Source organism: Ostrea edulis, chromosome 7 (assembly GCF_947568905.1).
Source record: "Ostrea edulis chromosome 7, xbOstEdul1.1, whole genome shotgun sequence".
NCBI classification, from domain to species: Eukaryota; Metazoa; Mollusca; class Bivalvia; order Ostreida; family Ostreidae; genus Ostrea; species Ostrea edulis.
The window spans coordinates 75495628-75567716 of record NC_079170.1 but is presented as its reverse complement, the minus strand read 5'-3'; the positions used below and the strand labels follow the sequence as shown (position 1 = coordinate 75567716).

General features: G+C 35.0%; 2 protein-coding genes, 1 long non-coding RNA gene and 1 pseudogene across 3 annotated transcripts; 3 read left to right on the top strand and 1 right to left on the bottom strand.

Annotated features, from left to right (window-relative positions):
* Window positions 1–2842: 2842 nt before the first annotated feature.
* On the top strand, window positions 2843–8406 carry LOC125679431 (uncharacterized). The gene is made up of 2 exons (XM_048918657.2): window positions 2843–3907; window positions 7266–8406. Exons 1-2 carry the CDS (start codon window positions 3691–3693, stop codon window positions 7862–7864), a joined length of 816 nt encoding a protein of 271 aa, XP_048774614.2. The 5' UTR covers window positions 2843–3690; the 3' UTR covers window positions 7865–8406.
* A 12886-nt stretch (window positions 8407–21292) lies between these two features.
* On the top strand, window positions 21293–29216 carry LOC130048780 (transient receptor potential cation channel subfamily M member-like 2; annotated as a pseudogene).
* Window positions 29217–34741: 5525 nt separating this feature from the next.
* Window positions 34742–41769, bottom strand: LOC130048510 (uncharacterized). Its single transcript, XR_008797304.1, has 5 exons — window positions 41463–41769; window positions 40644–40787; window positions 37491–37600; window positions 36893–36984; window positions 34742–36500 (listed from the first exon to the last, which is right to left on the bottom strand). It is a non-coding gene; the product is annotated as an uncharacterized LOC130048510 (long non-coding RNA).
* Window positions 41770–46676: 4907 nt separating this feature from the next.
* LOC130048509 (uncharacterized) lies at window positions 46677–51871 on the top strand. The gene is made up of 5 exons (XM_056145357.1): window positions 46677–46734; window positions 48772–48840; window positions 49399–49483; window positions 51005–51102; window positions 51551–51871. Exons 2-5 carry the CDS (start codon window positions 48786–48788, stop codon window positions 51622–51624), a joined length of 312 nt encoding a protein of 103 aa, XP_056001332.1. The 5' UTR covers window positions 46677–46734; window positions 48772–48785; the 3' UTR covers window positions 51625–51871.
* The last annotated feature ends 20218 nt before the right edge of the window (window positions 51872–72089 follow it).

Genomic DNA, 72089 nt, shown 5'->3' with positions numbered 1-72089 from the left:
GTTCACTGTCAATACTTATAGGTTATAGACTTTGTATGGGAAAATATGACGACCGAGTTTTTTGGCGCGTAGATGGACCGAGCTTGCGAGGTCCGTTCGCGACAAAAAACGAGGTCGTCATATTTCCCATACAAAGTCTATAACCTTTTTATTATATACTTTCAATTTCATTTAGAAACTAACAATAATTTTATTTTTAACAATAACTTTATCGGTTTAACTGAGTAAAAGATGAAAAATACGAAAAATTTGAAAATTAACGAAGTAGAAATTTGATTGTGACGTAATGTTTGCGGGCCGGAATGTTTCCGGGCATATATCGTGTGATATATGCCCGCAAACTTTTAAAAAAAAAAGAAGTGATGAAATTGAAAGTATATAATAAGTAGGATTACTGTCTTGCTCTTCTCGCCAATGTAGGAACCAGTTTTGCGGGAAATGCAACGAGCGTGTTGTGACGTAGCCTGGTAGTTGTGACGTGACTGTTTACATTTCTTTAGACAATATTTTAAAAAGAAAAAGAAAGGGGGAAGAATATGATTTTTATCCTTTCCTTTCAAATAAGAAAGGTTTGTAATACTTCAAAGATTTTTTTAAATTATTATTTTACGAATCGAACCATCCGCCATTTTATACGGGGGACTTCTGGGATTGGCGTCAAAAAAAAATTCTTGTTAGAGGTTGAGATTTAGCTCGGATTATTTCCCGCGCTCTAGTCATTAGAGCTCGCAGTACGAGCCAGCGCTCCGCGCTGGCTCGCTGCGCTCGCTATAATAAAGAAAAATTAGAACGCCGAAAACAACTCAACTGGTTTCATTTTCAATTTTCAAGAGTTATGACATTATTGCTTTGTTACACATTATAGATACACAAAATCTATAATGTGTAGCAAAGCAATAATGTCATAACTCTTGAAAATTGAAAATGAAACCGGTTGAGTTATTTTCGCCGTTCTAATTTTTCTTTATTATACTATTACTTGTGTGGATATTTACTTATATTTTGGATTATATATATATATATATATATATATATATATATATATATATATATATAGGTAAAAAATAAAAGATACACGAAAACGTTTAGTAAAGCTTTAGCGCTTTCATTTCAAATTTTCAGAAGCTTTACATTTAGTAACATAGCGACGTTACGTCATAAATAGCGCTGTTTATATATCCAAATTACTTGTTAAAAATCACAATGTGTGGTATAACACATCAAAAGGAATAAAATAAACAACACACAAAGTTAAAATTTTTAACGTATCCGCTTTCATTCGTTACATTTTGAATTAGAAAACTAATAAACAAAAACTACTTGCGCTAACTTTATATTTAAATATAGCGAGTTACTTTCTTCGGAGAAAAAATATGTAGTGCATATACGAACATGTGTTTACATCAGATCTTGCTATACATAATTGTACACTGTACAAAATCTTGATCGGACTGTATGTTACTTGGTATAAGTATAAGAATGTGTTGTTGTTTTCTCGCTAGGTAACTAATTTTCTATGCACCCTCTTCGCCGGAGAGAAACTTGCTGAGCATCAAACAATATTACGATGCCTTGAGCGAAGACGAGTATTGACAATTTATAAAACTGCTTTGATGTAGAGGGGGAACATTTTTAAGTACACATTTTAAATACTTAGTGTAAGATTAGCTGAGTCACCAAAAAAAAAAAAATAATAATAATAATAAAAATAAAAAAACCCAACAAACAAACAATAGAAAATGTTTTTTTTTCTTGATTTGTATAACGGGGACAAATTCTAAATGCCCAGATCACGCGTGGAAACAGCTAAAGACTTTTTCCCAGTTGACAATGATTTTATTAAGCACATAATTCTGGTTTCGGGGTAAAATATCCGAAGATATCCCTTAAGGGTTCACCTGGGGTGCCACCACCCCACCCTCCGGCCTGGATTAGAAAGGCATTTTGTTCATATAATTCATGTACATCCATATTTAGAAATAAAAGGATACTAATAATAATATTGTACAATATTATGCAAGGTGAAGATAACGAACAGTGATCAATCTCATAACTCCTACAAGCAATACAAAATAGATAGTTGGGCAAACACGGACCCCAGGACACACCAGAGGTGGGATCAGGTGCCTAGGAGGAGTAAGCATCCCCTGTTGACCGGTCACACCCGCCGTGAGCCCCATATCCTGATCAGGTAAACGGAGTTATCCGCAGTCAAAATCAGTGTGCCAAGAACGGCTTTACAATCAGTATGAAACACGTCAGACAGCATTTGACCCAATGCGAGGTTGTATTGACGAACTAGATCGTTATAACGACCATAGAATTTGCGAAATGCTGACTTCAATCGAGACTGTTGAAATCCCTGTACCATCAACTTGTTTGTCAGTAGCTTACCTCGATTTAAAAACTGACTATACCCAGAACAAGCTCTTGCATATATCATACTTATAGTTAGGGGTCACATAATTCAGTGTCTAGGTTTGTGCCCCTGACCTGTTTATCTTGAAGGACTGTCCCCTTCAAGTATATCATCTTATTACAATGTATAAATATAAAAAAAAAATGATCTGCCAATACACAATAGAAATATTCCCTCACTTGCATCATTCAAAAATGCCTTAAAGAAATTCTACTGCTTACAACCCAATAAAGTTTTTGATATTGGTAAACGCAAAGGTAACATTGTGTACTGTCAACTAAGAAACAATGCAAGTAATTTAAACGCAGGTCTTAAATCTCACTTCTTACGAGATAGTACTACTTGTCATAGGTATGGCCGCCATACTGAGGGTTCTTTCATTTCTTCTTCAAATGCATGTCGTAAGTTTGCTGACCATAGAACTGCGGTAATCTCGTCCATCAATGAAATGCAACTTTCTTTTCCTTTAAAACTGAATTTACTTTTATGTGGTGAAAAAAATGTTTAAGTAATAAAGACAATGGAAATATTTTTGAAATTGTTCAAAAGTATATCTTGGAAGCTAATAGGTTCTTTTTAGCATCTCATATTATGTCAATTTTGCAATATTCTATTTTTATTATTTTGTTTTCCCCTTTTACCGGTACCGGCCCGTTTTCTTCCCCCTTTTTATCTGTTGTTTATCATATATCCTTACTTTTCTTTCTTCCTCTTTCAAATTGTATAAACATTTTTCAGTTTTTATTTCATTTGTTTGTTTTCTTTCATTTTTTTTCTTTTTCTTTTCGTTTACTCATTCTATATGTGTGTATATGTGCATATGTATGTGTACATATATCGAACCTTTTCTCAGCCTATCTGTTTGTACTTTTATTTATATATGTGTGCACGTTCATGTGAATGTTCTCCAGTGTATATATTATGTATTTGTACTGTGTGTGCCTTGTATTTCCATTTCCATTTGAGGGCATTGTTGCACTCAAAGAGTAAATGTTTTGAATTTTCTACATTTGTACAACCTTACATAATAAGATTTATAGAATTAACTATAAATCCATTTATTTTAGCCAGACTTAAATATATTTTATTTCTGAGGATTTTTTCGGAAACACTATTCCGGAATCCTACCGGAAATAAGTTGGCAAATAGAATAGCATTTCCTTTTATGACGAGGCAATTTCGGGAGAACGGTGAGATAACAGTCGAGACAACATTTTAATTTTTTATAAGATTCAGAAGCTACGGAAAATAAGTTAAATTGTAGAAAAAACATGCCAAAAGAAAAATCAACGAGGGCGAAAAAGAAGAAGGGAGGTGATGTTATGAGAAAGGGGCGAACAAATAAAAATGTGGAAGGACCAGTTGAATTTCAAGAGCAGACGACAATGGAGACATCAACAAATAACGGATTTGAGGGAGAAATGGATGTATCACCCAGAGATGAACCATCGGGATTCCGCATGGAGAATTCCAGGGAAACCATTCGAGGTACACAGGGCATAGATATACCAAATATGGTCAACAGTTACAACAATGTCATTGGACTTAATGTTTCACAAGAAATTAAAAACAAAATAGTCAGTGGTCAGTATGTAGAATTGGCAAAACTGTTGATTAATTCTAATGAGCCACAAAAACAAACAATTGTAATGGTGAATGGGGAATTACAAACATCCGAGAAAAATTCTAAAAAAATCAACAACATTGAACAATGGACGGATGCATTTATAATTTTTTGCAGTATTTATTTAGAAGCACATCCGGCAAAAACATTAGAAATTTTGAAATACATGAATGATGTTAGGTTAGCAGCATCTAGGTCAGGAAATCTTGGATTTAAAGAGTATGACCAACAATTCAGATTAAAAATGGCAAAGAACCCTACAAAACCATGGGGTGAGGTTGATTCAGAATTATGGTTGATGTTTGTTTTACCTGCTGTTAAAACTCTGTCTGCTGTTCCAACTTACCAGAGTCAGAGTAAAAAATGCTACAATTACAACTACCAAGGTTCATGCTTCAGATCACCCTGTGCATATTTGCATGTATGTATCAAGTGTGGGGGTCAACATCCTATCAACAATTGTCAATCAAAAAACATCAGCACACAAGGGGAAGGTTTTAGTAATTTTCGTGGACAGGGAAATTACAGATTTTCAAGGGGTCAGTACCAAAACACAAGAGGAAGAGGGGGGTCTCAATTCAGAGGTCAAAGGGGAACTTTCTAAAGTATGGAAGCTTGGGACCACCCCTATAGATATAAACAATTTAGAATCATTGTTACACAGTTATCCTAAAAAAAATATAGCTTTAGAGCTTTTGCAAGGATTTAGATTTGGATTCAGCTTAGGGTACAAAGGGCCAAGAATAGGGAGTGAATCAGATAATCTTACATCAGTCAAAAAACACCCTGAGAGAGCAAAAGAAAAAATAGATAATGAAGTAGAAAAAGGAAGGATAGGGGGACCATATTCAAATAAACCAATATCAAATTTAAAAATATCGCCAATAGGCATTGTACCAAAAAAAGAGGGAATGTGGCGATTAATTACACATCTATCTTTTCCAGAAAATAACGGTGTTAATCACTACATAGATCCCCAAGAATGTACAGTAGCTTATACATCTTTAGATCAGGTTTTAGAAACAGTAGCTAGGTTGGGAACAGGAACATTGCTGGCTAAGATGGATATAAAATCTGCATTTAGACTAATGATAATCCATCCTGGTGATTTTGATTTGCTAGGTTTCAAATTTCAAGGTAAATATTACATTGACAAATGTTTACCAATGGGTTGTGCAATGTCATGTAATCTGTTTGAAAAGTTTTCAACATTTTTACACTGGCAACTACAGAAACAGACAGGTATTGACACGATTTATCATTATCTGGATGATTTCTTATTTATTGGAAGAGTAGGTACTCAAGAATGTTCACATTTAATGGAAGAGTTTCAGAATTTGTGCAGTTTGGTGGGTGTACCGTTAGCAAATGAAAAAAACAGTAGGGCCATCTACAAGCATTATATTTTTAGGTTTAGAAATAAATACGGTTGATATGGTTGTACAAATTCCTCTAGAAAAGGTAAAACAGTTGAAATCTATGCTAAATATGGCCCTTATTAAAAAGTCATTACAGTTACAAGAAGTACAAAGCATAGTTGGAAGCTTAATTTTTTTCAGCAAAGGTGTGCCAAATGCAAGAGCATTCAACAGAAGGTTTTATGATGCTACTTGTGGGGTGACAAAAGCTCATCATCATATCAAAATCACAAATGAGTTTAGGGAAGATGTTAAAACTTGGTTACTTTTTTTTAGAACAGTTCAATGGTGTTAGACTCTTGCATGAGAGTGATTGGCTGAGTAACGAAAATATGAAATTGTTTACAGATAGTACAGGCAATCCAGATTTGGGATGTGGGGCATACTGGGAAGGTAGATGGGTTTTCTGGCCTTGGCCAACAAAATGGGATTTAGGTATTTTTAAAGAAATGTCATTTTTGGAGCTGGTGCCCATTGTATTAGCTATTTACATATGGGGCGAAATGCTCTTTAAGAACAAGAGGATCATAATGTACATTGACAACAATGCACTGGTGTCAATTATTAACAAACAAACATCAAAATAAAAAAGAATCATGTTTTTGATAAGAAAGTTGGTCCTTATACTGTTAAAAAACAACATAGTATTCAAGGCAAAACATATAGCAGGTACACAAAATAGTATCGCAGATGCACTGTCACGTAAACAGTTTAAAACATTTCAGGAATTGGCTCCACAAGCAAACAAGATACCAGAAAAAATACCAGTAGAATTTCAGCAGTTGATGTTAGAAATGAAGTAAACAACTTGTTACATCTAGCAACAGCCCCAAATACTCAGGAAACATACAACCAGGGACTAAGATGCTTTGAGGAATTCCAGGATTCCCTAAACCTTAGCAAAATATGGCCCCCTACGTTAGAGCAAATAGTTCTATTTATAGGTTATATGTCAGCAAAACATCTCTCAGTGGCAACAGCTAGAACTTACATTTCAGCTATTTCTTACAAACTAAAAATTCAAAACAATAAGGATGAAACTCAAAGCTTTCTGGTTAAGAAACTCTTAGAAGGATTCAGAAGAAAGGTCAAGAAAAATGATGCCAGACTGCCAATTACATCAAATATATTAAATCAAATACTACAAAGTTTGCACTTGGTTTGTACAAACTACTATGAATGCAAACTGTTTCAAGCCGCCTACACTTTAGCATTTTTTGGTTTCTTTAGAGTTGGAGAAATGACAGTAAAAAACCAAAAAGATCTGGGACATGCAATTGAATATGAAGACATAACAATGTTTACAGAAGAAAATAAAATCCAAATAAAATTAAAGCATTCCAAAGTGGATCAAATAGGGGAAGGAGAAACAATTACTATTCAGAATAGCCAATTTGGGTCTCAAATACAACCAATTAAGATTATTCAAGAATATCTAGCAATACGACCTTCAGTGCAGGGGAAGTTGTTCTGTCATTTTAGTGGACAACCATTAACTAGATACCAATTTACGGCAGTTTTAAATAAAGTTTTGTCGATAATAGGGTTAGAAGGTAAAAAATACAAGTCTCATTCATTTAGAATTGGGGCAGCAACCAGTGCAGCAATGTTTGGTATGTCAGAGGAAGAAATCTGTAAAGCAGGAAGATGGAAATCTAAAGCATACAAAATTTATGTTAGGATGTAATCATAATATAAATGTAGGTGTAACCCTTAAGACTGTCATATGTTTAAGTATATATGAAAATGGTTTCAAGTCATATAATTATATAATCTTGTCATGTCTCTATATATACACTTTCAGAACAACAGGTATGGGTAGTGGGCTCATCAATAGTCAAAAGAGCATTTTTAGCAGCTAGAATCAGACCAGATGGAGTTAACTTGGGACTAATGGATAGATTAAATGTGTCTATTTGGTGGCAAGGAAAAGGGGGTATGGGCTGGTATGAAATGTACAACAAGATCAAAACATTGCTGAAAGTTGCTGACCCTCCTGATTACATTATTCTACATTGTGGTGGTAATAATATTGGGTACACACCAATCAAACAGCTTATACAAGATATGAAAGGTACAATTGACAAAATTTGGAAACTTTTACCCAATACAAAGCTTGTATGGTCACAAATATTGCCTAGAAAGAACTGGTATTCATCAGATAGCATAGAAAAAATGAATAATTCTGCAAAAAGAATCCACAGTTCAGTGGCGGCTTATATAGTAAGGAATGGGGGATGTTATATCAAGTATTTGGATATCAAACTTGTAAACACAAATCTTTTTGAGGCAGATGGGGTCCATATATCAAATATAGGCAATGAAATTTTTCTCAACAACATTAGTGCAGGGTTAGAACAATTTATAACGAATGGATGGCAAGTGTATCCAAAGTTATACTAGAATTTGGACGGGGTATTTTGTGGCAAGGTCTTGGCTCCAGGAACTAGCCGCTTCCCCCCCCCCCCCCCCCTTGGTGGCGGTGGCTTCAATGGTTAATATTGTAAACATTTCCGCCATGTGGAAGAATGCGCGTCTGGTTCCTGTGATTGGACATTGAATGATTTGATTGGACAATATTGTATGTATTGAATTATTTGGTGACAATTTGGTCACATATATATATGATACACTTTGATTGCCGCTCACCGGAATCATAGTCATATGGTTTTTTGTTTAATTGAAAATTGACATTTTAATGATTGATGTTTGGGGGTGATTGCAAATCGTCTCATTGCCGTCAACCGGAATGAGAAGATCTGCGAAATTTGTTGCTTGATTTTATGATATAACATTAGGCAATGATGTGTTTTTGGCCTGTACCATTTGGGTGTCAATACACAGGTGTAATTTACATGGTAAAATTTTAATGTAAAACTTTAAAATTTTACTCATTGCCTAGTTGCCAAGACCAACAACAGCCACAGTGGGGAGGGGGGTGTTGTTATAAAATACAATAAGTGCAAAAGATAAACTTGTATATAGGTAAACATAATGTTATGTCTTTATTTCCATCCCAGGACAAGGTCAGCTTACAAGTACAATGTACACTACAAACTGCTATCATTTTGAAGTTTTGCAAGGCTGGTCTATAATAATAAGATTTATAGAATTAACTATAAATCCATTTATTTTAGCCAGACTTAAATATATTTTATTTTTGAGGATTTTTTCGGAAACACTATTCCGGAATCCTACCGGAAATAAGTTGGCAAATAGAATAGCATTTCCTTTTATGACGAGGCAATTTCGGGAGAACGGTGAGATAACAGTCGAGACAACATTTTAATTTCCCTTCCCACCCATCCCAAAAAGTTGTAAGAATATGTACTGCGGAAAATGTTTTCAATTTTTCAGGTGAGCTCGATTCTTGGATATAGTTCTGATTATGGGAAAAGAAACAAATACAATGGAGTGTGTTTGAAAAGACTGTCTTGGCAACTTGGGGCCAGATAAAGTACATTTTTGATTACGGAACACAAGAAGAATGCGCGTCTGGTTCCTGTGATTGGACATTGAATGATTTGATTGGACAATATTGTATGTATTGAATTATTTGGTGACAATTTGGTCACATATATATATGATACACTTTGATTGCCGCTCACCGGAATCATAGTCATATGGTTTTTTGTTTAATTGAAAATTGACATTTTAATGATTGATGTTTGGGGGTGATTGCAAATCGTCTCATTGCCGTCAACCGGAATGAGAAGATCTGCGAAATTTGTTGCTTGATTTTATGATATAACATTAGGCAATGATGTGTTTTTGGCCTGTACCATTTGGGTGTCAATACACAGGTGTAATTTACATGGTAAAATTTTAATGTAAAACTTTAAAATTTTACTCATTGCCTAGTTGCCAAGACCAACAACAGCCACAGTGGGGAGGGGGGTGTTGTTATAAAATACAATAAGTGCAAAAGATAAACTTGTATATAGGTAAACATAATGTTATGTCTTTATTTCCATCCCAGGACAAGGTCAGCTTACAAGTACAATGTACACTACAAACTGCTATCATTTTGAAGTTTTGCAAGGCTGGTCTATAATAATTGGCAAAAACTGGATTGTTCCTTTTGCTCAGTCATAAATTACAGTGTGTTAAGTTATGTAATGATTTGTTATTGAATTTCGCTACTGATTTGTTAAAATATTTCTTGCTTTAGAAATATAAATTGAATTTCTAAATTCCTTAAAACTACAGTTTCTCTAGGCCATTTCTTTTCACATATTGGCAAAACAACATCCTTCCTGTAAATATATATGGATTTTGGCAGGCAAATTGTTTTTTCAAGTTTTCTGACCCCCCCCCCCCCAGAATTGTGTAATCACATAGCCAATTGACTTTCACTGTTAAGATCTGACTGAAATGTTCTAGTTCTTTTAATTATTCATCAAAAAGGTCCTTTACATGTAATGATTTACTTTGAATCCAATTTTTGAAACATAATTTGCCATTTGTGTATCTAAAGACTGTATTTAACCAAATTGGTCGAAACAAAATTCCATCGGTCGATATACAGTAAAAATTTACATTTATTAGAATAGTTGATCACGTCGCAACAGAATGTAGGAATATTTTTCAACAGTTTATTGATTTCTTGTTTATTCTTTGTGCTTGGACTCAAGATATAGTTTGGGTTAATGTTATATTTTCGTACGTGTATGGAATGAGCTACCACTAAACATAAAATTATCACCGTCCCTACCTGTTTCATGGATCATTTTAAGGCATTATAGAAAAATGTTTGATATCGTTCCAGCCAGCTACAGTTGTCTAGTACAATCATAATGTGTGATGATATTATATGCTAATAAAGACATTTACGCAATATCTTTATCATAGTAGTGTAATGTGTTCACATAGCGGTCACCCAGCAAGATGCTGATTACTCTCGCCGTTGCTAAAGTAGCGTGATCAAGAGAGACACTCTAACACAGAAGAAAATCTACTTTACTAGCGAAGCAGTATAAGTTCCCTCTTCTATTGTCCGTCCGCAACACACACCCCCTCTCGCTCAGGGGTCTTCGTCCTGAAGCTGTGAATTCTCTCTGAGTGCTTGACACCTGCTCAGCAACGGATATTAGGTACGCTTGGTGTGACTGAGATTTGACTCGGTGGGATCTCTGTAAATCGTACGCTGGGTGTAATTCAAGTTTTACTCTATGGGATCTCCGTAGATGGTATGCTGGGTGTGACTGAGGTTTTACTCTGTGGGATCCCTGTAAATGGTACGCTGGGTGTGACTGAGGTTTTACTCTGTGGGATCCCTGTAAATGGTACGCTGGGTGTGACTGAGGTTTTACTCTGTGGGATCCCTGTAAATGGTACGCTGGGTGTGACTGAGGTTTTACTCTGTGGGATCCCTGTAAATGGTACGCTGGGTGTGACTGAGGTTTTACTCTGTGGGATCCCTGTAAATGGTATGCTGGGTGTGACTGAGGTTTTACTCTGTGGGATCCCTGTAAATGGTACGCTGGGTGTGACTGAGGTTTTACGCTGTGGGATCCCTGTAAATGGTACGCTGGGTGTGACTGGGTGCTCTGTGGAATCTAGGTAGATTGTGGTATCTTGAGCTTACTAACACAACGAACGCATTTTAGCTCGCTCATTTTTGCGGCCTCTTTTTTTTTGTTGGGAAAAGATACAAAGTTTACCTACCGCTTGCTCGTAAAAGATAATTCACATGAAATTTTTGGTTTCATTCTGCTTGCATTTATGTAGGAACATATAGAATTACATGTATCAGCCCGTTATACAATGTACTTGTGTCTCCTATTGTGGTCTTTACCTATCTCCGAGGACCACAAATTGAACAAAATCGAACATGCAATTCCCAGGATACTTAAGTATCAATACGACTAATTATGGTCCTGTTGCTCTTAAGAAAAAAATCCCCCCCCCCCCCAGACACACACAGATACACTGAAAATGTCACGACACTGTTGGTTAGCTAAAACTCAAATTTTCGACGCAACCTGCGTCTTCGCCAAGAGACATGTATTACATAAACAATTGTCACATACTACACACTCCGAAGAAAGAAAATAAACGACAAATATTAGTAAGACCGGGAACATAAAGTGGCAAGAAATGAGATATACAGCAGTCGTATCGTTCATATGTTACAGTCAAAACATTTGACGTCACAAAGCAATGCTGTACGGATGCTAACACAACGTGGATTGAAAATAACCAAGTTTCTCGAAGCGCATGAGTGGGAACATTTTCAGCACAGACTCATTTGAAAACATTGGATTGAACTGCCAATTTTTATTAGAGCAGGCGGGGATACAGCCACTACTTATGTAGGAATTATTAATATTTAATAAAAGTAATTACGTATACTATATGCAAAAGAAGCATGTGTAGTCTAAAGTAAAGGTTAATACTACAACGAGTACCTTGTACAACACATATTTTTTCTTTTTTATTCATTTGCATTTACTTATGTAATATCCTTTCCTTTCTTCTTTATCTGGCATCTCCATATATGTTATAAGATTCATCATTATTCTCTGCAGGGAGGAATAAAGTACTGACTGCATATCAATGAATGAATTAAGAGGAGCAAAATTATTAGTTCAATTTTTATAATCCATGCAAGGTGAAGATAACGAACAGTGATCAATCTCATAACTCCTACAAGCAATACAAAATATATAGTTGGGCAAACACGGACCCCTGGACACACCAGAGGTGGGATCAGGTGCCTAGGAGGAGTAAGCATCCCCTGTTGACTGGTCACACCCGCCGTGAGCCCCATATCCTGATCAGGTAAACGGAGTTATCCGCAGTCAAATCAGTGTGCCAAGAACGGCTTAACAATCGGTATGAAACACGTCAGACAGCATTTGACCCAATCTAGTTCATCACAGAACAATGAGCGAGTAATAGGCCCGAAAATAATATTTATGTAAAGTTTAATTCATTCATGCATGTGACCCATGTACTCATTAAAACATTGGTACGGTTAACATTTCAAGAAAGCGTTGTATGTGTATAAGGAACTCTTTTTACGAAAAATGTTGTTCCCATTTTTCATACTTTAATGCTTTCGATAAAAAAAAGTTAATTGCAATCTGCACTAGCAGCGCTTTCATCGTTATGAATAAGATTGCGTTGATAATATGTGTATATTGGATATATAATAGGCATTATTAAAAGAACATTATATTAAATTTCCACACATGCGCTTTCGATATCCATGCTGAAAAATGTATGCACTCGTCCTCGGCGAAAAAGCTTCTAAGGCACCCCATGACGTCAAATGTTTTGATCGTAACAGATGAACATCACACATGCCGTGTATTTAATTTCTTGCCACATCATGTTCGGCGGTCTAAATATACATTGTTAACAAAATTAATACAATCCCTCACTGTGGAAATGTACATTTACATGACCATTTCGTCATTAACTGGTGCAAACACAGACACCGGTGGAAAGAGTTCGTAGTACCTGTGCCATCATTGGGCAATGAGGAGAATATATATATATATATATATATATATATATATATATATATATATATATATATATATACAAGCACATGAAGATAAGCAAATCCATTACTTATTATGATATAATAATTCTATTATGTTGTACATGTATTTATAACTAGAATAAACCTTACAAGTTACCTAAAAAGCCTCAAAACCCTGGAGCCCTACCCCCCCCCCCCCCTTAACACTCCTGAATCCACCACTGCATGCATTTACATGTACAAGATCACTTCAGGATTCTAAAATAGCAAATTTTATTGCTGGTAGTGTTTTTGGTACAGTAATTTTAATTAGATTTATTTTGTGTACATGTGACATTGTTTATAAATGCATATATGTGTTTATCTATATGCACATGATTGCATAAAAAACTAGCAGACATCTGCCAATTTCAAAGAAAATTATATAATACAGGACACATTATTTGACTAGAGGCCACCAAGATCATTATGACTATATACACCAGTTTATGTGTTAGATTTCAGAACTACTACCTTTCTAGTGGTCTAACTCAATGCATTCGAGTACCTAAATTCATCAGTATAGTTAGACAATAGCAAGCGAGTAGATTAATTAATATCCAGGGTCACCAAAAAATGTAGGTTGGGTGGTGGATTGTATTTTTATGAGAAAAGACATTGATGACAAAAGTTATTTTTGTCAACAGATGGGTGTCAATTAAGAGGGAATGCTACACCAGAGAAATTTGATGAGGATGAAAATGGAGGATATGTACATTTTGAAATTGAAAACTTTTAAATTTACTTTCTTTAGTCAAAAAATGTTGTTTTAGTAAAAAGTAATCGAGGAAAAAAAAAATTAAAACCCCTGATATTTACCATGCCAGGAGAACGTCAGAACCGGCTCCATTACGTAAACTGGAAATTCACCGCCTCCTTTTGGAGGCAGCATTCTCGGGCCGATTTTAAATACTTTGGAGTCGAATTCAATGTTAAACTCATAATTAATCAATAAAACGATTCCAGTTTACGTAATGGTGCCGGTTCTGACATTTTCCTGGCACAGTAAATATCAAAAGCCAGGAATACGTCAAATATTTCGGATTAATACAAACTATATGTATAGATTACGGGTGATTTCAACGTCGTAATATCATATGAATAATAAGGGGCCTCCGTGGCCGAGTGGTTAGAGCATCGAGCTCAAAATCACGCGGCCTCTCACCTCTGTTGGCGAGGGTTCCAATCCCGCTCATGCCGTTAAGTGAGAAAGTTTCCCAGTTTACTTTCGGAAGGTTGATGGTCTCTTTCCAGGTACATTGTATCTGGGTTATCTCTTCCACCAATAAAAACTGGGCGCCACCATATAACTGAAAAATTGTTGAGTGTGGCGGAAAACATCAATCAATCAATCATATGAATAATATCTTTGCACATGTTCTATACTGAAAATTTGAAATTGCTACAATACCAAAGAGAAAAATATATCATATGACAGAAAATTTTAAACAAATTTGTATACAGCTTAGAACTTGATAGCCTTGGTCAATACAGCTAAATATTGCAACATTTTCCCAATGATATGAATATATAGCCCTGTGCGTTGGGCCTTACTTTTTCATTGTGACATTGTATGGTGTGAAGTGCATTGCTCAACTTGAAGGTAGATGTATGTACAGCACTGAGACTTTTGGAGGGATTAGCCTTAACTTAGTTGTGTAGCAGTGAGGGTTCTTTATCGTGCCAATACCTACCGTGATATGGGGCCTTTGGTTTTAATATCATGCCTAAAACACGTGTGCCTTTCACTTCTAATGCTGAGGGATTGGCACAGGATTTACTTCTCATCTTTAATTTGATGCTGCACCATAATTGAGAATAGAAACTATTTCTAGGACTAAAAAATTCGGATTGGTAACTGCAAATAGTTTGTAGATATTTGTATGGCTAATATGCAATAGTCGTAATATCATTTGGTCCCTACATACATCACTGTATACAGTATTATACGTAATAACCCCCCCCCCCCCACTAAATTTCTCAAAGACTACAATGCAAAACCATTTCAAATTTCACATAAACTAGATCTATATAAGGACCTTGTAATCACAACACAAAATCAAACGTTATATGTAAAACCTTTCACCACTTACTGGAACATTCCATCATTGTTTGTATAAGGCATACTGCATGCTTGGAGGTTGTCCTTGCATTTCGTATGTCCTTATCATTAGAATGAATATTCCTGGATCGACCTGTTCATCCTTTAATCCATAGATTTATCGTTTAGAAGGCCACCCACAACATATGCACTACCCCATGCAAATGCAATGATGAATCCGCAACATCGTGAATGAAAACGTTTCAAGTCAACACCGGAAATACCTACAATGATATATATAGAGAAAGAATAGGTTCGATAACGTCCTGTTTCCGAATCGGGACAGGATATTTTTTAATATTTTTTTTTTGTATTCAAAATTCTAAAAGGTGAATATCAAGCATGTTTTGATGTGTTCTGTTGTGATTATGAAATGAATATTAAATATCATTGCTCTTTTATGAGAAAAGGAAAAATTGTATTGTCAGAGATAACATGATATCCCGTCAAAAATCGTTTAAATGAGACGGCAATTGCCAGTTTTGGCTATGGACAGACTCATACTAAAATATTCAGTGAGGATGCATAATGGAAGAAAAAGTTCCAGAAATTTTTACTCAATACCCTCTAAAAGACATACCTGAATGATGCCCAACAACAGTAGACGTCTCCTATTCTCAGAAAAATCTTTGGATATTCCATTCAACCAAAACATGACATGATTCCATTTAAGTCACGCTAGGTTTTCTCTCACAAACAACAATCAATTTTGCCCGCCGAAAATTACAACCAATCAGCAATCAGGAAAGGATTTATGGGAAAACATATTTTTATAGATATATAATTTATTTTGTGTGTAAATTGTTTCACAAACGTCTGAATTTAAAAAATCATGCATGTGTTAAATTTCTGCATTGTTTTTCTATATCATAGGATTTTTTTTAAATAGCGTCCCTGCGACCCTAAGTTCAAAATGGCCGCCCTTTGTTTACAATTTTAAATGTAAATAATCTGTAGTGTGCTTTATGTTGTGTTATAATGAAAAGTTTACGTTTATTAGAGGTCTAAAAATCATGAAATAAACTTAATACCGGTGTAGCATACAGTCACACAAACTTTCTTCTGCATCTTTATGGGGTATTATAAGGTGCCCCTCTTCTGCCCGACTTTTCTCTGTTCTCACAATATGAGCTATAAAGCAAGGGTATATACAAGACTGGACATTCTGCATGTGAGATAACCAAATACATGGAAATGTTTTGAAGAATGAACTGTTTTTTTCTTAGCAACACATTAATTTCGCCTCGCAATTGTCAAGGATATTTGTAAACACATGTACATGTACGTGTGCCCCTCAACCATCTACTTTCATTTAAAGTGGTTTCTTAACTACTGGAGTCTCAATTTTTACTGAACTAAACCGTTGAAATCCTAAGATGATAGATGAAACACAGGAACTACATACTAAATTCAAGTAATTGCTTAAGTTTCTTTTTCTCTAATTAATATCTCAGTCGGGATGCATCACAGTAAAAATAAAATATTGATTCTACAAATGTATAATAAAAATCAACAGTTAGACATTCAAAATTTGATTTGCTTGTAGTAAAACAATATATTTTTTCTTGTAAATATCAAAATAGTCCGCAAGTACATACATCTGCGATTAGAAAAATAGTTACGGACAGAATTGTGGTTGAGAAGTATTTGCTGCTAAGAAACTGTAGACAGGATAATTATGAAATTCACTGGCAGAGAATATGTGAAAACTCATATGCATGATCAGTATATACATGTAGGTCTATAGGTACTTTTTCATCAAATACGATTGTGTTTCTTTTTTCTTTCTTTTCTTTTTGTGTGTTGTTTGGTTTGATCAATAGATACATTGTAAATCATATCTAGATCTACATGTACATATATTATAGTTATCAAAATATGTTACCAAGAAAATAATACTTATGTACCTCTCTCTCTCTCTCTCTCTCTCTCTCTCTCTCTCTCTGAAAAAGAAGTTTACATCATATATATGCTTACATAAAAGAATAAGATGAATATGAAATGTAGACAGTATACCTTATGTTATTGAGTTCGTATTTCAAAATGAATATGTGTGAAAATATCCATGTAACCTATTTCCCATATGTATGCAACAGTGATATATGTATGAAGTGAAAAATTCGTAAATAATTTTTTTTTAAATCAACAGTACAGATTTGAGAGCTTCTAAGTTTGCCGATTATTGTATGCTTATATCATGTTCATTTGTATGATATCACTTCCAAAGTGCATGGATATATATTTTTTAGGGTTATAATAATATAGAGATGGTGAAGATATTATCTAATTAAATTTGCTTTAATTTACTACCAATACCCGAGTTCTTGATCGAGTTGTGTAGAATACATCCCCATAGAACTTATTGTCGAAATAATGCACACCGAATTGTATTGTTGAGTATATGCAGATTTTGCAAATGTTGTAGGTTTAGATTCAAACTTCTAAATAACAGTAAATAGACTTTCAGGTTACAATATGTACTCTCAGGAACTTAAATTGAGAAGTGTTCATCAGTGCATGTTTGTATTAGAATGCTGAATTCATTTCTAATGTGTGAAACTTTGCATGGTTTCAAACTGCACTGCATTAAATTCATATTATAAGATATGCTGATTCCAAAATTAACTAGTCCTGAATTTTGTGAACAAGTACTATATGCGACAAATATTTGCATACAGTTTAGTGCCCAAATGTTACAAGCATGCGAGGTAATCGAACACAAATACATCTAGGAATGTAAGTAAGTAAGTAAGTAAATTATTTATTATAGTGAAATGTGTTTTATACATTGCAGAATTGAAAATATATTAAACAGAATAATAGGAATTTAGGAATTTAAACACCCGGCCCATCGGGCCTATATGTCACTTTTAACAGAAACACCCCTCCTCCCCACATTAAATAATAAATACAGTGGTACATGTGTTACGCATGACTTATACTATTATGGTATATGATAGACTGTCTGTAGGTGTATGCGGAGAACAGGAATTTTGCAGTTTGTCTTGGGAAATTTAATAATAGAAATTTTGTTTTTGTCTAAATCTGACATATTGATCACAGTGGGGTTAAATCCGATACTGGTAAAAAAAGATTACTCTAAGATTTGAATAAGAGGAACAATGAAGTCAAATGTGACATTCATCTACACTATCTGAAGAACATAAAATACACAGTCTATCCGATAACGTCTCCCCCTTATACCGTCCTGTTTCAATTCTTATAGGTAAGACACCACATCTGAACTAGGCAAGTATAGAACGATGACTTTTTGGAATATCCATGATTACATATTTTTCTGTTTGAAAATCACTCATATTTTAACGGTCGGTAGGTTCTAAGTTATGGAACGTTATGGACCTCTTCATTCCAGCCATTCATAAAATCCAGACGAAGTTTTTCTTCCACTGTGTTCACGTAACATACCATACGATTTAGGAAATCTACTGTCATATCAAGAGATTCAAAAAGGAATTTGACTGTATTTGACCAATTTATGTTGTGTGATTATTCCATATCCCACATGATTTTTTTTTCGTAAGCCTGTCGTCCGGCATTGTAACGAGTCGATTCCATAGGCGTAAAATATTCATTTGATGTCGATAAAATGAAGGAAGCATTACATCCTTACAGGTCAACTGCCTTTCTATTGGTATTAGAAATGCTCATTCAATCTCAAATTATAAAACATAAATAATGCGGCAAGCTAAATTACCACTTATGGTGGTACATCTAGGTATTAGATTTGGTCATAATTGTGTACTATGAGCAATGATATATTACTGCAACCTCGTTATGTTCATGTGACTATTATAAGTATAAGATGCAGACCATTATTTTTTTCTTCTGTCCGAAATTCGCAAAGGCTAGGAAGGATTTCTTCGGTCAATTTTATGGACTTGATAAAACTCAAACCGTTGACACCATATGTTTTATGAGACGATGATTCGTATTGTGTTAAATTATTTTGTATTTTTCAAAGATATATTAGAAAACCTGACAGATTCAGTTAAGCTTTGAATTGAAATGTTTTTAAACAAATAATATTAATATTATTACACATGTATAATGTCCTAAAATGTAGTGTGACTAATAATGTATGTACACATGTCATAATCTACATGTACACTGTATGTAGAGAGAGGGCAGCATAAGTTTTCAGAACATATGCCTATAATCACATTGTATATCCTTGATACTATTATAACATATGATAAAATCAAAACACCCATTGACATGCTTGCATAATTATACATGTATGCAAATTACATATTGATTGCTAAATCAATCAATTGAGCATATTCGAAAAAAATTCCAATTGGCATATTTCATGTAATTACTTGCATGTGCGAACGTATTTCACACGCAGACATATGTGTCTAATTCTACCACCTGACTATAGTATTAGTGTTTGAAATCTTAATTTATGGTATTCATAGTTTTGAAATTATGAAAATAAAAAAATCTACATTCTTAGCAATGCACATGCAACGTAAAATTTGCGTAAATACATGGCTGTATATAAATGTCCCAGTTGAAGGTTTATGTTCAATTCAACCCCAACCCCACATATGCACTTATTTTTAATTACAATGAACTTCGATCTTTGGTTCTATGCGGTGACACAGCTGGATATTATTCTTCCAGTTTACCTTTTGTATTTATCTCTATTGTTACCCTGACGGAGGAAAATCCTTGCAATTAACATGGAACTAACAAGAAATACACGGAGGGATTAACTGAAGTACATAGGCATGCTAGCTTGTCAAACGTAACAACACACGGAATATACTTTGTTTTCTGTATCTCATTTCATATCTGTTTTGTTTAACTGAAAAAATTCTTATAACAATATGATTTATATAAAGTGCTTACTATTCTTCTCTCACTTACATTTTAAAGTTTTTTGTGTGCTTTTTAAATTCGCATTTGAATTATTTATTGCATATTAAATTATTACTTTAAAAACCTCCGAATTTGTGTTAAATTTTAGCATTGCGGAAACCATTAGGAATCAAAGCCTACAGTTTCCGCAGACTGAAACTTGACGGAAACTATATAATCGTTTACGCACGGCGTAAACCATACGAGAAACCTCAACTTCAGGTTTCCGCAGACTGAAACTTGACGGAAACTTGCGGAAACTATATAATCGTTTACGCACTGCGGAAGCCATATGGGAAACCTCAACGTCAGGTTTCCGCAAGGTTTCCATATGGTTTCAGTTTTGCGGAAACTAGCGTTTTCATCCAGTGATGCATTAAACAACCAACACGTGTTGACACCTGAACGTTTGTAAATAGTAAAAACGGTTTATCCCCAAGTAGAGTTTGCGTAATTCACTTTGCTGCAAATACATGTATAGTATATCGACCTGAGGAAGTAATCAATTATTGTGACCATAAATTTACATTTAAATTGTGCAATATTTGTATAACTTTGATGCGGATAAAACTGTTTATTTTACTGAATTATACGTATATTATATGTGGGGCAGAATTGTACGAGAAATACTTCTCTTTATATTGAAGACAAACGACTCAACGGTTTCAAATTTGGGGAAAGGAGTAAATACATTTATTGACAATCATAAATATAGGCGTAAAATAATCCGGAATACTTGTAAAATCTATTTGACGTTTGGGCCAGAATGTGCAGTGTAGCATCGTTTTTCTTAAATAAGAAGGTAGTGGAAGGGGGTGGCTTGAGAAAAATAGTAAAATCATGTAGAATTATTGTGCAGTGAGACAAACTGAATTATATTAGATTGTGCTTTTGCCCAAACTTGAAAATGTTATAATGATAATTCGGGTAGGGGGGATGTTAACTGAAACTTCCCCTTATTTTCGTACACGTACCATCGCTCGTTGCCCGTTCCTCGCCACATATACATGCATAGGGGTTAAATTTATAAATGAAGGTTCTTGCATTTTTCTCTTATTCAAACCTTCTCCCACCTTTTTTTAACCAAACAATAATTGTGTTTTGTAATGATAATAACAATGATTTTTTTCTATTCTTTGATATTGATGAGTGATCTGCAGTTTTCCTTGAATTTTCGCAGTTGATAATCTTGTTATTTGTACTTTATAAATCAAATTTCTAATATAATAAGAAAGTTTACTTTCCCTCTTATGGACACGCTCCTTTTCATTTTTGCCTTGCTATGAAAATCGATCCTTTGACCTTGATGTTCCGAATGACAGTGAATGGTGAACGCGTTGTGAAGGATGAACGCATGATGAGCTCAAACTGTAAACGGAGAGCGCACGGAAAGGTAACGGTGAGCGCTTGTTACACCGCTAATCGCCGGTAACGAGTTGGGATGGGCGACGATTTGGGGTTTCATATGTATAACACTAGATAGTCGCCTGTACCCCAAATTGTCGTAAACTTTGCTGGAACTACTTGGAAACATCATTCGCATACAAACTGGCCTTGTTGGTAAACTTCTTTTCCTCTCATATTTCTTCTTCTTCTGGTAAGTTGGTGGTCCAGCTATGACCACAACAGGTTTTCTGGACCTTACAAGCATTTTAATCTTCATGCAATTTTTTTCGCCAACATAAATAAAAGTGTGTCAATCTATCCAATATAGATAACATTTGATCGACACAAGCATTCTAATCTTCTACTTCATCTTCTACTTGTTCTGTTGTATATTTAAAAATATATTATGATCACAGTATCTGATATTGTTGCTTTGGTTGGTAGTGATTTTGTTACTATTGAAAGAATTGTATTTGTTGGTGGTGGTGGTGTTGTTGTCATTGTTGTCTATGATTTGTTTGCCCAGTTCTACAGAGAGAGAGAGAGAGAGAGAGAGAGAGAGATAGAGAGAGAGAGAGAGAGAGAATCGTTTTGTCTTTTGTTGTAGGGCCATTCTCCTGAACATGGGGTTGTTAGGTCTTGTGCACCGCAGATTTGTTAGTGACCTCAGATTATGTTAGATTACGCCTGCTAGCCGCCGTTTGGACACTCGTTAAAACCTTGAGAACACCCACCGTTCCTCACTATTTCTCAGTAGTTTATTTTTTGTTAAACTCATTGCACTGTTTCCCAATCTCTAAAAAAGTAAATGAACGAAGAAACAAACAAACACATAACTTAAACCAATGTTCGTAGTCATATATAACATACATACAACATTTTAGCTGAATCAATTGTTCACAAACACCAGAGTGACAGTCGAAAATAGTTTGCTATGATTACAGCTCGCAGGGCTTTGAGCTCCCCATCAAGATATTTTATGTGGTTCAGAAACACTACAAATATTGCAGAGTTGCTGAAAATTGTGCATAGCTCACGGCGCTTTAAGCTCTAATTCAAGAATTCTCACTTTTGGGGGAAGCATGTCAGTGGGTAACTCGTAATCTAAATTCAAAATTTCAGTGTAATAAGTCGACAAACACCAGATATATGGGTGCGGATAGACAGACAGATATACCAAGTGAAACCTATGTACCCCAATATTTGAGGAGGTACGCCAAATAACCTTTGTGTAGTCTATCCTTAACACGTCAATACAATATTAGCGGGTAACAGGCGACGATTTGGGGTGTACAATAGCACATTCCAAACTGTCGCCCCACAATGGTAGTGCAAATTGTCGTCGGACTGACGATTTGGGATGTCGAGCGACGACTAGGGTAGTAACAAAGGCACGGTGAGCAAACGGTGAACGCACGGAGAGCACAAGGCGAACGGTTAGCGATCGGAAAAATGGTAAATTAGAACGATTCAGGGACTGTAAACTTTGGTGGATTATCAAAAGATAACTTTTTAAATAGAACATTCCTTTTGTGAGAGAGGTATTGATGTGAAGCTCCATATATACCATGACTACATCAAGCATAGGACATACAAAATAGTGAATGTTCCATTGTCAATTATTCGGCATTTAAAAGTGAGGGTGTTACACAATTAATATACCACGACGTATCCGTATCATTGACACATACAAGAATACTAACTGGTTATGAATTTCAGTGCCAATCATATGCGTAGATTGTGATGTTTTATTTACAGGTGTTGACGTCTTAATATGTGTTTCCCTCGAAGGGATAAAAAAAAATGTTTTTTTTAATAATTTCATGAATATGGTTTCTCTTCACAGAACTATCATAATAATTTCATGATCACTTGTCTGGATAAGTTCACATATATCAATACGACGGCCGTCTTCATATGTAACTTCTGTTTGATGGGATCCTTTCACAGACCTCAGGATTATTAATATTCTCAAATTCTTAAGCAAAATTACAGATCCAACTTATTCTCTAGTCTACGATCTGATTATCTGCTTCAATTCAATATGTTTTCTTGAAACCAAACTATGAAACATTTGAATATCATCTAGGGATTCTTGGAATCAAAGGGTCGTTCACATCGTGGATACTACTCCCGGATGAAGAGATACCTGTATGACTTCTGGAATGTGGTGGATCTTTTGTCGTACGCCTTGCTCATTGTCGCCTTGTGTGTGCGTCACCTGTACCCCTCGGAAACCTTTACCATCGCCAGAAGAATGTTTTCCCTATCGCTTCTTGTCATGTATCTAAGATTTCTTGAAGTATTCCTAATCCACAGACGATTAGGACCCACTCTGATAATGATCAAGGAAATGGTACGCCAATATCACGTAATAAATCTCCGCCGTACATACATGTTTTGTTTGAAATGAACTATGTTTATACAAGCTGAAATGGAACGAATGTAATACACAAACCATACTTCTCTTAACTAGTTTGCAGTACTTGTATTTGTAAACCACCAATCATAAGTTTCAAACATCAAGGATTGAGATTCAAGAATGAACGAACAAACTACTCTTTGCTTAGAAAATTGTTACATGTATTTAGAAACATGGCCTATTCTCATTCAAATTCACTTTGTAATTGCGGATAATTCTTCCTTTACATAGTTAAAGGATTTGTTTGGATTCCTGTTCGTGACGATCTTCATTGTGATAGGAGTTGGAATTTATTACCACACAAACCTCTGGCCGGATCATTAGGGCATCTGGGACGGTGCCTGGACACAGTGGAGAATTTGGAAAATCATATATTACCCCTATTTTCAACTCTATGGAGAGTTATTCAATGACTTTTTGGAAGGTAATAAACTGTCATTTTCCAAAGCGCAATTAATTGAAGCAGTAGTGATAATTGATACGATGTTAAATTCATGAAATTGTGTTCATTCTATTTGCAAAAAGCTATTCAGAGCAGAACTACGGTAACGTAATTTGGGTAAGGTTTTGTTTTATACTGTTTGAATGTCATGTATCTGGGGATCTAGTGTCGTGATTGAATGTATAAAAATCAACGGCGTTATTCATTCAATGAAATCAAAAGAATCATATTTAAAAAAGCCCATCTATAATCAAATTTCATGAGATAAAGTAAATTCTTACCCATTTTGTTTTGTTTGATCTTATTCCAGAATGAGAAATATCTTGCAAATTGTGTTATATTCCATATTTATACATGTATTTGACAATTCTAGGCAAAGACCTATCGGACTGTTCTAACATTACTTCGGTGTGGCAGTCCGACCCTTCCATTGAACGTTGTCCTCAAGAAGACTGGACAGTGTTGGTCATTTCAGCAATTTACATGTTGTTTTCTAACCTTCTGTTGGTCAACCTGGTCATTGCCATGTTTAGGTATGTCATATTGTGAATAAATTTATCAGTTAATTTTATCATTTGCATCACACGAGAACTTTAAAACAGGTCCCAAAATCCTTCCTGTATTGAAATCAACGAAACACTGTGATATCACAATTTAATAAATATATTACTACATTTTTAAATATTTGTATATACTTCAGATTCTATATTCATACATTTCTTCATGAATAAAATAAGCCATGCAACTACCAAGATGGACATAAATGCGAAATGGTATACTGTTGTTTAATGAGTTGCGTTTATATTCGATATAAAACTAAACTAATAACATCACAAATATATGCATCGCATGCCGATGGCACATTTAAAGTATAAATTGTTCACTTAAATATATTCCTCAGTCACACACTGGAAATATCTGCAAAAGTGTCACACAGCGCAGTGTACTTTTATAGCTTTTTCTATACTATGTGAATGGTCTTAAACTAACATAGTTCTTAGCACACTGATTTTGACTGCGGATAACTCCGTTTACCTGATCAGGATATAGGACTCATGGCCAGTGTGACCGGTCGACAGGGGATGCTTACTCCTCCTAGGCACATGACCCCGCCTCTGGTGTGTCCAGGGATCCGTGTTTGCCCAAATATCTGTTTTGTGTTGCTTGTAGGAGTTATGATATTGATCACTGCTCTTTATCTTCCCCTATCATATACGACAGTTCTAGCAAGGAACGGGAAACTGTAGAACATTGGTGTAAAATGTAAAACATAGTTGATTTCATTAGATGTTTGATAATAATTTCCTACTAAAAGCAATCAAAGGTGAAAATAACGAACAGTGATCAATCTCATAACTCCTATAAGCAATACAATATAGATAGTTGAGCAAACACGAACTCCTGGACACACCAGGAATGGGATCAGATGCCTAGGAGGCGTAAACTTAGTTATAGGTCTTGCGGATACGCCTGTAACGGTAACAGTGGGTACGATAAAGAACCCTCATTGTGATGGCATTGTGATCTACTGAAGGGTTAACATTTATGATACCACATTTAAATATAATGACGTCCTGACACGAGAGAAAAATCCATGAATAGGGTGTAAAGCAATATGCATGCATACAATTATCGGCAATATCCTTTATTTCACGTCTTTCAATGTCCCCATATGAAGGGTTTTAAATGTTTTGCAGCTACACATTTGAAAGGGTTCAAGAAAACTCTGAAAAATTATGGAGATTTGAGAGGTACACCCTCATCAATGACTACGAATGGAGGATTCCTTCTCCTTTTAACATCATATTCCTTCCATGTCGTTTCTATTGCTGCCCAGGCCACAAAGGATGCTGCCTAAACAAGTGCGAAAGTAAGATCTGATTGTGAATTAAAATTTCACCTACATATATACATCTGCAAAATGTTGACCTGAGTAACGTTGTAAAATGTGAACTTCATTACAACCTCATAATTCCACTTATATGCAACCATGTGTATATTACAACCTATCATTGGGTCATATGCTGTCTGACATGTTTCATGCCGATTGTTAGGCCGTTCTTGGCACACTAATTTTCACTGTGGATAACTCCGTTTACCTGAACAGGATATAGGCTCATATTGTAATCCAAATCTATTTTAATAACATGTTGATGTGGTATACACAATTGTGCTAGATAACTACATCTGCCTTATATTTGGATGTTCAACGGAAGAAATATGAAAAGGGGAAGAAGATAAACACATAAATAATACAGAATTAAAGATAGTACACACATATATGCTTGGACACAACATGAGTGGTATTAAGTACCTAGGAGGAGTAAGCATCTGATGTTGACCGGTTATATCCGTCTTAAACCCTATACATTAATCAAATAACGAGTAATCCTTAGTCAAAATAATGATATGAAACACGTCAAACACCATTCAACATTATCGTATCAAAAACTTTTATTTGTAAATTTAGTCATGTATTATGTGTAGATTTTACAGTTGGAGTATGTGACCAGTGGTCAGGGTATCCTTACTTCTCTTAAGCACATGATCCCATCTCTGGTATATCCAGGGGTCCGTGTTTGTCCAACTCTCCACTTTCTATTTCTTATGGGAGTTATGAGATTGATCAATGTTCATTATTTACATCTGTTCATGTTAAACCTAACATGGATGTTTAAATGCATATGCATCTTTCATTCATGAGTAGGAATAATGGTGACGTAGAATGGGGCTCAATACCCTAATAATTTCGGATAGTGAACTTAAGTTATGTCAAATACATTGTTCTCAAATGATACGGGGTCTGTCTTCATATGTGATTATTCTATATTTAATATTTTAATGATTAACTGAAGATATCCCATCACGAATTGTTAACTAGGTATAGATATGTCCATTGTTTGTGATTTCGGGGAGTATTCGTTGATTTTGCCACAGAATATGTTAAAACGAGCAAAAGATATTTTAAAAAATCAGCAATATATTCAATCACATTGTTTTGGTTTTGCACGGTTCCAAGAGACATAACCTCCTAAAGTGTTAATTATTCGATGTTCCTTTCCGCGGTTTTGATAAGATATTGTTACCAATAACATGCAGAATTGTATTTCTCTGAGTATAGATAGAAATAAATCAAGTGTCCAGTAAAGACATCAAAAGGCTTTTGTTTTTTTAAGACCAAGTCCCAAGAATCTAGAAAATTGCTTTTAATATCACAGAAAAGCCTTCACGTTATTCAATTCAAATCATATAAAGACAATTGCTTCGTACGCAATATGGATGGGTGGTGTACTTCTACTGGCGAGAAGAGAACATCAGCTGTCGAAAAAAAAAACATTACTTGATTCATAGCTGGACGTCGTTCATCTGTATAGGTCACTGATCTATCATTAATGTACACGAAAGGTGAAGATAACGAACAGTGATCAATCTCATAACTCCGACAAGCAATACAAAATAGAGAGTTGGACAAACACGGACCCCTGGACACAAAGGGGGTGCGATTGGATGTCTAGGAGAAGTGCGCATACCCTATCGACCGGACACACCCACCGTGAGCCCTCTATCTTAATCAGGTAAAGGGAGTTATCCGTAGTCAAAATCAGAGTGCCGCGAACGGCCTAACATTTGGTATGGAACACGTCAAACAGCATTTGACATTTGATAGATTGTATTGACAGACTAGATCGTTATAACGATCATGTAATTTGTGCAATGCTGACTTTAAACAAAACTGTTGAAAACTCTGCACCATCAACTTGTTTCTCAGTAGCCTGCCTCGATTTAAAGATAGTGAACATAAGCAGAACAAGTTCATGCGTATCGAATAGGTTAAGATATGCCAATACCATATGCAGGTAATAACGCAATATTGCTACTTAAATATGGGAGGTTGGTGATGAAGAAGCTGACATCATCCCGTTTGTCATAAACTTGAGTTGTTATTCTGTCGTTGATATCTAATTAAATAAAATATCTAAGTATGAAGGAGAACTACACGACTCTGTGGTGTCTTTTATTTCGAGTTCAGAGGGATATATCGAACCGACATATGAATGAAAGTTATTATTGTTGATAGATAAAACGTCGTCCATGTGCGTATTTAGTGAGGTTTGAATTCTCAAATAGAGTGGATACATACAACTTTTTTCAATATCTTTATAGAGTGTTGGTGCCCCAGCAAAGTCGAAAAAAGGAAAAAGAAAAACAAAGAAGCCAAGGAATTCCGTAAAGACTTCCAACGCATAACAGCATTCATAATACGCAATAAACTGTAGTGAGGAAGCGGATAATTGTAGGAAGTTTTCATGGGATATCACACAAATTTAGCTTTGGAAATTTGAACCGTTGAGGGTTGGGGGGATGTAACGTATGCCATATATTTTGAGTGTAAAATTTCATTACATTTACGCAACAATACGCGGATATGTTAAGACATATATGTACTCCATTTAGGCACGTAAGTTGCAGTCTTTAACATATGTACTACACCAACGGGAGTAGATACTGAATTTTTAAAACTATTTTGAATGTTTACATTAGAGCATTTTGTATCATGATACCATAGTGAATATCCGCTTCGGTATAACGTCTCCGTATATGTGAGATATTCTCGAGAAGGGCGTTAAACAACATTTAATCAATCAATTGGTATGACGTCACTGCATGGGTTTATCAATATATTACACATGTAATGTATATTTAACGTTGACCTTGCCGACGATGATAACTGCAAGATACCCACAGTTTATCAAAAGTGCTGCTAGAATTGTACCGCTTTTAGAAATAAATTATTATTAAACATTGAAATACATTTCAGTGTTTACGGTAATGTTGTAAAGTTTTCTTTGAATGCTTTCAAAACGGACGATTCTGGCAGAAATTTGCGTGTAGGCTAGTTACTTATATTGAATCCAATGTTTGCAGTGTAGTGTTATAGTTTATATATAATTATAAATATACATTCTTGTGCATTTGTATATCGTTAGACAGTATGTTTTGCATATATATATATATTATATATATATATATATATATATATATATATATATATATATCCAAATGTGACAAATTGCCTCCGTGTCCAGTAATCAATAGGTAAAATATTAAATAAACTATGACAACAGGTGGTAAAACGTAAACGCTTTCATTAAAAAAAAAATCTTCAGATGTTTTACATAATTATGTTTTTATGACTATAACAATATAATGACGTCACAATACAGAGGGAGCTATTTGGAGCGTATTATTGTGACGTAATACAGAATATAATTTACATTAACCTATTTAGCGTAGGTCTAAATGAGCGCATGACATATTTTTCTTTTTCTCTTCTTTCCACTAAATTGTCCGTGAAAAGTTTGTAAAAAGGAAAAACGTTAAAATGTCCATTTCAACACACGACTAAATATTCACTCAGTTTTATTTTACGGTATTCCGGTACTTGAATGTGTTGCTTATGTACACGAATTCTGCCTCGAAGAGTTGTTCCTGTCTCTCCGATATATATTTGTCTACATCCGCTACATGTAATAACATATATTAAATTCTTAGAGCCACACGACATACCGGTATCCACATTTACGTTGAATTCCTTTTCGCTGAAATTGAAAGTTTGTCCCTCCTTTATATATGGACAAGTTCCATACCGGGGATCTTTGCATCTGTTGACTCGGGAATCAGATTATCTATGACATTTAGATGTACATAGTATTCTACGGGGATTTTTTGGTTGTCTTTTATTGTTAATGAATTTGTAATTTCGGAGGACATGTGTCATTTTTTCATCTAAATTGAATACATAAGATATCATATATTTTTATTGGGTATCATACATATGATGAAATGCCTTTGCATGACCAAAACGTACGGATAAATTTACAGATAATTTCCCTGATTTTAATTATTGATGGAGTATTTTTTAAGATATTTCTCTACATGAGGATGGTATTTATATAGATATGTTTTAATTTTTTTTTAAATGATCTACATTTTATATGAAAAAAATCGCAAGTTAATGATGAATAAGTTGCAATTCAAAATAAAGTTCCCTTGTACATTATAAATATCCGTTTTGAATGAAGATTCCTGTAGATATTAAGACATTCGAGTGTTAGAATGTAATTTTTCATGTTTTTATAATCATTATTTTTAATCATCTCCTTTACAACGATATACATTTTGTATATAAAATTTTAAATATATGTGTATTTTTGACATTGTTGAGCGCCTGCCTGACACTTAGATTGTATGAGAATATATATTGGACACTAAAGAAAACTACTATTGTATGTACGAATCTGATTACAGGTACATCAGTATGTTAGTTATTAATATTTTAATAAATTGCGAAATAATTTGTGTTTTTTTTACCATATTTAAATTGTTTGATGATGTGTGATGGTGTGTTTTATTACTTTTATTGAGTGTTGTATTTAGTTTATTTTTTCAATTTTGCTTTAACTAATATATTTTTTGATGTATAATGTTTTAAATAATTACGTTAAAGAAGCATATAACTTTCAGATATTTCATTCAAATATTCAATATTTTACTCTGTTAAAGTTAATTTAAGAGGAATTTATCATAATAATGGCTAATGTTTGATTTCCTTAACGGAATAAAATCAAATCCACGCTACTTAATTTTGTGGACAGGATTCTTTAAATAGAAAGTGTAAATGAAATTATACATTTTCTGAAAGGAAATGATATGGTTTGATTATCTTTGCATTTTGTTGATAAAGAAAAATAATTGAGCGATAAGCATTATTCAGTAAACACGACAAGCCCATGGTAATTACGAACACGTGCGGGTTGATCAATAGATAATGCATAAATGTTAGAAATAACTTGTGTGTGTGGTCAGTGGGTAGGAATGCACTATGTCACTGGGGTCAGTTCAGAAATAAGTAGCTTCTCACATAGAGCCATGGAGATGAGAGTGCTGGGTCCCCTTATTAGCAGAACAATAATAGATGTTATGAAAACGCGCGCAAGGCGAAAAGTCGTCAGAATTCCTTCGCTAAATTCTGAGAAAGTCTTGCTGTTTTTAGGTAAGAAGTTGCGTGGTTTTATAGTTTATAAGATTAACTTGTTGAATTTGCTAAAGTAATGGATTGTTTTATTGATTAGTTATTTGTTGATGTTTAAGCTTTACTTTAATATTTGTAAATATAAAATTGTATTTATCAAATGTGTGTGCTAAAAATAAAGAATTCATTCGCTAAATTCTGACGAAATCTTGTTGCTTTTAGATGCAGAGGACGCTATACACCAAAGTTAACGGGTTAGACTTTTCGCATTGGAATTGAGATTGGTTCAGTAGTAATCGCTAAATGAATTAGTTCATAATTCATAAGGGGAGACTGAACTTGTATTAATTCCATTGAACTAAGACCCTGCAACTATAAGGCATACCCCGAATATGGGAAAATCATAAATATCATAACAACAGTGAAATAAACGTTATAATAATCAGGAAATGTGGTTATGTAAGTGAAAGGCGAAGATAACGAACAGTGATTAATCTCATAACTCCTACAAGCAATTCAAAATAGATAGTTGGAAAAACACGAACCTCTGGACACATCAGGGGTAGGATCAGGCGCCTAGGAGGAATAAGCATCCCCTGTCGACCGGTCACACCCGCTGTGAGCCCTATATCCCGATCAGATAAATATAGAATATCACACTTTAATGTTGATCTCGGACCTGGGATTGGCCTTAAGATCACTCGAGGGGCAATCCAAGGTCCGAGATCAACATTAGAGTGTGATATTGTTTATATCATATACCTAGAACATAACAAGTTGATAAACATTTTTTTAAAGGGGGGGGGGGTATTGACCCAAACATAAATACATGGTATACTGTACAACGATATTTGACTATTTTATTCCTTCAGTGAGTTTACTTTAATGGTTATATTTCCAGTAATATTGGCATTGTGAAACATGCTAAAGTCTGGGTTTTGTAACTTTATTCCATTGCTGCTCACGATAATTTGATGATCAATCACGGGCATACCCTCATGTGGTCTAGAATCTGGACGTTTCAATTAACTGAACTGCTTGGCTGAGAAACTCGTCATATTTATCGCTGTGTTGTTCATGTACATGTATATTCTATTAAGCAGCTCCTAGGGGATTTCTAATGAATACTAAGTGAATTATTTTTATTTCTTTTTTTCGGATTTACCAAACTCGCCCGTTTTCAATATTTCATATGATTTGTAAGAGTTGTAGAACTTTGCTTACGTGGCGTCATCGTATGAACGGGAATATTTACAGATCTGATGCTGCTATTTATTTGCTTAGGGAATGCTTACTGAAGTAAGTTGGTTTTTTTTTTACCGTTTCCCATCTAATTAGAATCTATAAGTCGTTGAAAAACGTCAGAAGATATTGGTTCTGCTTTTCTCGTTTTATTGCAAAGTCATCGGGATTTTAGATTTCAGAAATCGTTTTAAAGCAGTTCTCTACATCAACATTGCCGTAAATTAACATTTTGATCTCCATTAGGACCGGGGATTTCTAATAATGCTTCAGTATCACCCTCCATAATCCTCCTACTGTTTTCTGTCGCCTAGAACGTTGATTGTTTTTAAATGAAGTTAAACATGCTATTGTTCTAAATAAACAATTGTTACTTGGGTTACCCCCCTTTGCTTAGATACTCGCTACAATTTAGCGCTGTTTTTGAAAACGTTTTTATTTAATTTTTCTGCTTAAATTAAATTTTGTCGTGAAAGAAAGTATCATATTTGAAAGAAAATTGTGTCTAACATCATTTTTTCATGTAGTTATGTTAGATTTCAAAAGATTAAAAAAGAAATAGCCATTTGAAATTTGAGGGCGAGACAGCCCCTTGACAACGGGCCGAGACAGAGATATCTCGGCCCTTAGGGCGAGACAGACCTGCCTACTTGCAGCTGTCTCACCCTAGCCAAGATAGGTGTATCAGGGCTGATACACTACTAGGTATATGATATATGGAGTTATCCGTAGTCAAAATCAGTGTGCCAAGAACGGCCTAACAGTCGGTATGAAACACGTCAGACACCTATTGACCCAATGGTAGATTGTATTGACGAACTAGATCATTATAACGACCATAGAATTTGCGAAATGCTGACTTCAATCGAAACCCCTACACCATCAACTTGTTTGTAAGTAGCTTGCCTCTACGCAGAACAAGGTATTGCGTCTTGAATCAGTTGAGAGATATAAACACCATATGCGATTGATAATGAAATATTGCTACATACAAATGATAAGTTGACGATAAAGAAGCTGAAATAATCCCGTTTGTCATACAGTTGAGTTGTCAGTTTGCCGTTAAAACTTACTTTCAATAAAATATCTAATTATATCGAGCGTCAAGTATCCTCGGGGACAGACTGTCCACCAGCAGATATACAAGCGTAAAGTAATCTTTCTACTAAAGGTCCTAGAACAGTCAAGGTCACAGGTGTCAATCAGAGGTATCAAACAACAGTGACACTGAACATGTAATCATTGATGTGGTGTCATCTATCTAAATGAAGTTTCCGGCAGCGTGTGGTCATTGTGAAATGATAATTATCGTCGTATGTAATGATAATCAATGTCGTTTCAAATGATAATTGTTGTATTAATTGATGATATTCGTCGGATCAAATAATACATATTGTATGAAATGATGATTATTGTTGAGAGTTACAGCCGGTCGTTATTGTGTCTTGTAAGACAGTTTGAGTGAGCATTTATTATTCCTGTCCGATCACTTCTAGACACCAGCGTTACATCATCTGTATAGTGTACCATAGGTAGTGACTGTGGGTTTTTTCTGCCAAGGTATTGGGTTGATTGATTGACTAATTGAGGTTTTCCGCCCCACTGAAATTTTTTTTTCTGTTATCTGGTGGCGCCCAGTATTTATTGGCGGAAGAGAGAACCCAGATACAATGTACCTGGGAAGAGACCACGAACCTTCCGAAAGTAGACTGGGAAACTTTCTCACTTACCGGCGCGAGCGGGGTTCGCACCCGCGCCGACAGAGGTGATAGGCCGTGTGATTGTAAGCGCGATGCTCTAACCAATCACAAAGGTCCTTCCAAATTAGGAGTGAATATAACACGTGTTACGGTTGGTGGTATAATGCGGGACGCTCATAAATGTTCCGCTTAAATGAAGACATTACAAGTAAAGGACTGCACAATTTAGGAATGTAAGCTGCATTTACGGCCTTTGACTAGGGGGTTGGTTGTATATTGTTTAACGTCCCGCTCGAAAAGAATTTCTCTCATATGGAGACGTCAAAAATGGCGTTAAAGGACAGTAAAATTTAGGCCTATGCTCGGCGCTTACGGACTTTAAGCAGGGAGGAGTCTTTATCGTGACACACTTGTTGTAATACAGGTTCTCAGTTTTTGCGGTCTCGTCCAAAGGGCTGTCCGATTTGGTTGCCTACTACGACAAGCAATTGGCACCGGAAATATGATCTGAAAACGGAGTTATTATAGAAAAAAAATCATGACACAAACATTTTTAATGGATACATTATACATATATGTAGACTATACATGGTACATATGCATGTATACTAATTCTAAGTTAAAAATGAAAACCTGGTTATAAAGTTCAGTCATTTCATCTTAATGTTTTCCAGCAGCTTCGGTATAATGGTAGAGTTCCTCGTACATGTTCGACTTGTTTGTGTCTCCGAGTTCTTCATACGGGGGTCCATCCCTCTTATAGAATAATAAACGTGACGCAAGATACTATCAAATTTTTCACATTTTCTGTAAATTACACATTGCTTATAAATCTTTTTAATAGTATTTATGCACGTACATGACGTCAACATAATGTTATATAACAAGTTAAAATTGTGGGAGGAATATATTACAAACCATGATGTATGGGTCAAATAGTAGTTTTGGGTAGTTTCTGCTTGTACATAAAACTCTTAAATATTGACTTAGGTCTTTACAAGAATCAATGCATACCTACTGATCTGTATTGTTTGCTATATCTGCAGGGACAAATTGGAGTGGCAACTATGGTTAATGATGTTCAAACACTGTGGTGCAAAATTGCTAGATAATGGCAAATCAAAATAAAAATGATAAAAAAAACTAATGTAGGTGGCGATTTTACATACTTTTTGTTCACCCACGTTAAAAGTGAAATTCTGGGTAAAGCATGTAAGGATTGAATATATATTGATCGATAAAATAAAAAAAACAACAAAAAACAATGAACTCCGGGAAGAAAAGTCTATAGAGTTTGGGGTTCCCAGAATCCGCAAATCAGCATGTCAACCACTTTTATCATGACATATACTAATATATCTTCATCGCATGCGGTGTAAACATCACAGTCATGTTGTCCGGTTAGCATTCCCAGTTAGAATTAAATTGCAATTTGGTAAATAAAAGAGTGCTTGTCGCGAAATGCATCAGTGTATATCCTTTAGAAGAAGAGAGTACAGTCAACACACTGTTTAACAAACATAATGGTCATTGTTTTTCTTTCTTATATTATAAATGCTATAAAGAATACAAAAAAAAAATCAAAAGTTTGACAAACATGGAAACATTAGATATGAGATCAGGTGTCTACGTGGAATATACATCCCATTTTGACCGGTTACACCCGCTCAGCAACTGAAACATGTTAAGAGAATATTCGAAGCAAGAGCAGGTTGAATTTGCTAATTAGATAATACCTTAGCCTTTGTGATTTGCCGACCTTACACGAGACTGTTAAAACCCATCTAACACCAACTTACAAGTTGGTAACCAGTCTATTTTAAAAATTGATCATCCGTAGAACATGTTATCACGTCTCAAATCAGTTGATAAGCATACTCACCACAGTTAGAATGGAATATCACTACAAGGGTATGAAAAACTTACGATGGAGGCGTTTGCCATAAAATTTAATTTATGAATTTAGCCGCTAATGCCTATGTTTAACACTTGAAATATCCTACAATGAAATATGTTGTGATGTCTTTCATTTCGAGTTCACCGGGATATATCAAGTAAACGTGAATGCAAATGAATATTGTTTATTAATAAAACTTTCCAAACGGTTTGTTGAAGGTCAAATCAGTTTAATGTGTTTTTGTTGTAGTTTTTTTTTGGCGGGGGTGATGTAGAAACTTTCTACCTGAGATATGAACTGATCCAGGTTGATTTCCGGAGTTTTCTTTTAATCAGGAATTAGTAGAAGACGTCCTTATATACACCAGGGAAATGGTAAGCTTATTAGACAGTTACTCTGATCTGAAGATGTAAATATAATATCAAATATGATAAGTACCTTCTATGTTCATACTTGGCTAAAACAACATCAAAATAAAAAAAAAATAAAGCAAGTGTATTAGACAGACATATATAAGATAGAAACCTCGATGCTTGCGGGACTTATTTTTAATTAGTTACAATAGTAACGATGGAGAGGTAAATATATATTTGCTAAGTCAGAATATAGTGTGGCTTTATATCAAAGTCAATTTCTTTACAATACTTTTAATAGAACTTTAAGCTACATCTTCAAGGTTTTTTTTTCTTTTGCGATTTCAGGTTTCTTTTTTTTTTTTTTTTTTTTTACAGATTTACATTCTTTGAAGTGAAAACAATCATCTCAATGAATTCCATGCAATCCATATACTCACTCTGATTTCTCTTCCATATCAGGAAAGAAGTAGGTACAGTTTCTAAAGTCATTTGGCCCAAAATATCGATGATTTCACTTGGAGCCCAAACCCTGGCATTCAAATAAGGAATGGATTAGCAAACCCAAAATCCGCTCAGTTTGATCAGCAAAATGATATATGTCATATGACGAGAGCTAGAAGTTGGCATAAAATTGCAAAAATGCCATTTTCAATGAAAATATCCACAAATTCAGGTGGTTTTCTTTTCAGAAAACATACAGCGCATGTGTCGAGCAAATTCATATTCAAATATGTTTTTTATCTTAAAATAATACACAATATATATCATTTTTATTTTGCTCGACAAATGCGCACATCTTTTCCTGAGCAATAATCTGTATGACATTTGACAGTTTTCAGGCTTATTTTGAAAAAAAAGGCGGGAAATGTCTTATTCATGATGTCATAATGCTATCCAATTAGAAATACCATTCTGAATTTGTTGACATAGTATACCTGGCATATATTTTACTTTCTTAAAACGCTTATTAAGGTTAATTCCAGACACATTTTATAGAGAGAAAATTTTTGGGCCTTTTCATGTATACAATCGTACCTTGTTCTTTACGGCACTTCCGGTGATCACAACGAAAACCAATAATACCAGGCTTAATATGATGACAATGTTATCGTCTGCAGTGTACGTGGCGTTCGATAATGGCCTTTCTATAAAAATAATTAACTTGAACATCAAGAGGTAATGATAGGATACAATTCCTATATTCTATCAATTAGTGTACCAGAAAAGATCCATATGACGTAACAACAGCAAACATCAAACCCACCCAAAAACAAAAACCAGGGAAAACATTTAAACAATACAAGTCTTTATTGTTTCTTGTTGACAATGCGTATTTTCGATAGATTTTCGCCCATGAGACGGCACCAACTGTCAACAAAGTGTTACTGGACATATACCTGACGCTTAGAGCCATGACAGGGACTGTTCTCTCTCGTGACAACGTCTGACAAACCCAGTTTCTATGTTACCAGACTTTCAATTCCAAATACTGAATGATTGGTAAAGGAACATCAACTGTCTGTATTTACGCCTAGTCCCTCTACTGTTTACATATAGACACAGCTTCTACTACGATCAAATCGTCACCGAAATGTGATAGATCTCGAGAGAAACGTGGTGGGATCTTTATACGGGCAACGTGATTGGGGGTAGGGTTTTATGATCGGAACAATCTATGCTCCCGCCACGGTGTTTTAAACATGCACACATAACACATGGATCAAATGCTGCCTGACGTCTTTCATACCGATTGTCAGGCCGTTGTTTTGCAAACTGGTGTTGACTGCAGATTACTCCGTTTGCCTGATCAAGATATAAAGTTCACCGTGGGTGTGAACTGTCAGCAGGTGGTGCTTACTTCTCCCAGGCACCTGATCCCAACTCTGGTATATCCAGGGTTCAGTGTTTGCCCAACTCTCTATTTTGTATTGATTATAGGAGTTATGAGATTGATCATTGCTCGTTATCTTCGGTTTCCATTGGTTACTGTTCGCTAACTTCACTTTTCATTAAGCAGAACAGGAGTGTCGCTAAGCGGGATAATGTCATATTGTTAAAGGACACATCTCGTGTTTTCAAAGTATACAGAATTATATGCATTTTGTCTTCCTTATGCTTATATAAATTAATCGTAATAGTTCGTTCGCTGAAGTATTGCGATAATTAGCCACAATACGGGCTTAAATCTAAGCCCCGATTTCAAAAAGCCTAGTTAATTAGATAGGTAGTCACGTGGTACAGTGACGTCATATGCGACCTTCGCCGATCAACTTGTTGTAAAAGTAGTGTTAGATATTTTTAAAAACTCGGGTTTTAGGGGCCTAATTTATTTACCATGGATAACATTTATTTCGATGTTGACAAATTTCCCGAGTCTTATATCTTTTAACCACCAGTGCATACAAATAGCGACCCAAATGTAGCGAGAAAAGCGAGTATGAAATCTGCATAAATTTGCGAGTAAATAATGTTTACATGGGATCACTGTCTAAACACAATTTGGTAATGCCATTTCTGTAAACAACTGTAATTAGCGTTGTTGCTTTTCTAAACTAAACAGTGCAATAATTATTAAATTTATTTTTGGAGAAGTTAGATAGGCCTAAATTATGATACGATTATGTATCATTGACAACTAGGCCTACTGTCACGGGTGCATTTCGAAAAGAAAGAAAAAATAATAATAATGATGATCAAACTTATTGTGAAAATCACAATACTTTTAAATTATTTTATTCAAGCAATTTTATTAGGCCTAATCATTATTTTTTGTTATCAACACGTTGTTATTTAGGAAGTGGGAGCGCGGTGTGCTGTTGTTGTACAAACACGTCCACATCGCGTTCCTTAAAAAAAATTAAAGCGTTATAATTCAATTCAAAGTCAGGAAATATTATATTTTATTATTTATAATTGAAAGTTCAAATATCTTTTATCTTTAAATTTTTTAAAACTACCAGTTGGTAGACGCTGCTAGCAAAGTTCTGACTATATGTTGTTACAAGGTGAAGGTCAGTTGGTGCGAGTGTGTATTGACTTCGAGAGCAGAACGGAAAGTATATGCCGTAAACCTATAAGTAACAGTACGTAGCTTCGATAGAACAATTTTCACGCAGTTTATCTACGTCTTGTCCAAGTTCTTGTTTGAAAAAGTACAGGGACAAATTCTACTAGTTTTTTTTTAGGCAAAGTCGTTGTGCCGACAAAAAATATTCACGTCTTGTCCCTCATACCTTCCTTCGAAAATTGAAAAAAAAACAAGTGCAAATCCTCTCTAATGACAGCAAGTACACCCTTAAACGGCACAAAACACCCTAATGCAGCGTTATTTACAAGCTGTTAATGTGATAATTGTTTGTTTGTCAATTAAATCTAATCTGTTTATGAAATGGCTATCAACTGTTTTCAAATCTTCTCGCTCGAGGTCGCATATGACGTCACAGATAATGGCGCGTAAAATATAGAAGAAAATATGCATATCGCAAGATTTGAATTTCATCGCTTTCAAACTCGAAAACTACGCAAACTGTTTCATTTAAAACACATGTAAAGTAGTTTTAGGCATGAAATGAATTAATTTTGCTGAAAAAATTAAAAAGTTTAAAAACATGCGATGTGTCCTTTAAGGTAGAAACGCCATAATCATACAAACAACCTTTATCGTAATGATATTTTTATGGTCGAAGTGAAACAGCAACACGGTCGGGAACGCCGTAAGTTTAACAACCCTTTTACCACATCCCACTACAAATTCCTAGTTACGTTTATGCTAAACAAGAAGAGGATTGTCATCAGCTGGTCAGCATTTGATCGTTGTGAAAGCGTGTCAAGTGCGCTTTCAATGTGGAAGCATGGTAGCACAGTCGTAATGAAGACCTTCATTTGTAAAATTCCCTGTTCTCTAACTCAATCATGTTCTGATCCAATATTTTTTTTTCTTCTGACCCCATCCTGATTTGGTAATCGACATCATCGTAAGGTCGTAACGCTTTCATGCGATCATGGTGAGAGCATGACTCAGCAAATGGTTTTAACCACAGAATATCACCACCGGTGCTGAATGTATCCAAGAATGTATCCAATTCATCATCCCTTGTTTTTATTCATTTTTGTTTCTCCAAAGGTGAGAAAATAGACTTTGTTTTCTTGTTAACATGAAATGACAGCAAATATACAAACAGTAGTTACCTTCAGTACCACAGAAAGGCCCGCTTCACCCCTCCTTACATCCTCCATCACATATTCCGGTGGCTCGGTCACAACTACCATTTCTACCACAGTACACAGTACAGCTGTTCTCACAGTTGATACCGAAATACCCACTAGGACAGTCTGGTGAATTGAATTATATACGTTTCAGTGTAATTACCACCCAATTTTCCACCCAATTGGTGAAAGGAGGCGATAACCAACGACCAAAAACATTTTCCTCTTCTTTTACGAAATTTTGTTACTAATAAAGTCCTTCATTGTGTAGCAGCCATGATTTTATAATCTGACAAATTTACCCTAGATGGTTATTGTAGATATTAAATGAAGTACTCGTATAATACATAAATAAAATCTACATAGCATTCCCTTTTATGAAATGTAAGACTTTAAGTATTCTGGTGTTATGGACTACTTCCTACAACTTGCTGAATATTCTATTCATGGTGGCATGAAAAGACAACTGCTACCAGAAAAGGGAAAATAATCTGCAGTGTTGATTTGCATTTTACAGATCCCATATATCGACCAACGACTCCCACCCTTTTGAAAATGTCAATAAGTTATATATAGGTATTAGCTACACGTACCTGTTTTTTTTTAATCTTTGCAACATTGGTTGATATCATTTTGATTGTATTTAAGGAACTTAACATATGAAGTTGAAACTCATGTGACAACTCGCTTTGACCATAATTTTATGAGAAGTAAATACTGGACTAGCTTACTGTTAAAAAGGAAAATGTAAAATTCAACGAAGGTTTCAGGATTTGATTTTGGTATAGCTTTTTAATTTACCTTTTCAGTGCATGTTTGCTGCCAGCGACCGTCTGTGAATTTTCATTTCTGTTTTACAGGAATCGCAGATGTTTGTTTTCTGGCTGTAAAATCGTCCTTGCACAATCCGATGACACCAAATATATTCCCAGCCTGTCTCAGCAAATCGTTTTTAGTCAATAGCGGTTTCATCTCAGTACAGCCATTTACATGTCATTGTATATTCTGTATCAATTTCATTCTTTGAACTCTGCATATATGTTATTGCTGTCCTTTTTCTGTGTGTTAAGCTGAATGTTATCTTACAATCATATTAGTCTGTGTTTCCGAGCGTGACCGATTTTTTCTCCCTTACGCTGTTTAGCATAATTTCCCTTGTTTGCATCAGTTTTCATGTTTTTGTGTGCTTTGTTATGCCAGTGAATTTTAAAAGGCAAATTGAGTATTCATTAGGACGCGTGATCCGTGCATGATTTGTTTAAACTTCAGTTTATATTATTTTTCTCCACATTCCTTGTAGTTGTGTTCGCCGTTCCGCTCCATAAATTAGCATGCACGTTTTCTATCTGATAAGGTATTTATTGTGTAAGTACGGATAACACTTCTCAATTTTCCAGGTTGTAACTGATAAATAACGTGTCAATTAAAATGTACGTGAATTCTGAAATGCATGCACATCTATCATCCTTTCATATAGTCTATTTTACTCTAAAAACAATTGTCACATTCGGGAGTTTTTAGCTGAACTTTACAGAGCTCGTCTCTGTACTACAACCGACCGAGGATGAATGTAAAAATTCAGATATAAATTATGAACAACTGTTCCGAGTTTCGGTGAAAACGTCAGTCCAAATACCCAGCCGAGGGGAATCTTAACCGATATGAAGCACCATGGTAATATTGATCGTGCGGGCATTGTCGAATCTCTAGACTTAAAATAGACGTCATTATACAAGTCATTGCGAGGAATACACTGATCAATTGTTTATATAGTAGGTGAGGGGTGAGTTGGAAGACAATCCGTGTTTCCTTATCATCAACTGGAATAAAAATACCAGCGGTTAACCACTAAAAGTGTCACGAAAGTAATGAAACACTGAAAACACAGTAACCATCGATATTCTTTAATATTTCTTGTTTCCTGTGACCATGCATTTCCTTTTGATTTTAAAGACATAATTTGGATTTGCTTTTGCTTGTTTTTCAATGAGTCAGGTATGTATCATTGGGACCAGAATTAGAATAGGTATTCAGTACTCTATGTTTGTCGTAAGAGGCGACAACATTGGGGTGGCCCTTCGGATGAGATCGCTAAAACTAGGTCGTGTGTCAAAGAAGACGTGGAACAATAAAGATCCTTCATTGTTTAAAGGCTATAAGCACCAAGCGTAGGCTTAAATTTTAAAGCCTTTCATCGGCAAGGGCGACGTCTCCATATGAGTAAAAATAATCGAGCAAGATATTAAACAATATACAACTAACAGTTTCACAAAGATGTAATTTATGGACATTTGACCTGATATATCAAATAAAACATATGTAAAATGGCTATTGCAAAAATTATTCAGTAATTGTGAGGCAATCATGTCTTTCTTTATTTGATGAGACGGATTAAGAAATAATGGTGATTAGACGATTGATAAGACACACATCTTTTAAACAAATACAAACAGAAGTTAAAAGAAACCGTGTGGGTGATTGACTTCCGTGTTTCGAACTTCAGAATCAGATACAGCAAAAAATATTGATATATACAAATCATTTCTAATACTCTATATCTCAAATCCAAATTAGGTTTTCTAGTATGTATACATTTTGTAAACTTATCTTGAGGCAGTCCCAGTTAAACAAAAAGGACACATTGTTTCCGGAACAACTAGAAAGTTTATTGTGCTTGACTGATTCGAAAACAGGATTCAATTTATTCTATTACAATACCTTTAGAAGTGTCCTGGTGTTATGGAATACTTCATACAGCTTGCTGAATATTATATTCACGTACTCACAGTCTATATTTCATAAAAAGGGGATGCTATGTAGATTTTATTTATGTATTATACGAGCACTTCATTTCATATCTACAATGGCCATTCAAGGTACATTCGTCAGATTATAAAATCATGAGTGCTACACAAAGAAGGAGTTTACTAGTTACACGATTTCCGTAACAGGAATATTTCAACCCATAACTAATTCCCCTAAAATTTAAGAATTTCACATAATAACTTGCAATACGTAGCATAGGAATAAGTGAAATCAGTGAATCTACAAAATCACGTCAAGGTCGACATTTTTTTTTTGAATTCCTGACAATATGAAATATCTATATAGATGTATATGTGGATAGGTATATGTTTTGATAATGATATTCTGATCAGGACACTCACTCTTCTTTTAGTGTAAAGATGCGATGAAACGAAACACAGAGGTTGACGAAACGAATATTTTTTTTGTTTTGTTCTTTTTTTGTTTTACATCCCTATTCAGAGTTTTCCACCCATGCCGATAAATTAGCTTTAAATGAAGTCATACAATATAAAGTTTGACCGTTGTATGACGCTCAAGGCCGTTTCTTGTGTCAGTTCTAAAGGTAATCTAATGATTAGGGTGCTCTATTCGCAAACGGGTGACAGGGGTTCAATTTTCGATCGCAATGCCATGTCAAACATAGGTATCGGCTGTTCATTCGCTAAGTACTTGTATTAGAGCGAGAGCCAAGGACCTTCCGCATATGACTTAAAAATGTATAATCCTATTGCTCGGGAATTATGACTTGTGTCAGGTAAACGAAATTATCCATAGTCAAATCGATGCGTCAGGAACGACAAAAATCGATGTATAAAATAGAGAATTGGGTATACACTAATGTTTGGATATATCAGAGGTGAAACCAGGTGCCTAGGAGGAGTAATCATCCCCTGTCGACAAGTCACACCCACCGTGAGGCATATATCTGTAACAGTTAAACGGAGTTACCTGTAGTCAAAACCAGTGTGCCAAGAACGACCTAACAATCGGTATGAAACACGTCAGACAGCATTTGACCTACCGCTGGGTTGAATTAGTAACGTAGATCATTATAACAACCATAAAATTCTTCAAATGCTAAATTTAATCGAGACTGTTGAAAACCCTTCAGATCAACTTGTTTGTTAGTAGACTAACTCGATATAATTTATCTCGCCATTGTACCCACAATCGAACATACAGATACAACAACATTTTAGAAGACATCTAATAAATTATCAATAAATTGTGCTAATAATCTCAGAAACGCGTACTCCAAAGTTATATTCGTCTACCTAAGGCTGGTTTACTGGTAGGATTCCATTCAGGGAAGCGGGATTCTCGGCATGTTGATAAATCTGGGGACGAATTGTGCAAATAAATTGGTTGTTTGTATACTGTTTAACGTTCCTCTCGAGAACATTTCCCCTCATATGGAGACGTCACCCTTGCCGGTGAAGAGCTGCAAAATGTAGGCCTATGCTTGGCTCTTATGGCCATTAAGCAGGGAGGGATTTTTATCGTACTGCATCTCCTGTGACACGGGACAGCATGTTTTGCATCATCTGAAGGACAGCCCCATTTAGTCGCTTCTTGCGTCAAGCAAAGTTTACTGAGGAACTATAATAATTCTAACTCGGATCCTCACTGGAGTGGAAAATAGAAAATGTACTGAAACGACGCGTGCATGGAAGAGGGGTCAATTGACAGCATACTTCACGTGGCAATGACATCCAACAAAATTAATTTTTGGGTAAATGAGAAAGAAACATAATGCCGACATCGAGCTCTATTTAACACCTCGCTTTGACCATAATTGGGTAAGTAGTTAATACTGGATTATCTTACTATTGTCTAAAAATAAATAAAATAAAACACACCAGCGATTTCCAAAATTTGATTCCTTTTTAACTTATTAATTGATCTTTTCAGTGCATGTTTGCTGCCAACAACCGTCGGTGTATTTTCATTTATATTCTCTGGATTTTATGTTATTGTTGTTGTTGTTTTTGCAGGAATAGCAGATTTTTTTTGTTTTCTGGTTGTCAGGGCGAGGACATCAAATATATTCACAGTCTGCATCATCATCAAAACGTTTTAGTTAATAGTGATTTCATCTTAATACAGCCGTCCACATTCCCTGTATACTTTGTACCGATATCATTCTTTAAACTCTCCATGTAGGTTATTGCTGTATTTGTTATGTATATCAAGCTGAATATTATCTTGCTATCATATAAAGCTGAGTTTCCGAGCGAGGCCAGGTTGTCCCTCTTCACGCTGTTCAGCATAATTTTCGTTTGTTTGTATCAGCTTTCCACGTTTTTGTGTGCTTTGTTCTAATAGTGCTTTTTAAAAGGCAAATTGGGTATTCATTAGGATACGCTGATCCGTGCACGTTTTTTTTTTTTAATTCAGTTTGAATTACATTTTCCCATGTTATTTGCACTTGCGTTAGCTGTTCAGCTCCATTAATTAGTGCGCACGTTTTATATCTGATAAGGTATTGATTGTGTAAGTACGGTTGACACTTCTCGATTTCCAAGTCTGTAACTGATAAATAACGTGTCGATTAAAGTCTACATGAATTCTGAAATGTATCTTATATCTGAACACGATGTTGATAAATTATATAAAGTTTCGATCACGAATAGAACCTGTGTTTGTCATTGAACCTCTTGAGTTTCGTACGATACTACCTATCAATATCTTTGCTTGCGATTCATTCAAAACAGCATTTTCCGATAATCATTCAAATCATCGCATTTAGCATACACAAAGGTATGTAATTATCAATATTTAATTGATTAATATATTGAATTAGTCAACAGGTGGATATGCAAATTCCGAATATCAATTTTTTTTTAAAAATCAATTAAATGATTGGAAGAGAAAGAAGAATAACAAGACAACATATATTGATTGATTGAATATTGTTTAACATCCCTCTCGAAAATATTTCACTCATATGGAGACTTCACCGCTGCAGGAGAAGGGCTGCAAAATATCGGCCTATGCTCGGCGCTTATGGCATTTGAGCAGTGAGGGATCTTTATCGCGCCACACCTTCTGTGACACGGGACCTCGGGTTTTGCAGTCTCATCCAAAGGCCAACCCCATTTAGTCGCTTTCTGCGACAAACAATCTTGTCTGATGAGACAGGGGAAAACCAAACACCACGTATATATAGTGTAGAGGATAATGCAAGTTCTCCACACCAGCTATTTCTCGCCAAAAGGGCACGCAACCATTCATCCGGGAGGTATACAATTTCATAATCCAACAGGTAAGATGAAGTATTTTCAGTTGCAGGTTACTTCGAAGTTCCTTAAAACGATCTTTATTTTCATATTAATCTGATATATGTATACCCATATGCAATCTAGTAGGTATGTAAATGGAGTCATTTTGATCGCCTGCTGATTCTGATGCAAAACTATTGCCTAACCTCATTACATTAAAAAAATTAAAAAGTATATAAATAATATTGCTTTATTGACTTTTATAAGATAAAACCTTACTTGTATTAGCGACCACGGTGCCTCATTGATAGAGTGTTCGATTCGTAGCAGGAAGATCATAAGTTCAAGTCCCGCTCGTGTCATGGCCTTGTTAAACCCAAAACTTAATCATAGGTAATGATTGTACCTCGGATAAATTGTCGACATTAAGAAGTGAGAATCTCGGGGTTTTCGGACATGACTTTAAAAGATAGTCTATGATGTGTTACATTATGCATGCATTTTTGCAGGTGAACACACCTTTATTATACAGTTGAACCCATTTGTGTTTATTTTTTAACCGTTGTTTCCCTTTAGAATTTAAGAACATGATGACTTTCAGTTAGAGCGTTCACCCCACATGCAGGAGGCTGAATCCCGGCCGCGAAAGACCTAAGTTGTTAAAACAGGTAGTGAGAGTTCCATTGTCAAACGCTCGGTATCAAATGTGAATGTCACGGGTCCTCAGGAATGACTTTAAAATGGATGTTACGTGAAAGGTAAAGATAACGAACAGTGGTCAGTCTCATAACTCCTACAAGAATACACAGTAGAGAGTTGGGCAAACACAGACCCCTGGATATACCAAATATATACGTTTTAGATATATTTTTCGGATTCAATTTTTCAGAATACCATGATGTCTTGATATTCAACAATGAGTTTATGGACTCCTTTACTGTTCTTTTGTAATGAAATCTCGAACTTTCACTTGCTTTGATATATCTGTGTTCAAGTGATCTATTTATTGCCTGTCACAACTTTGAGTTCCTTAGACAATTAAGATATACTAGAGAAAACCCCTCTTTTATTCTTACGTGATCATATCTGTCGCGTTTTCTATATTTCAAACTTCATGCGATGTATCGCTCGATCGGCGCAAGTAGATGTTATAGCATTGAAATATAAAGTGCGTGTAATCAAAGAGGTAAAGCATGGTCAGGTTAATTTTTTTAAATACTTGAAAATGTCATAACAATTCGTAGCTTCGTTAATAGCGAATCTTGTCAAAATTGAGGATGTTATTTACAAACAATGATCGATCATAACAGCATCAAAATAAATCCTACTTTTCCTAGCAAAATTCGCAGATATTACGTGTGATCTTCTCATGATTTAACACAAAATATCAGCAACTGATACTGATCATCATCTTTACCAGACCCACGCCGTTGTTTTCAAACAACTGACTTAATCCATGTCTTCAAAATGTTGATGCCCATTGGGGTGATTTCAAGGTCACAACATAAAAATAAAATCACCGTTGCGCATACTACATATAATTTTTTTAGACATTTATAATATAATAGAAAATAATCTATAAATGATAATTTGAGGAAAGCTATTCCTATTTTGTCATGGAGATGTACACATACTCCGCTTTAAACTTGAGAGCGGTAGTAGATAACAAGTAAATATTATGACGTTTTCCAACGATACAACTATGTCGTGACGCGGTTTTTCATTGTGACGTCATCAAGTGCGAAGTACACTGGGGTATATCAAGAGTGATTTCCCTGTAGTTGCAAACATTACCTCAAATCATGCAAAAAGTATTTCTTGTAATACTATCATGTATCATTGCATTCGTTATTTTATTCCTCATTGTTTCACTAGAACATAACTATCCAGTCCTTCTCGATGTATCAACTATTTTTTTTACGAAGCATATTCATTAAAGAAATAATTTAAAATCTTAATATCTATAATAGATGAAATTATTGATATACAATTAAAAACCAGTCACTATATATTTAGCATGTGTTGTGGATTTGATATAAAATCTACCAAATACAAGATTTAATGCATTTCTATTTCCCTAGGGACAAACAAGAAGATGCACAATTTTACTGCTTTAGCATGCTTGGCTTCCCTCTGCTTATTCCTTCAAGGTGAGGTAAAATGTAATTAACAATGTTTGCATGACTTCATATTTCCACGGATTTTGTTTTAAAGATATCTGCATCCTACGATAGTCAGATGTTGATAAAGCGCTAAAATACCTTCATCATATTTGACCCAATGTTGACAAAACATACTCTACCAGCAATTTTATTTTTATTTTCATTTAAAAAAAAAATAAAATAAAAATGATGGTTTGAGTTTTTTGAGATATTGTTTAACACATATTTTTGCGATCGTTCAGCCACAAGAAATGAATCTCAATTTTCTAATTCTATGCAATCTATCACTGGATCGAATGTTGTTTGTTTCATATGGATTATAAGAACGATCTTTATACACACAATTTGATTTAAGCATCACTTCGTTTTTTTTTTCATTAGCATATATAGCTCACGGTGGGTGTGACCGGTCAACAGGGGATGCTTAATCATTTTAGACAGCTGATCCCACTTCTGGTGTCTATGAGCCGGTGTTTATCTTACTCTTAATTATGTATCATTTACAATTGATCACTGATTCTTCATTTGCTTATTCTAAAATTTTAGACACCAATGCATTTGTATGCACAACAACTACAATAAAGGCGTGTGGCCCAGCTGCGAAGTTGACTGGAGAGGATAGAAAATGCAGGTTAAGAGGTTTTAATTTCCACTGCATGCTCCTTTGTTTGCTGACCTGTTTTTATGTTCATATGAACCAGAATTTATCAAAAACATTCTACTCTAGAAAAATAAAATATCTTGATGTGGCCATCAATTCCACATTTTGATAATTCGAGGATGTTTTATGCATTAACAAGAACCATTCGTATATCGATTTGATATATCGCTGTGAACTCGAACTAAAATACACCACAGAGTCATCCACTTTTGCTTCATATTAAGATATCTTATTGAAAGTAGATATTGACGGCACACTAACAACTCAACTTTATAACAAACAGTATGATTTCAGCTTCTCTGTCGTCAACTTCCCATATTTATGTAGCAATATTCCATTCTCACCTGCAAAAGGTGTTTATATCTCTCAACTGCTTCGATAAGGAAGAGCTTGTTCTGCGTATAGTCAGTTTTTAAATCGAGGTAAGCTACTGACAAACAAGTTGATGATACAGGGGTTTCAACAGTCTCCATTGAAGTCAGCATTTCGCAAATTATATGGCGTTATAACGATCTAGTTCGTCAATACAATCTAACATTGGGTCAAATGCTGTCTGTCGTATTTCATACCGATTGTTAAACCGTTATTGGCACAGATTTGGACTACGGATACCTCCTGATAAAGATATAGGGCTCGCAGTGGGTGTGACCGGTCGACAGAGGATGCTTGCTCCTACTAGGTACCGGATCCCACCTCTGGTGTGTCCAGGGATCCGTGTTTCCTCAACTCTTGATTTTGTATTGCTTATTGGAGTTATGGAATTGATCACTGTTCGTTATCCTCACCGAACATGTTCATACCAATGTACGAATTGTTGAACGTCTGACATTTTGAACGGGGTTTTAACGGGGCAAGAAGGTTATATAGCTAAAATGAATATTGTAGGCAGTACCAGGTCATACAATCATCATCGCTTTATTGGAAGAGTAAGAAACCGTTCATAATACAGACATATTCAATATAAGAATACAATGTGACGGTAGAGTTTACGCGCACTATGGTCTTCCAGTTGTTATCTGTACAGATTAGATATATATCAATTTATATGCAATATCTGAAATGATTTAAAATACAAAACCATTACATAATGAGGAATATCAATTAGATCCCTATGTTATTGTTGTTTTCATATTCTTTTTTGAAGATTATCTGCATATATATATATATATATATATATATATATATATATATATCATAGAAATGAACCTTGATGGAAGGAAATATGTGCTTAGCATAATCGGAAATGATATATCAAATATATACAACACTGTTTCTAATTGTGTGAATCAGATTTTTAAAAATTAGAATTGTATTTTTTAATGTTTTCTTTATGTATTATTCCTTGGGTATCAGAATTGATGATATATATTCGCCACGTGGACGATGCAGACAGCTTCTTGGAAAATATATTGTATCTATAGCACATATTGCATCATTATAACAATATTTAATCTTACTGTCATCAAAAGACAAATATTTCCTTACATATAGCGTCTTCAATACCTGCATCAATGGGTTATGCAACCCGCACGATATAGATTTTGAAAAACAATTAACCATCAATGATGTCAGAAGGGAATTGGGATGCGGTAAGTTATTCAAATTCTTCCAAATTACAAGCTTGGACTACATATAATAGAATGGTCCTGTACTACTGAAATTGTGAATTTACTGCAACAAATTGACGAAAACCTCAAATATATATTTTGCTGCATTGTTTCCTTTATTTTGGGTTAAAATCACATTTTAAGAATTTCATTTGCACATGAAATGACCCATTTCACATTAATCGGAAATTTCTAATCAAAATATCTAAAACATTTCTATTCGAACTTTTTTAATGCACAAACGTGATTTTGGCATCTTCTCCGAATTGTGTGCTGGACAGTATAAGCAATGTAGTGTGTATATGTTTGCATCGCTATCTTTTTCTCGGAAAGACTCAATGTCTTCTCAGTAAATTTATAAGCAACATGATATGTATAATACTTGCATTTACATCCTGGAAATTACAATGTATATTTATTTTTGTAATAGTAAATGGTGCCAGTGGATTGGTGTACAGTACCGTGGCCATTGTTGTAGGAGTTTGCCTTCAGAGATTGTTTTAAAAGTCATCGCTCGACAAGCGTTGTAATGAACAAATCTTTATTTGAATATATTCACATGATATCTAGTTAGTGTCTCATTATGTTTAGAGAAACCAATTACACTAAATTATTCTCGAATGTGCATTGATGTAAAATATAATTTTCATTATCAATAACAAGACATGAATTACATGTACAGACACCTTACATCTACAGACATCTTCAATTCATCAGATATCTGTTTGTTAAATTGTATCAATAAATGTGAAAATAAAGACACTTGATTGAGCTACAGATACTATTAATTCATCGGGTGTTTGTATTAATTGACTTTCTCAGACAAGTGGTGAAATGAAAACAAATAAAATTCTATATCTAGATATAATCCTCACTATATATTGTATCCTGTCAATAGGGGATACTTACTTCTCCTACACATCTGATCTCTTCTGTTATGTGTTTGCCATACTTTCAATTTTTCAACCCTTTTTTTAAATTTATAAAATCATCGTTGTTCGACATAGGGGGAATTTCGACTTTTTTAGTTAATTTAACAATTTTGGAGGATTAGTTGTTTGCCTATTGATTAACGCCCCACTCGAGAATTTTTCTCTCATCTGGAGACGGCTTCATCATCGGTGAAGGGCTGCAAAATTCATGCTTATAATCAGGGCTTAAAATTTCAGAGCAGGGGGATATTTATCGTGTCACACCTGCCGTGACACGGGTCCTCGGTTTGTGTAGTCTCCGAAGGACCGCCTAATTTAGTCACCTCTTACGACAAGAACGGGGCACTGAACACCTATTCTAACCAGAATCCCCACGGAAGACAATGTCGTGTTTTAGACAACAATGCATACATTACTTTGCCAAGAATTTTACATAGACGCGCAACGAATGATACTGATAGGGAAGACACAGTAACATACAATGTAAAAATGCACGGGTCATGAGAATTTTCCGAGAGTTATGTGTTCACCACATGCTTTATTGTTCAGGGTCCAACATATTCCAATGACTAAAACTTAGTATTTTACAACTGGAAATCCATAAAAGTACGTAAAAATGACAAATATATTTCTATAAAGCTGCGGTTGGGGGCGGGGGCTTTGTATAGCCACTATCTACAATGTTTGTCTTCATAATGTGTAACGAGGATCATATGATAACTGTTAAATAGGAATTTCCTTAGAAAGCATGATTTGATTTTTGATATTTTATGCCACATTCAAATTTGTTTTCCAATTATATAGTGGCGCCCAGTTTTTGTTGGTGGAAGAGAGAACCCAGATACAATGTACCTGGGAAGAGACCCCCAACTTTCCGAAAGTAAACTGGGAAACTTCCTCACTTACCGACGCGAGCTGGATTGGAACCGGCGCCGACCAGAGGTGAGAGGTCGTGTGATTTTGAGCGCGATGCTCTAACCACTCGGTCACGGAGGCCCTGAGTTCTTAGAAAATAGTCTGGATTAAAGGTGAAGGTGAATAAACAGTTTTTCAAGTAATAAACAAGTAAACATCGAAAGCACCGAGGATAAATAGGAAACCGAGTCTGACTGAATAACACATCAACCTTAAAAGAAAACACAGTATCATTACATTCAAAATATGGCAGAAAATAAGTTGAATTTCTTTCGTCATTTTTCAAAGCGACTCTCCAACCATTGGTGAAAACTAACTGCAGTACTGAAATTTAATGACATTTTTACTTTGTTAACATATTATGCTCAGAATTTCACAAGAAGGTAATCAGGAAACCCGGGAAACCCGAGTATTTTTACCCGGGAATTGTGAAATAAACTTTGGTATTTAAGATTGGATATACATTACACATGAAGCAATGTTATCTGAAAGACGTGTTTTTTCAAATCATTTTAAAATAAAAATCCCAACATCTAATGGATGTGAGTGAATTAAATCCTTTTTTCAAATACATTACATGCAATTAGTTACCTATACTTGTTTACCACGTATTTCATAAAAAAACTAAGATCTAATATCCTAAATAATGACTTTTTTGCAATAGATCCCTATAGGCGATATAAATGTTACTAACATGATGTCTGCAATGGTGATCTTTGGTGTCATAAATATATTATTTATACATTATTTTATGAAAAGCTCTTTTATTTTGATATCAAAACGTATAAGATATAAACATATTTTATATAGGTAAAAGTACCATTCACGCCAATTGTCCTTCAGCCTTCTCTCTACATGTACGCATAAAACGTAGAGTGTTTCACTCACGACGCCCTATTACAGACATTTGACACCACATCATTGGTTTGATATATATATATATATATATATATATATATATATATATATATATAGTGGAGCCTCGGTAATCCGGACGCCATTAATCCGGACGCTTCACCTTCCGGACGATTTTTCTAGGGAACGGAATTTTTATACATTATTTTGCATCATTAATCCGGAAATTCGCGTTCCGGATCCTTACGGTCACTTTTTACTACAAAACGTTATAGTGCATTAAAAATTGTACCGTTAATCCGGACGGTAATTTTGTTTAGGGAAGGTCTGTGTCGGACAATTTCAGCAAGGTGTAAATTATAAAGAAAACAAGCCAAACTGTCTAATTGAAGCGATTACCTGTACCCTGTCAACACCTCCCTCCAATTAGGTGGTGCGTGATGATAAGTCCGTTAGATAGCACGTGCCGATCGAGACATTGTATTGCCAATTTTCGCACATAAGATCTTTATTGCGTGTAGTGTTGAATTTTGTAAATAAATCTGTAGCATATTATTTTATAGTCTTGATCAATACCCTAATAGTATTAATAAATTAAACATCATGCCGTAATGATATTTTTTTTAACTGCTACACGTATCAGTTGTACTGATTCGTAAATTGATATCGGCTTATTCAAATCTAAAGAGTGTAGATTATATTTCTAGATTCTGGATTTTATTCTGTTGATTGGCGTGATATATACATGTATGTTCATGCACATGTATATAGAGTATACTTTTTTAACATTTAGAATGTCGCGCATGTAGAATGTACCTGTGTATGATTGATTCTTGAACGATGTTGTAGAGTTTTATTGCTTTCGAAATTTTAAACTCTGCGTAGAAGTGAGAAAATTACCATTTTAAGGAAAATGACAATTAAATTCTGTATGTACCTGTAATGTTAATTTCACCCGAGTTTTGTTCCGTTATTATCGCATCATGAAAATAATAGGTGCGGGTGACTAGATCAAAGCAGTAGTAGGTCTTGATATTACGAGCTTATATTATTTTGTTCTCCTGATATTGTCTTGGATAACTATAGAATAAGAAATATAAAGTCTGGCAGATTGAATTTTGGTTAAAGAATGTTGTCAACTGACATGATAATCACGAAATTCTTATATCAGCTTTGGACGATGGAGATTGTTTTAACAGACCGCCGAACCCGTGAACCGTGACAGATGGAAATTACCGGTCTCTTTAAGAAGTAAAAGTGTGATGAAATGTTTGAAATGTAAATGATTATGTTAGTTACTAATGATTTAATTACTTATAGTTACATAAAGTGCTTCATTATTTGTTTTAGTGCATACGGTACACAGTTTTGTATATTTTTTTGTGAGGATCATATGTATGTACAATGCAAGCACAGGCAAATACACTGAACACGTACATTAAATTTTAGTGCTTTGAAACATGTAAATGTTAACATTATCATGATTTATTTACTAATGCAAATGGTTAAATCCAATGATAGAATGTGTTTAATTCACTATGCATCAATAAAGTAGGCACATATTGGCTACTTATGCAAAGCTAGAAAATATGCGATTCAATTATCCGGACGCTTCATTTATCCGGACGATTTTGCTGGGAACCAAAGTGTCCGGATTAACGAGGCTCCACTGTATATATATATATATATATATATATATATATATATATAACATGTAGAAAGAGATAGGGGAAGGAGAGATTCATCATTAAAACTGAACGGCTAAGATGAAATCTTACAATATGACCTTTAATTTTTGCCGCTACATAGACAAATCAGTAAAAAAAACACAAAAAACAAGGAAAATAGTGAAGAAATAATATCAATACGGCTGAAGCAACGTTTACGTTATTGGAGTCACATCTGCTGAAAATAGTAGTGTTTAGGAATGGTTAAGGTACGCATTGTTGTTGAATAATCAGTGAAATGTTAATTACAAGGAGGTGAATTATTGCCTCATCAAACCTAAGATATAAACATAGGTAGTAATTGCTCCGTTGCCAAAAACTCGGCATTTAAAAGTGAGAGTCACGGGTATTTCCGATATAACCTTAAAACAAGATATCATGTGTTGCGGCAGGTGTTGTCACGTTAAAGAACTATCATTGCTACGGCTCTGTGCGCTGAGCACGTCTACATCAGCAAATGATTCTCAAAGCAACATTAACTAATGAAATCCTTCGTAACAAATCAAACTAAACCATCCCTGGGATACAATACAAATGAAAAATTATACAATACACATGCGAAAATATACAATACAAATGGAAAATATACAATACAAATGGAAAATATAGAATACAAATGGAAAATTATACAATACAAATGGAAAATATCAAATACTGCAACGTTTGGCATGCCATAGTAAATTATTCGAGAAATTCAAATTCAAACCGCTGTGGTGATCTAGGGGTAGAACGTTCGATCCGCATGCGGGAGGTTAGGGTTCGAATCCCAGCCGCGACACACCTAAGCAGTTAAAACAGGTAATGACAGTTCCATCGCCAAACGCTCAGTATCAGTTGTGCATGGCACGGGTTCTCATAGATGACCTTAAAAGCGGACGTACCGTGTAACAGTAGGTGTGGTACGCTAAAGAACCCCCTCTGCTCAATGGCCGTAGGCGCCGAGCAAAGGCCTAAATTTGAAGCTATTCCACGATCGCTGTGACGTATTAATATGAGTGAAAAAATCTCGAGAGGGACGTTAAACAATACACAATCAATCAAATGATAAGGAGATTACAGGGATATGTCGCAAAAAGACCAACAATTTTTAATTAAGATGTAAAAACGATTGATATATCGCCGTGAACATCCGCTGTGAGCCCTATATCTTGATCAGGGATTATGGCTGCTGTGACCGGTCAACTGGCGATGCTTACTCCACCTAGGCACCTGATTCCACCTTTGGTATATCCAGGTGATTGTGTTATCCCACATTTCTATTCTGTACTGTTTATATGAGTTCTGGAATTGATCACTGTTCGTTATCTTCACCGTTCCTTGTCGAAATCGTCGTTTCATCGTATTTTGAAACTGATTGATTAGAGAAAAACGTATTGGAAAGTCTAACCATTTCAGTAAGAGGTCGTATTCATGCCAATTGTAATTTGATATTCTCTCGACATGTTTTTCCGTCCAATGGGTGGAGGGAAGCTAGAACCAACCGATGAAAACATCTTAATGGAAATTGTGTATTTTTAGAACATCTTATATCTTTGGATTCTGATGTTGTCTCAGCATTTACAATTTTTTGTTAATAGTGGTTTCATCTAAGTATGTCAATTTACATTTCCCTGTACATTCGCTATCCATTCCATTCTCTGAACTTTGCATATAGATTACTCCTGTGTTATTTTCTGTATATGGAGCTAATGAATACCTTGTAGTCATATGAGACCGATTTCCTTCCTTTTTACGCTGTTCAGCAGATTTAAATCCACCTTCTGTGTGTCATTGTCTGCTTTGGTATGTCGGTTAAATTCATCTCGACTGCTGAATTTCAGTCGCATGACACCGAATCTCCGATTTCTGCCGCTCAGCATGATTTTACTTGTATAGATCGGCTAACCATGTTTTTGTGTGCTTTGATATACCGATGGGTAATAAATGACAAATTGAGCACCCACCAGGATACGGTGATTCATGCATACATTTGTAATATCAGTTTGAATTATATTTCTCCACATTCTTCGCAGCTGTGTTCACCGTTCCTCTCATTAATTAGTTTTATATTCGATAAGGTATTGCTCATACAATACATATTACACTTCTTGATTTCTCCGCTGAAACTATGAAGTGATACATGAATTAGAGCTGGTATGAATTCTGAAATGCATAAACATTTCTCATCTTATCCCGCTACATTTTTTCCAGATAGCCAACCGTATATACCCCAAGTGTGATTGTCACACCTGAACGATTTTCGAACTGGATTCGAGAGAGCTCATTTCTGAATTAGAACCGACCGAAGATGAATGTAAAAATCTAGATATGGGTTATGAGGGATTGCCCTGAGCTTCGGTGAAAGTGTAATTAATATTAATGCCCAGCAGAGTGGCAACAGCCTATAGTCTAAGTTCCATGGTTCTTTTCGACATGTTTTTCCTATTGATGTAAAAAATGTATTTTGATGTGCTTTTCTTTATATTTTCAACTAGCCCGGTATTCAGTAGTTTCAGAAAGATGTATTTTATGCACCTTTGACCTGGTATATCAGTAAAATTGATATGAAATGACATTCGCAAATACAATACAAGTAATTGTGAGGTAAGTATTTGCTTTTTATTTCATTGCATGGATTAACCAATAATGATGATAAGACCATTGCTGAAACATGAAGATAACGAACAGTGATCAATCTCATTACTCCTATAAGAAATACAGAATAGATAGTTGGGCAAACACGTGCTACTGGATATACCAGAGGAGGGATGGATTAGGTGCCTAGGAGGAGTAAGCATCCCCTATTGACCGGTCTAAACCGTCGTGAGCTCTATGCATGTATCTTGATCAGATAAACAGAGTTATCCGTAGTCAAACTCAGTGAGCACAGAACGGCCTAACAATAGGAATGACACAAGTCACACGACATTTAACCCAATGATAGTTTGTATTAACAAACTATAATGTTATAACGACCATAGGATTAGCGAAATGCTGACTTTAAACGAGACTATTGAAAACGCTGCATATTCAACTTGTTTGCCAGTAGCCTGCCTTGATTTAAATATAGATCATTTGCAGAGCTAGCTCACATACATGACGCTAATACCAACAGAAAATAAAAAAAGTGTACGTGATTTACTTCCGTGTTTCAAACTCCATAGTAATAAACATAAACATAGGTATATATCCGAATCAATTCAAATACTCTACATCTCAAATCGATATTACGTTTTCTTACATGTATTTACATTGTATTCTTACCTTAAGGCAGCTAACGTAAGAAAAAGTACACATTATTTCCTGAACATCTTCTACTATGACTTCCGTGTTTCAAATTTCAGTATCATATACAGTAAAAACAGTGTTTCAAAGAAATCATTTCAAATATTCTATAACTCAAATAGAAATTATGTTTTCTAGCATGTATGCATTTTGTAATCTTACCGTAAGGCAGTCCCAGCTAAACACACAGGGCGCATTGTTTCCAGATCAACTAGAAGTTCATTTGTGCTTGGCTGATCTGCTAACAGGTTTCAATTCACCTTATCAATATACCTTTTGAGATACTCTGGTGCTATTGAATACTTCCTACAGGTTGCCGCCTTTTTTATTTATGCTCATATACTTACAATCTACATTTTATAAAGTGATATGTAATGTACATTTTATATACTCACTATATGAGTACTTCATTTCGCATCTACAATGAGCATTTGTAATGCATTTGCCAGATCGTAAAACCACAACTGTTACACGCTAAATGCCTCTATTGGCTACGAAATTTCGTAATAGTAGTTCAATTCATAAATTAATTCCCAATTTAAAAACTTCTCACAATAACTTGCAATTGGCATCGGGATTAGTGAATCACTTTACTGAACATCTACAAAATCACGTCAAGGTCGACATTTCTTTTCCAATATCATACATTATGAAATATGACACCGACAGGGGATGCTTGCTCCTCCTAGGCACCTGATCCCACGTCTGGTGTGTCCAGAGGTCCATGTTTGCCCAACTCTCTATTTTGTATTGCTTATACGAGTTATGAGTTTTGTCACTGTTCGTAATCTTCACCTTTCATGTATGTGTGAACAGTTCATATCATGAGTATGGTATTCTGATCAGGTCATTCATTCTTCGTTTTGCGTAAAGAGACGAGGAAACGAAACTGTGAGGGTGGGGAATCGAGTGTTTCGTTTTTGCTGTAATTTCCCACTCATGTAGAGACACCAGCTTTAAGTGAAGTGTTACAATATAATTACATTTGGCCGTTGCATGACACTGAAGGCCGTTTTTGTGTCAGTATTACCGGTAACCTAATGTCTAGGGTGCTTTAGACGTTTAACACACGTAGTGACTGTCCCTTCGCTAAGTACTGGTATTAGAGTGAGAGCATCGGGTGTTTCGTGTATGACATTAAAACGGTCCTTTGTCTCAGTAACTATATCTCCGACATCGACCCCGCCCCCTTCCCCCAAGAAGACAAAAGAAGGGCATTTGAAGGTTACATATAATATTTTCTGGATTCATATACGGACAATGCTGAACATTTATCAAACAATTGCCCAAATGATACAGTATGCATGCAACATTGATTTCTATCGTTGTACATTCATAATATTCATTGGTGCAACATAAATAAGTTCAACCAAAATGATGATGTGTAGGAAAAAGAAGACTTTATGACCGATTTTGCCATTTGACACCGTGAATATAAATGGTCGACAAGAGATTTTACATTCTAATGAACGCAGCCTGATTACTCATCCTAGTCAGCTCTGGTATATTTCAGGGGTCCGTGTTTGCTCTACTCTTAATTTTGTAATTTTATAGAAATCATCACTTTGTTTTCTTCACATTTTCATGGTTTAAAAAACAACAACAACCAAGTGTTGGAACACACGTGTAAGCATCATCAGTTCAACCAAGAGCAATTCATCTTCCAGCGTTGAAGAAAAATGATTGAGCGAAGATGAAGGGGATAAAGAAAAACATAGAAGTCATTAATTAATCAAGATAAATTCCGAATACCTGTTCTTCAATCGATGACACGTTGGGAGGAATATACTGACCCAACATAAAACATCAGATGCCTACTCGTTTTAGGTACCTGATCCCACCTCTGGTATATCCAGGGGTCCGTAATTGCCCAACTCTCTATTTTGTATTGCTTATAGGAGTTATGAGATTGATCACTGTTATCTTCGCCTTTCATTTGCATGTCGCGCCGATCATTTTATGCAGATTCGTCCACGTCGCTATCCCATGATTTAGCCAGTGATATTCACTACAAGAATGAAATGGAATCAACACAACCAGTAAGTGTATCAAAGTCCAGGGGTGGTGGTGGGGTGTACTCACTGATTCATCAAATATCGAGGTCCGGGAACTACAAGATCCAAGTTAGCTACCAGGAATCTAAAATTACTTAAAATTGAATTTAAATATGTCAAATATATATCGTTTAATTTTGGTAACCGAATGTTTAGATAAAACGCACAATGTACGCACAATATGTGTACTCATTATCGAGTGTGTGTTTTAAGTAATTGATTGTAAACTATTTCAACTTTAAGTTACAATTAAGACATTACGATTTACCCGATGATACATAACCTGTAATTTCTTATCATATTTTGAAAACTTGTTTTTAAAGTTAAATCTGAAGTCTTATCTGAGGAGTAAATAGGAAGAATTGATGTTAATACTATTAAAGTCAGGGAGTTTGTGGGCCTTGGGACAGCCCCCAATGCAATCAGAGCAAATTTCTGCCTGTTCCCAGGTGATAAACATTTCCGGAAGTTACTGGGTTTCTGGACAACATCTACGTATACATATTAAAATGCCGATTCACATTATAATCAACTTACTCAGGACAATAATACTTGCAACCATTCAATGATTTAATCATTTAGTAAATTCACCCAAACTGCTTGACTGACGGTTGCTTCATACAAATTTTATTTTTCTTTCTGCTTGACCAATCGATGTACACGTCATGGTGTGCTGGTGTATAGGCAGTTGTGTCCCTTCTTAACATGCTTTGTTAAATTTTGCGTCACACTTTTAGTTGAAGGGGGTGATTATATGTACAAGACTAATATAGTTGTCTTTCTTGGTTTAGCACATAGCTCGTCACGACGTTGTGTATCATGCCATTAGTGTAATTGTAAACCCTCGATAATGTATGTGCAGTGTTTTATTCTTTATATTCTCTTATTCATCTAACTGTGTCGATATTCAACACATCAACACACCATCATAAACATACTATCAAAACAAGCTTATTTTAAAACTGAGATTTAGATTTACAGATTCGTATTTGGATATTTTACGACATGTACAGTTACATTTAAAAAAAAATCTTACTAAATTCTTATCGACATCATCAAATTCACGCACGCCTATCGATAACTTTCTATCAAAGTACGAGGACAATACGAAGAAAAGATATCATATATCACACAATCATTTGCATTTTGTTGAAGAAGATTCAATATCATTACCCAAAATTAATGATCTGCAATCACACAAAAATGGCCTAAGATAGCTGATACTGTCAAGGTTCACAACATGATGTAATAAAATAACATGTAAATCTGTAATATTTACAGAAATATCATATACATTTGGGAAATATACGTCAACTAAATCATGACCCAAGATGTATGAACAGTTTATACTTCGCGATGTATAACTGCAAGCATTTTCTCTCCTGAGCATTCTTTTGTAAATAACCATACAGCTTGTTTGTAATATTGCGATTAGTTTAATTGTTGTCTTTTTTCTCTTAAATTTCGGTTGTTTGCTTTCAAACAAAACACGTTTCCTAATGGACAGAAGTAAGGTCTACAACATTCACCAAAATTTCATTAGGTACGTTGAACGTGTGATAATGTTCGTGACTCATGGATACAATTTCTAGTGTTATTTGACATGGTACGGTACAAATTTAGGTGAGAGCAGAGCAGTATCTGGTCTGGAAATGAAAACACTTTGGACTGGGATTGGAATGCAGAATAGTTTGATAGGAACAGTTTGGAGTGAGAATGGGGCAATTTCAGCATGGAATAGAATGGTAATTGAAAGGCTTCAGGGTCTGCATACTTAAAGACAACTGATCATTGTCCAAATTACTTTAGCACATCTTACCTGTACGCGGAACACTAACAGTGTGTGAAATAACCATGCACCCGACTGCCTGAGACGCATACATTTTGCCACGGGCGAATATATTTCCTGGCATATATGCCCAACGGGACGTTTAAAATTTTGGCAATAAAATTAAGATGTTTCAAATCTATTATTGTACCAGTAACGAAGTTGTAATTAGCCAAGGAACATACCTCGTCAATTTTGTGATGGGAATCAAAGTTCCTATGGTCTATTTGTTTCCCCATCTCTGCATCTAGCAATTGGTCCAGAATATTGCCAGTATATCTCCAGCCTCTACTTGCTCTTTAAGAAATAAACGATAAAGATCCACTGGAGATCTCCGAACTGCAAATGTTAGTAAATTGGGATCAGTCTAGATCTTGTAGCATTCCACACAGGAAAACAAATACAGCCTTAGTCACATAACCCCTTTAAGGTATTTCATGTATAATGAAAGGATAATGAACAATTTTGAAGGATTTAGATCAACATAAATGTTTATTGTTAAATAATGATGAAAGTGAAGCAGATGAAATTCACATGACTGGTAAATGATTAGAAGCTAACCTTTTTGCACTTAGGACTTTCTGGAAAAGTTGTCTGCCCTTTGTAAAAATAAGAATTTTTTTCCCCTAAAATTGTGTTTGATCAATGATTAATTTTATTTCATATTTTCATTAAGAGAAAGTGTATGCAACTTCTGCCAAGAGATTTGTATGAAAATATATTTTGTTTTTGAAATATTGTAATAAAACATGCTATTTTTGCATATACTTCAATGTTAAATTCTAGGTGAAATAAATCAAGCAGTAAACAGATTTTTGAAATATCCTATGATGCGTTATTTTTATTTGATGAACCCTTCAAAATGATACCATGCTTACAAAAATTCCACCACCCATTTATTAGATATGAAATATGGTCATTATACATTGAATACCGTAAGCAGAGACATATACAATATAATGTTTTTTTTCATATATTACAAATGTTGCGAAACTATCCTAAACACTGCTATTTTTCATCTGCATAGTTCTTTGTTTCCGATTTCCCAAGTCCAATTTTAGAGTTACTAATCAATTAACAGGTTTCAGTTTTCTACAGAACAGACAATACTGTTACATGTGTTATAACTCAACAATGTAACAGGTGTGTGTACAATACCCACAACGTTATTCTTGACATTCCCACCATGTTCCATCGTGTGTGTATCCTATCGTATCGTGCGTGTATCCTATCGTATCGTGCGTGTATCCTATCGTATCGTGCGTGTATCCCATCGTATCGTGCGTGTATCCCATCGTATCGTGTGTGAATCCTATCGTATCGTGCGTGTATCCTATCGTAGCGTGCGTGTATCCTATCGTATCGTGCGTGTATCCTATCATATCATGCGTGTATCCTATCGTATCGTCTGCGTATCCTATCGTATCGTCTGTGTATCCTATCGTATCGTCTGTGTATCCTATAACATCGTGCATGTATCCTATCGTATCGTGCGTGTATCCTATCGTATCGTGCGTGTATCCTATCGTATCGTCCGTGTATCCTGTCGTATTGTGCATGTTTCCTATCGTATCATGCGTGTATCCTATCGTATCGTGTGTGTATCCTATCGTATAGTGTTTTGCATTTATCAGGTTTTCCGTTTTCTATCGTGTTTTGCGTTTATCAGATCGATCGTGTATCGTGTTTTGCATGTATCAGGTTTTCCATTTATCGTGAAAATCGTTCATCGTGTAGCTTCGGAAACTATTGGGATTGTATACCAAACATAATGAAAAAGTATGATACTTATCAAAAGCTTTATTCGTTTTGTTAAAGAAGCTATTTTTAGGAATCGAGAAAAGATAGTATATTTGAAGGAGAACATACAGCTGTTGATTTTAAGGCAGAAAAAAAGCTATTAGTCTGTCCAGAGAGGGGAAAAATTGATCACAATTTCATTCTAAGTAGTCTGGAAAGTAGGCAGTAGTTTGCCGATCAAATTGAGGACAGTAAATTTGAAAGCCCCTTCATCTGAAGTTCATAAACATTTGCTTGTCTAGAAACAATCATTTGAAATTAAAACTAACAGAGAAATAGGAAGTTCCGAATTGAAAGGGAAAGTCAGTAAATTATATTGTTTATTACATATATTCTAATAAAGGCTATTTATCTTCCGATTTTTTGTTCCACTTGTATTCTATTTATATACCAACTACTGAACGTGTGCGCGTCTGTAAAACACCCGTGTTTTGACAGCAAACATTCTCAGGAACATTGTATTTCACACAGTTAGAAGGTCAAGTTTTAAAAGGGTGCAAGGGTGTTACATCTCCCAAAGGTCTGCTCAACTCGGTACGACTCTGCTTGCTTTTTTATACTTCTACATGTACACTTGTACCCTGTACCAATAGTTGTACGGGTAGACACTGGAGATTTATGCCGGTTGCCAAAAAAAAAAAAAAGTGGAATCAAATTCGTCTAAGGATAAGAGTTATGTGTGAGGGAAATAATTCTTAATTTTGAAATGAATTTCTAAATTTTATTACAGCAATTAAATATACATCCGTATTTTCGAGCTAGTAACGAAGTACTTAGCTACTGGGCTGTAGAAACCCTCGGGGACTAACAGTCCACCAGCAGAGGCCTCAACCCAGGGGTCATAATGCAAGGTGAAGATAACGAACAGTGATCAATCTCATAACTCCTACAGGCAATACAAAATAGATAAACGGACTTATACGGTGCCAATTTTGATGCACCAGATGCGCATTTCAACAAATAATGTGTCTTCAGTGATGCTCAACCGAAATGTTTGAAATCCAAAATAACAATGAAGTTTTAGAGCTATTATAGGGAAAAACAGTGCGCCAAAAAAGTAGAGTCAAATTCGTCTAAGGATAAGACTTTTGCGTGGGGGATATAATCCTTAATTTTGAAAAGAATTTCTAAATTTTATAACAGCAATTAAATATACATCCGTATTTTCAAGCTAGTAACGAAGTACTTAGCTACTGGGCTGTATATACCCTCGGGGACTAACAGTTCACCAGCAGAAGCCTCTACCCAGGGGTCATAATGTAAAACTTATACAGTATCAATTTTGATGCACCAGATGCGCATTTCGACAAATAAAGTTTGAAATCCAAAATAACAGCAATTAATTATAACAGCTATTAATCCAAATCTTACTAATCTTAAGTCTGTCTAAGAAGTAGGGTCATCTTCCCCTTCATTGTTATCGATATCAACTCTGTGTACTTCGTCATTTGATACCACTAGCCTGGAACAGAAGAAATATCTTTTTTAAACAATAAAAAAACCCACCCATGATGCTCTTACACTGGACGGTACGTAGTATTAGAAATCAGTTATCCAGTACATCGTCAGTCTACTTATTACACACTATTCTCTTCTGAAAAGTGGACAGATATGCAGTAGCGTATCTGCCAGTCTACAGCTGATCTAGTGATTTACTTAAACCTCCCGGTTACCCCCGCATGGAGAAAACTGATGGCAAAACTACAAGCCAATCTAACGATTTTTCAACATGATTTTAACTAAAGTATATCTCTAACTGTAATTTCTAATGTATGACTTAAAAATTTCCATCAAACTGCAAAGCCGTTCTTTTCCAGTGACTGAGTGATAGTCGTGCTGCGCAGTCGGAAGTCAGAGCTGACGTGATGAGGATGTGTCTATTTAACCCGAAACACCAAGTGAACTGAAGTGCATCCAAAATAAACTTAATTGGACATTTGAACGAATTAATACAGAGGAATGGGCGGATGATATGTGAAAATATCTATTAATACACATGTAAAATCAAACAATAATAATAATCACACAATTACATCTATAAAATATACAACAATTGGGGAAATATTACTCTGTAGATGATATATATTTTATTCCTTTGAAAATTACCTCCAGTTTCTATCATTGCCAATCCCCATTTAATTTTGTAAATGGCGATTAATATGTCTAAATAGGCATACCCCTCTCTTATACATTTACCACATACGGAATCAGATGGGGATCGAGTGTCCTTGGTTAGCATATATGGGATATTGCCTAAGGAATGAAAAACTGTTACAAATTATCATCTGTAACCAGATATTTATTTGAGTATGACCGCACTTCATTCTATTTCAACAATTTGTTTAAAGGTGATCTTTCGTAGCGTGCGCGTAGTAGTAAAACCTCTCTTATTGAATCTCCTTTTCATGTCACTATTTTCTTCTATCTTTCTTTCTCTCTATTTTTGAAAAACATGTTTCATAATACTTTTAAAAACAGTTCCGATATGCAAGTTACACTTTGATATCAGGAATTCATTTAGAGGAGATAACATTACTACCCCACCCCTACTAATAATTAATTTTGGGTTTTTTTTTCCTTCGATTATTGTTGCATATAATTTTCCATCATTCTACATGTACACGCGACAAACCAAATGCAAGATACGTCAAATTTGGACAATCAAATGGTTCGACATTGTTTTATCATCTCAAAGTACCAGTAATTTAAAAAAAAAAATTGATATGCAATTCGTGTAGAATGGGCTTTTATAAAACCACCAAACAACACTCCCCTCCCTTCATATTATGACGAAGTTAATAATGATTCAAAAGATGCTGAACAGTCACATCCGAAAGGGACAATGATCTGAATTTAGGGTAATATGCATGCAATATTATTTTTGTAACACACGCATGGATCTGTCCAGTATCATGTATCTGTGAAAATATCACAATCACCCATCGACTTCTGTATATAAATAAACGACAAGGCAAAGTATGCTAAATTATTTTGTTAGAAAAAAAAATGAATCGCAGCTATATTCTCTGCAAGGAAGTCATTGTTCCTTTTATGGGAATATGTTAGTTTAAGATAGATGAAACAGATTTGTGTAAAAAAAAAACCACTTCTATTTTTGACATTTAAATCCACAACGATGATTAAAAAATGAAACATAAAAAGACATGCATAATTCATTTGTTCTAGTGCATATCTAAGTCTATAAATATTTATGAAAATCTGGGTTTTAGATTGCTCTTTGGATCCTTATGAATTTCAGCCCGCCTCCCACTCCCGATACGCACTGAAGTGATACCCACAAAAAGATTCGGTTGTTTGATGGACCATCCCCTTTTATTAATGGTTCAGAATTGCTAAGAACTAGATAGACAGTATGAAATATCCCAATGCCACAAACGAATGAATAGACAGATAAATAAACGGAGACCAATTTTTTTAAATTATAAAATCTGGTTACATTAAAAGTAACAGTGTTGGCCACACAACACCTATATGGAACTGAACACTGGAAGCCAACGCAAATAATTTGACTGTTTTCATGTCGTTGGTCAGATAAAAAGGAATTTTCTCTATCTAACCCACTTTCAACTTTTAAATATATTAATATTACAATGTAAGCAAACGTAAAAAGGAAGTAAGCTTTTGTCCCCAACTCATTCCTTCAAATAGGCTTGATTTTGAGAAAATTCTGACTGACTCCGAGTCTGAAATTCTGTTATGTCTGCATACTAGCACTTTTGAATCGTAAATTCTCTCCATCTCACATAGATTTTGAATACCTTAACATTAACTGAACGTAAAGGGGATTTAGGCCCTTTCTCTAAAATGGGCCCTAACTCGTGACTTATCTTCGAGGAAATTCTGATTTCGATGATATTTTGTTAATGTCAACTTACTAGCCTATTACCTTCGCGTGAAATATGGAATGACTAATAAAAAATAATACCATTTTAAACATTTCAAAGTTACTACATAATCATATACTAAGCTAATCCGCAGAAAGCATGTGTTTACAATTTCAAGTGAATGAAGGTCATTTTTAACGAAAAGCTTTTAAAAATCAATTGTAAATGATTATCCATACTCTAGTATTTCTGGCGACTGAGATTAATGAAATAGTTCAGATACAATTTGGATTTCTTAGCACATAAAATATCGTCAAAATTTGCTGTTAGATACTTACCTTCATAATATCCATTTCCACGGAAGTTACATTTGTGCATGCGCAAAAAAGTTGCCGGAGCAAAGTGTGTGAACGTCATGGTACAAAAAGGAAATATGTGTGAAGAAAATCACGTTGATACCGGAAACTCACACTATGAACAATGTTTCATTTTTTGGGTAAAACACAGTGAAAAATTCCGTTTATAACGGTTTGACAACTCACTACACGGGTGTAAATAGTGACTATTTCATAAGTAGTGACTCAAAGGTGTGCCACCTAGTGCGCTTAGGGAGTGTTCGGGTCTTACGAACAAACATACACACATAATCCAGACATCAAAAGAAAGGCAAATTTCAGTCGGAGGTAAGAGAAGAGCGGGAAGGTTGGAAAGGTGAAAAAATTGCACCCTAATTTAAAAAAAAATGTCCCACACGCAAAGGATTCTTTTCTACGACCCCTTCGTCCTCTTCAGCGTAATTGTCTTTAAAATATTCGGCTATCGAAAGGGCATGGAGAAAATGGAGTTTGATCATCTCAATATCGTATGGAAGACTTATTCGTTGCTTGCAAGGAGATCATGTCTAGTATTATTAAGGTATTCCGTTTCGAACGGAAGACGTTACTGTTATTTTCAAAGGGTCCATGCAATGCAATCGAATTGTTTGGTAGAATAAACATCGATCTAAATCAAAAGTTAATTGGGAATTTGACGGAGATGTAAATTGAATTGAGAGATATTTTAGCGAACACCTCCAAATCACACCTGAACGTATTTTTGAAATGGCCGGGTTCAAGCGTCAAATCGCTGTGACGTCACAATGGTTACCAAGCCTTTTGGGAAAAAGGATAAAAAAATATTGATCAGTAGGTGAATTTCGCCTTATTTATATTATTTATTTGTACTTTTAGCGTATTCATATGTTATAGTTATTAATATTTAGGCATTGTGAACAGTTTTAAGTCGCAGTATTCGTGATTAGCATTGGAGATATAGTGACACTCGGACATGGTCGAAGAGCCGAACAGCTGCCGAATGCAAAGCCGAAAAGTTAGTTTTTCACCACAAGATTGTAGATATCTTTTGTAAGATGTTTTCATATATCACTGCTCTTGATATATGTTAAAATTCTGTAAATCTATTAGCCATTAGAATTGTAAATTTCAGTTTGGTACAGGCTGAACTTCATTTCAATGCGAACAGTCATAAAAGCAGGGGTATTTTCCAGTACAAGCATTCCAAAACCAAAAAGGGGAGATTATACCGTCAAAACTGAAGGCGTCAAGTAATTTAGGTAAGTAAATTATATGCACAGGTGTTTGTATACAGGATGTCGAGAATTTGAGTGTTTCATAAAAAGTATGTAAATGTCTGTGGGAAAGTCTGCACACGGATATCATTAAAACGTCAAATTTTCAACACAATCTTTACCGACAGACATATATTACATAAACAAATATCACACACCACATGCCATGAAAGATATTAATAATCCACGTTATTAAAAAGAATGATACATTGATGTACTGAACTGAGAAAGATAGTTTTGTTGCAATAGTGTCTAAGGTTGGGATTTAGCTAGAATATTTTTTTAGATATAGAAATCAGAAAATATTTAGAGAGAAAACTTCCAAAACAACGTGATTGTGAAAAAACAATTGTGGGAAAATAATGTTTTGAACTGATTAAGTTAAAAAAAAATATACTGGGTAATTCGTATCATTGTAAATTCAGATATAGACAACAGTGCCAACAACGAAAAATAGTAATATGATTGCTAGAAGAACACGATTAAAATACAAAATGAACACAACCAATTAATTAACAAATCAATCTTGCAATAAAAATTTCAATCCAAAGTGCGAGTAGGAGAGAAATCTAAGGAAAAGATACTATATTAATTTTCAAACTCAATATTTTTTCCCTTTTTAAGATAAAAAAAATAAAGCTTTAATCATGAAATTCTACATTTTCATCAATCATACAAGAAATGATATCTCATTGTGTGATTCTTGGTAATGAGGCTTTGGGAACTGAGTAAAGTAAGGATTTATCTTAGATTCAATGATTGAAAAAGAGGTTGATTCCATCTCCCCCATCGTCAATTTCCTATATTTATGTAGCAATAGTGCATATCACTGGCATATGGTGTTTATCTCTCTCAACTGATTCGATACCCAAGGGCTTGTTGTAAATTTTTGAACACTAAGTGCTGTAACGTCAAAGGAAACAAATATAACGGACGATAAATGCCGTATTTATATCAACCAATACATTTTAGCCGCAAAAGCTAATGATAAAACTTATCTGAAATATGTGTTAACAGCCTCTTCAAAATTCTCGTACTGCGGAAACCTGGAACCAAAAATAGCGAGGAATGTTGTTTACGTTGGAGATAACGTAGTCCATGGGCACTATTTTTGTATACAAAAAAAAAACTTTTTTAGTTCTGAATCCTATCAACAGGATACAAACATATTACATAGTTATTTATTTTTGTTATGAATGTATACAAATAGGCTTATTTCACTGAAATACCATTCCATTTAATGTCATTCTTATCATTAAATTAAGGAAGAACATTGATTTGTGACTTGCTCCCGTGACCAATACAGCGCGTGACGTTTATAATATGTATAATGGGTAGGCAAATAGATGTTACTGATATTACTTCAAGAAATAGTTTTCATTTGTGTACCTAATATCAGAGTGTCGTTTTAATTTTAGATGAAGTTGCTGAAATACATTGAAATATGTTGATTTACTTAGTCATTATTGTTTATCTATTCAAACAATTGGTTGATGGATTTAATAATTATTAAAACAATTTTTGAATTGTTTCATTTTTTATATTGTGTCATTGTCTCAAAGGTGGCAGGTTCTTATCGACTGGGTAGTACAATAGCTATGTTTTATTGTCAATCTCCCAATAATACGTTTCTGTTTTCGCATGTCTGACGAGATTGTTTTGTTATTATGATCCAAAACAAAGTTTGGGAACATATTGTTTTACTCTGTTTCTTATCAAGGTCTTCCGTCTCAACGGAAGACCCTCTTGTTATGGTCTTCCGTCTCCTGCGGAAGACCTTACTATTATTGTTCGCGTTCTTCTTCTTCATTATTATTATTATTATTTTCCTTGGTAGTACACGCGTTTTTCTCAGCCATTTCTCGATCGATTTTCACGAAATTTTCAGGAAAGATCTCTTTTGGTGACGAGACTTGGCTTGCAAAATTTCGTGCTTGACGTCACTTCAGGTCAGGAGTTATCTCTCTTTTAGTGACTTTTTGAAGGGCCTTGTTGTCCACACATCTCCTCCGTTAGTTTTGAAGCTAGAGTCTTGAAATTTCTACACAAGATAGAGTAAACATTTTAGAAGATTTGTGGGGGATTCGATTTTACCGGAAGTGATTTGCCTAAAAGCTGGCCT

Coding starts and splice junctions, on each gene's coding strand:
- LOC125679431 (XM_048918657.2), top strand. CDS start 3,691: ATGCCAAAAGAAAAATCAACGAGGGCGAAAAAGAAGAAGGGAGGTGAT. Junction 3,908..7,265: donor TTCCAGGGAAACCATTCGAG/GTACACAGGGCA, acceptor ATACACTTTCAG/AACAACAGGTATGGGTAGTG.
- LOC130048509 (XM_056145357.1), top strand. CDS start 48,786: ATGCACAATTTTACTGCTTTAGCATGCTTGGCTTCCCTCTGCTTATTC. Junction 49,484..51,004: donor GGAGAGGATAGAAAATGCAG/GTTAAGAGGTTT, acceptor CCTTACATATAG/CGTCTTCAATACCTGCATCA. Junction 51,103..51,550: donor CAGAAGGGAATTGGGATGCG/GTAAGTTATTCA, acceptor TTTTTGTAATAG/TAAATGGTGCCAGTGGATTG.